Source organism: Cenococcum geophilum (genome assembly GCF_001692895.1).
Source record: "Cenococcum geophilum 1.58 unplaced genomic scaffold K441scaffold_6, whole genome shotgun sequence".
In the NCBI taxonomy this organism is placed as follows: Eukaryota; Fungi; Ascomycota; class Dothideomycetes; order Gloniales; family Gloniaceae; genus Cenococcum; species Cenococcum geophilum.
The window spans coordinates 1,313,433-1,385,521 of record NW_027137564.1 but is presented as its reverse complement, the minus strand read 5'-3'; the positions used below and the strand labels follow the sequence as shown (position 1 = coordinate 1,385,521).

The 72,089-nt window shown below is 33.4% G+C and overlaps 3 protein-coding genes across 3 annotated transcripts; 2 read left to right on the top strand and 1 right to left on the bottom strand.

Moving 5' to 3' along the window:
- Positions 1-26,474: 26,474 nt before the first annotated feature.
- On the top strand, positions 26,475-26,699 carry K441DRAFT_542511 (uncharacterized protein; the record flags this gene model as incomplete). Its single annotated transcript, XM_067642698.1, has 1 exon — positions 26,475-26,699. A coding segment is annotated over one exon (225 nt), but the record flags the coding sequence as incomplete, so codon positions are not given.
- A 4,044-nt stretch (positions 26,700-30,743) lies between these two features.
- Positions 30,744-31,028, bottom strand: K441DRAFT_542840 (uncharacterized protein; the record flags this gene model as incomplete). The annotated part of the gene is made up of 1 exon (XM_067642710.1): positions 30,744-31,028. A coding segment is annotated over one exon (285 nt), but the record flags the coding sequence as incomplete, so codon positions are not given.
- Positions 31,029-65,898: 34,870 nt separating this feature from the next.
- On the top strand, positions 65,899-68,375 carry K441DRAFT_653829 (uncharacterized protein). Its single transcript, XM_067647596.1, has one exon. It carries the CDS (start codon positions 66,162-66,164, stop codon positions 68,142-68,144), a length of 1,983 nt encoding a protein of 660 aa, XP_067508092.1. The 5' UTR covers positions 65,899-66,161; the 3' UTR covers positions 68,145-68,375.
- The last annotated feature ends 3,714 nt before the right edge of the window (positions 68,376-72,089 follow it).

The following is a 72,089-nucleotide window of genomic DNA, read 5'->3' as shown; positions in this document are numbered from 1 at the left end:
TGTCGGTAATCNATTNGATTANAGCTTGCTGAAAGGCCTTCTTATTAAAGCCGCCAATAAGATCGTTTGCGAGGCCTTGAGAGATTCTATGCTTCCCGTTGAGTACTTTAAGAATTGTCGCCTTCCGCTTCTTTGTGAATTCAATTACGCCTTGCTTATTGTAACTGTGGCCTTCCCTCTCTTCTGCAAGGTGTTGGGAGGCAGAAGAAGTAGCAGAGGTAATATTAAATCGGCCACCAGGTATAACATGCTGATGGCAATATTTACATTCCCAAAATAGTCGCTTGCTGGTGCGATGTTGAAGTCGATATCCGTACTGGTAAATAAAGCTTGCATTCCTCTCTAAGATTCTAAATGGCTTCTGATATTAGTCGAGTCGGCCCCAGTCAATCCCATCGTAGTTTCTCTCAAAGTCAGTATCATCTGAAGGCGGTGGAGACGCGTCTGGAGTGACAGCTTCGGAAAGTGTAATTGTAGGCGTTGGAGTGGCTATCGCGTTTAGGTTGGCTTCGGTAAGATCCTGAGGCATCACTAATAGAAGGGCTAGTAGATAGCTGTAATTGTGGTGGTGTTTTAGGGGGGTTTGGTAGAGAGATCTCCTTGAATATAGATCGCGACTTGAGCGCGAGAACGCTCGGCGCGGAAAAACAATTATACGCGTCAAAATCACCACCAAAAGTGTATCATAAGATTCAACTCTCAACCAAAATCTAGTATATATATTTCCTATCAAGCGGGCAAGCTAGCTTGCAAGCTGAGCCTCATTTTGGCTTGCTTGCTTGCCTAAAATAGATCTTCTAGCTTGCTGGCTTGCTTGATTAGTCAGCAAGCAAGCAAGCCAATCTAGCAAGCCAGCTTGCTTATTCCCATGTCTGCTTCCAGTAAACCGTACTAAGACTTAAATAAGTATACAGAGTTGGAGATAAGTCCGTAATCCCCGACTTCCGACCTTTTAGCAGGTCGTACTAGGAGTCTAAACGGGTGGTCGCTGTTGTGTATATCGCTTGGGGGGAGGTATTAAGTGATTGCTGATCTGTGCGCGCTCACTGATCAGTATTTGTACTAACTTAATAGCACGAGTAAGTCGTATCCACGGGCACGAAATACATGTAGTATTGTATGCTTGTTTAGATGGTGACTGTTAATTGTATAAAGCAGACTACGTAGTTTATATACTAATGCACCTCCCCCCTAATTAGTTAGTGCTTTGTAAGTGCACCAGACGCGTAAGCGAGTGGTTAGTGCACTAAACGCGTAAACGCGTACCTGGTGTACCGAACGCGTAAGCACGCGTTTAGTACAACAGGTGCTGTAATTATACACTAAGTTTTCTAGGCGCCCTTACTCTAGAAGAGTGAAATTAAACAATAGGTTATTACGGTAATACCTACCAACGGTTTTATTTACCTAATTTAATTAAGCGCGATTTCTAGTTAATCTACTTTAGGACTTTATTACAGGACGACTTTATCTAATATACCGCATAGATAGGGATAGGGATCTTAAGAGATAAGCGGGCCCCTATAGGTCTAACTAATAAGCAAAAGCTTAAATTCTAGCTAGAACTTAATTAACACCCTAATATTTTGCAGCTTCGCGAGAAATAAGAGCAATATAAGTAAAAGATTAGGAGCTAGGGATATCACCCTATTAATACCGCGAAGGGAATAAAACTATATAACTGTTATAACGAAGCTAGACATAAACTTTATAATATTATAAACGTCCTACGCAAACAAAAAGAGGACTAGGTTATTCTTAATTTTTATAATGCTATTAACAATTACAATATTAAAAAATAGCTTAGTGGTAGTGTTAGGACGGAAATTCCCACTCGTTTAGCTGTATAGTATAAATTTCGCGAATATGCTGCTATTACCAAACTACTATCTTAGCCGCTAAATAAGCTTAAAGAAGGACACGCTATAAAACTCTATATAAAGTTTATCCGCAATCTTATTAAGTATTATAATTAATAAGAGAGTTAGCAGAATAGGATCCTAAGCAAGGCTATTAGATTTTAACTTAGGTCTAAAGTAGACTAAAGTATAATAGGCGTAAAAAGAGGTGCAAGTGACGCTGATATTAGTACCTATTAATAGGCAAAGCGGTAGAAAGAATAGATTAGCTTAGACTCGCCTTTTTAAGAAAACTTAGATAAGATATGGAGCGCGGTCCCGATTAAGGAAGAGGGTGTTAAGATAATATAGCTATTATATCCTATAACGTTTACTAATCTTATTTACCTTATCTACATTAGCAATAATTAACTCTTAACGCTAAGGCAGACCCGCCTATTTATAAAGAAGGATACACTATAAAAGTATCTTAATAATCACGTTATAGAAGGAGTATTTAGGTAGGGGTTCCACTGTAAGCATCCTTATTGCTTAGAGTAAATTAAAGGACTTAAGTATTTTAAAAATTACGTAGCCCTTATGTATGGCATATAGCATCCAATTAAGAGGTACCGCTAGGTAAGTCGCCTTACCTATATAAGAATCCTGTGCTGACCCTCTAGTACCTATAGAAAGGTATATAATTAGTAAATTTAGAACTATATATTCCTTATATATAGGACCTTTTCTTAATTATTACGCGCTTATCTTATTATTCTTTACTACTTTTTATTTTATTTTAGTTTATTATTATCCAATCCTATTCTAGTATTTAGTAGAATAGATACAATAACTAGGATTTTGTAATTCGTTTAGGGGGGTAAGGGTAAGGGTAAGGGTAAGGTAAGGGGAGGCTAATAGGAGATAGATAATATAGTTACTATATAATATCTAACGGACCGACTATAGATAAGATATATATTTAAATTTCTTAGATTAACCCAAACAAAGAAAGGAAGAGAAGTATTATATAATAACTTCCTACCTAAGCCGATCTCCTAAGCTATATATCTTTACTTATATATAATACTCGCACCTTTTACAACAAAGTATATAAGGGTAATTAGGGTTGGATAGATAACTGCTATCCTTAATATAATATATAAACTCGGCTCTATAACTAATATTATAACAGGTCCTAGTTATACAGAGGGTATTAAGACAGTTATTAATGTTTTCGCTTTTGCGCTTAGCCGCGGCATACCTCGCCTTAGCGGATTAAAGCAGTAATTCTATTTATTATAGCTAAGATTAGATAGCTTAAAGTTTTAGTATAAAAATTTCCTCTATGTCCTTAGATGCGGTAATCGCTGTCCATATAATGCCGATGGCGAAATTGCCTATAACGTCTAGCTCTATAAAGTCCTTAAGTTTAATAAGCTCTTTAATATACTCGGCCGCTATTAAGGTAATTATATTATATAATACTAAGTCACTTATTAGGCTAAAGACATTCTTAATAATATTAGAAAACCCGTTTGCGGATTAGCTAGTTCCTAGAATATATTAGATTTTTATATTTATAAGCTCTTTTAGCTATAGTATATCGTAGTAATTAGCAATTACATTAATATAGATGTGACGAAGTGTGATATAGGCCGTTGTCGGCCGTATCGTTGTGTCTTTATTATCGCTACCGCTATTATTTAGTTTATATAGCGATAAGGCATCGGCGTTATCAATATTAGATTCTTGCTCCTCCTTACCATTCTTATAATCCCTCTTATATATAAATTAGATTATCCTCTTAACGGTGCCAGAATCGAACTCGTTAATATTTATAATATTAGTTGCCGCCTCCTACCCGTTAGTTGGTTAGTTAGGGTTAATTCTACTAAATGTTTAGTTAGCTTTTACCTAAAAGCCTTTATTATAAGCAGCTGTAAGTATAGGAGATTAGGTGCATATAATTGCTTTATAGACTTTAAACTCTAGCCCCTAGCATATAAGTTTTAAGTCGCTATATTTCTCGCTATTTATAAGCTGCGCTAAGCTAAATAAAATACTCTTAGATAGTATATTTCTCTAGTTTTAACTACGTCTTAAGTAATGTTTAAGGGAGTAATTTAGTATTAAACAGGACGATTAAGAATAAGAACTTTGCTTTATTAAACGTGGCTCTAGAGCCTCTATATATACATTAAGAAGTCGTTATTAGCTTTATCTAATCTGTAACAGATTTGGCTGGTTAGTTAGAGCTTTAAACATTAGTCGCTTAACTAAGGACTAGTGTAACTTCTAAAGTTCTAGGAAGGGTAAGTAGTGGGGTATACGGCCGCAGCGCCTAGAAGTAGTTAGTGGTTATATAATAGAGGCTTAGTTAAAGGACATGTTCCCGTAGCTTAGGTTAAGGCTCTGCACTCCTCTAAGCTATATTAAGTAAAGTTAAATAGTATTATATTCCTGCGTACCGGCCCACTAATTACACTATTCCACTTTTTTCTTAACTATATGTTAATATAACCCGTATAATTACCTAGCTTGTAAAATCAGCCATGCTTATACAGTTTTATAAAAATTAAGCATTGGGTTTTAAAAGACCACTTCTATATAGCCTTTCTATCTTTGTTATAAAAGAAGTACATTTATACTAGGTATTTTGGCAAGGCCGGGAGAAGAGAGCGTAGAGAGGGGGGTTTAATTTTAGTGGGGGTTATAAGTATAGGCGAATATAAAGGTATAAGGCGTGAAGGGCTTTAGGCTTAGTTATAGAATAATAGTAAATCGCTAAACTATTATATAAGCCGTATAAGATCTTATATTCTTCGAATAAAATTGAGCAATTTAAGTATAAACTTAACTATTCCCTATATGGAAGTACTAAAGCTATCGTAAGTATTGGGATAGTAAAGTACGCCAATTTAACTAAAAAGGGAGGCGTAGTAGCCTAGTTAGCATTATTAAGTTCCTTTACCTCTTTATCTAATTGTTCTAAAGCTTTTTTTTTATCTTCTATAAATTATACATCGCCGGAAAAGCAAGTAGACCTCATTAATATTCTATTATAATTAATTTCCGCTATAACTAATCTGCCACTATGGTAATGTGGCATAACTAAAGTTATTTAAATAATTGTATTATATATTGGACCTATAGCCCGGCGAATATTGGGTTAAGTATATAGAATGCCGATAATCTTATAAATCTTTAAGATATTAGGGACCTGCTACTTATAATATAGGTAATTACTTACTTTTGCTTTACGTAAATCGCCTTCTTCCTATCCCATAAAGGTAATATCTTATTTTTTATCCTCCTTGGAAATCTCTTCTTCTAACTTTGGAACCTAATAGGCTAACTTTTAGCTTCTATTAGATGTATCTATTACGATAATAGGTATTTAAGAGTAGCAATTAGATTACTAAAGATATAGAAGGGGCGGGTTACATGCTGCTTACCTTAGTAGGTAAGTTATCGCTAGTTTTTAAAGATTGTTAGAGGCCTTTAGAGGTCTATAAAGGTCTTAGAGGCCTATTTATATATTAATTAGTAAAACCCTAGCAGAGGTAGTATATGCGTGTTAGTAAGGTTAAATTGCGTAGTAGTTCTTACTAGAGCAATAAGGAAGTACGTAGATTTAAGTTAGGCTGTAAACGGCATAGAATGCATAAAGGTAGGCCTAAATGCGACTTACTAGACGGTATGAATATAAGAAGACGCCTATTCTAGCCTTGATATAGATAATAAAAGATTAGTAAAGGGTAAGACTAAGTGTGCTTATAGAATATAGGAGGCTAACCTATTATAAGTAGAGAAGCCTAGCTTGGCTAGCTATAAGTGTAATTACGTAGTATAGGGGGAGGTATAAATTGGTACGCTATAATTATGCGTAGAAATGCGAAAACGTTATATAATAGCCTTTGCTATACTATTTACGGAAGAAATAGTTGCTAGTAGAGAGATATATTCTTCTTTAAATTAATCCCTAAAGCCTCAATCCTGGCAACTATGTCCTTCCTATATACGTCCTTATACGCATCCCTATCTTTATCCCGGTCCTCTTTTATACTATACCTTATATTATAATTTCTATTATCCTATATCTTACGCTCTATCTATTATAGGATTTCTTTTCTACTATTTATCTTCTTAACTGCACCTAAAAATGTAAGAACTTTATAATAATTNCCTTAGTAAATAAATTCCCTAAAGAAGGTTTTCTAACCGTAGTATTAGTAACGGGCTAAAGTATAGCGGATAGTTAGTAGTACTAATAAGGCGGGGGTATAGTAAACTTCAATTCTGAAAATATAGGGAGTAAGAAGAAAGTGAAATGGGAGAAATCGATGCTATTTAAAATAAGAATTGATAATCTAGCAGCCGAATAGTAGGTTTTCCCAGACATATAATATATACTACGGATGTTCTACACGGTTAAACCTTATTTTAAAGCCTAGAGTACGTAAACCCTTCTTTGCGTTGCTCTTTTCTAAGTCGCTAGGAGACCCCTCTAGCAACTTTAACTATTTAACCTTTAATTTTGCCGCGTTTATATCTTCTACAATTTGCTCCCTACCTTATATTAGCCCTACTACTTCTAATGGAGTATATAACTACTTTTTAATTCTACTAATATGAAAATATATTAGGACTTAAGCGTACTTAGGTTTAGTAGGTAGATTATAGCGGAAACTAATCTATTTTAAAACCTGTAAAGCTTAAGATCTATTAGAAATTACTTAAATTTATAACCTACTTTAACAAATTTAAACTGTTCTTTTCCCTAAGCGTTAAGAAAAACTCCGGCCATTTTATTATAGCCAGTTTTGGACGTTTTAAAGAGTATATAATACTCTTTTATTCTAGGCATATTTAATAAGGATAGGTATTTTCTTAGTAGTAGTGTAATATAAGAGGTCTAGGTTAGTTAGTAAACGTTTTAGCAAGTAGTGGATTAAGGTACACTTTATCCTTACTCCTAAGGGCTTAAATAGTCTAACTTAGAAAAAAAAAAGCGTTAAATATAGTACTTATTAGTTCTAAAAGTATAGCTATATAATTGTAGATAGAAGTAGGGGCAGCGATTAATAAAGATCGTTAAGAGGTTATAGTACGTGCTATATGCCATTAGTAGGCCTTATTGCAGCTAGGTAAGAAGTCTAGGCCGCTAGATATATTAAAGGGTAGAAAGGGCACTGTAAATGCATCCACGCGGGATAAGATGCCGAGCGTTTAATGCATATAGCGGCCCGCATAGCGGCCATTATATATATTAATCTTGTTTTAGTGGTGTGTTTAAGGCACTAAAAATATTACTACTAAATCCTTGCTAATAAAAATAGTAAAGCCTAAGCATTACTAGTGACGCTTACTTAAGCGTTAGGGTGTTAAATGTTTAAGGCTTATTTAAAATGCTAAGCATTTTAATATCTATACGCGTTAGCGAATTAGTATACCTAGCGCGCGAAATACAAATAGGCCGACAAGCCTACCCCTCTAAACTGCTCCACTACTTAGACAATTTTACTTATAGCGAGCTTATAAAATTAAACACAGTAACGTAAAAAATAAGTAAGCATGAAACTCTAATAAAGGATTACCAGAATAGGATATATATAGTATTTATAATTAATAAGTCGTACGCAGACCTCGCACGATCTAGCCTAGAGGAGATAATATAGAAGATTTAGAAGATTACGCCAACTAAAACTATACCTGCTATTGCCTTAACGGACACTATAAAAAGTAATAAAGTGCGTAAGCTTGCGAAAATAGTATATTTAACGTAGTTTACTTTAGTATAGTAACTCTAGCGGCTAACATAAACAAGGAATTTAAGTTAAAGATACTAGAAATACTACTAAAGCTAGGAGTCGGAGCAGTTAATATAAACTCTTTATATATAGGCCTAACAGTCTATTTTATAGGACGACGCATTTTAATGCAATATTTAAACGATTTAGTAGTATATATATTAGCTTTTAGCCCTTATCGGGACTCCTAGGTCCCGCTTAATTATACTATCCCACATTTAGAGAGCAGGTGGGGCTATTACTAGGCTAGTTTATAATGGGTAGAATGGAACGGGAGTGGAGGTGGCATTAGTATAATAATTACGGTGCCGATTATTAGCCAAGCTTAAACTACTAGTTCTACTTAATAAGGGATGTTATTAAACCATTATTATACCGCATTAAAAACCTAAAACTAGGGTGTATAACAATATAAGAGTTTTAGAAGAAATTTACTAATACCTATAAGCAGAACTCATAGCAACCGCACTGTTAAGGGACTTATTATATACCTATTACGCGGAGCTATAGCTTATCTATTCGCTGTCGCTAATCGCTAGTAGTATATTACTACCAATTTGGTCTCTATACACCCATTACGCCTTATTATAGCCTATTTATTTGCTATTACCAATTCCTAGTAGCGTATTACTATCGATTTGGTCTCTATATATCTATTACGCCTTATTATAGCTTATCTATTCGCTATTTCTAATTGCTAGTAGCGTATTACCGTTAATTTAGTCTCCGTATACCCATTACACCTTATTATAGCTTATTTATTCGCTATTACTACTAACGTCTATAGAACTAGAGCCGCTAGGGTTTCCATTTAAACACGCTATGCTATTTATATTTAGGTATCTTTACGTAAGGTTACCGCGGGTATTAAAAGGGGTGGGGAAATCTTATAATAAGCGTTCTTAACTAAGGCGTAGTGTAAGGGATTCGCCCGCCGGCTTAGAGACTTAAGGATATTATTCAATAAATCGTAGAGAAGATATTTTATGGCCTATAATAAATTAGAGATACTGCTATTTGGAAGTATAACTACTCTTATATATCTACATACTATTTATTAAGGCCGTTATTAGTAGCTAAGGAGGGTGCAATGTTATTAAATCTACGTATTGGTAATTATACGCTAATATAGGATCTCTAGGTTTAGCAACTTCTATATAGGGGCGTTTATAAGGGGAAGAAATTCACTTTTTCGGGCTTAGCTAGGGCGGGTTAGTAGTACTAAGATATATTAGTCTAAAAGAAAGCATCTAACTAGAATAAAGCTCTTAATACTATCCTATCTAAACTAAATATCTTTATATAATTTTAAATATTATAAAATAAGACCGGTGCCGTAAAGCTATAAGAAAATCATTAATATTAGGTAAATTTAATCTCCGGTAGGCGTTATAGGTAAAGGCTAAAAGAACTAATAGCCCTACCCCTTTAAGCCTTTATATAATATAAAGCTTAATTCTATATCTAATAGCTAAAGCCGCTTTAGTAACGTCGTAATATCTTATACTTCTTGCAAATAATATAATATAGCTAACTCCCTTTATAGAAGCGGCTTAACTTTTAACTAAATTTTTAATCCTTAACGCACCTATAGACTTTAATTACTATTTCTTAAAAGAATCCGCAAGTATCTATTAGCTAAAAAGTTTTTAAAAAATAGCGTTATTTAATAAATCGCTGTTAGTAGTAATAAGATCCTTAATAAGGGGATATTTATTTAACCACTTTAGTTCGCTAATAATAGCCTTTAAATCTTTCCCTATAGATATATTAACAAATGTCTTAATCTTAGAGAGGTTTACCAATAATGCGTTAAGTAGGTTTGCATATTTAGGTAAAAAGGGAGGTAGAGAAGCAACCTTATTCCCTAAAGAAGGCTAGACACTCCCTAGAGAAGGCTAGATAATATTATCCTTATTCCCTAAAAAAGGCTAGACATCCTCACTCTCTAAAGAAGGCTTAATAATATCCTTATTCCCTAAAGAAGGCTAGACACTCCCTAGAGAAGACTAAATAGCATTATCCTTATTCCCTAGAAAAGGCTAGACATCCTTACTCCCTAAAGAAGGCTAGATGATATCCTAATTCCTTAGAGAAGGCTAGGTATCCTTACTCCCTAAAGGAGCGTAGAGCGAATTATAGTGGCCGCGTTTATTCTCTAAAAAAGGTAGTAAATATTAAAAGGTATTAATAGGAAGCTTCTAGAGCCTTTAAATAGTATATATAATATTAGGGAGATAAAGTTAAAGCTGCTTATTAGAAGTATTACGGATAAGATTTAAAGCTACTATAATGCTAAAGTCTATAATAGTGGGTTATAAGTTATATAATTTGTGTTAAGATAAAAGAGTAGTTAAGTGTAGTTCCCCTCTGCTCTTAATTCCCTAGTAGGTTACTAGCGCCCCCAAAACTTAGAAGAGCCTTACGCTAATTATATCGCTTTAATTAAGTATCGCGCACTTAATTAAAGCAATATAATTAGCGTAAGGCCCTTATCAGAGCTGCGCTAATATAGTGGCGATTATTAACCTCGCTTTTGCTTATAATACGTAGTTAAAAATCGGACCTCTCTTTTAGCTAAGATAGGAGGCAATATAAGTCGTAAACTTAATTAGGTGTATAATGTGAAATATTTAGTAATATAGCTTGTTCCGTCGCAGAAGGCCGTAAGCCTTAATACTATTAGAGGATTCCTTTTCTAACTAACATATAGGATATACAATTTGTGATAATTTCTTCCTTAAAGAGCTAAAGAGTAAAACGCCTTAATAAATCTAAGGATGCTATCTAAAGGAAAGGATATGGAAATACCTAATATATAGAGCTAATTTCCGCCCCATTACACTAGGGATATATAATTACCTTTATCGCCCGCTCTGCCGGTTGCCTTAACGCGTCTTTTATATCTTTTATTTATTACTACCCTGCTTTACTATTTTCACCGCTCCTTTTAAACCATTCCCTAACCATTTACGGCCGCTCTTTACTCTTTAATATAGATGCTTATTTAACTATTAGCTTGCTTATTAAAGCTATAACCCGCTAAACTACACCAACTACTAGTTTCTTAAAGCGTTATATTTAGCTGCCTTTTATATCAATTATTAATACTTTAACAGCCGCTTACGGTTAGGATTAAGATTCTAAATATGGTATATTAATTACCAAGCTTTATTAATAAGCGAATACCCAATAATCTGTTAAGGTGGATCTAGAAAAGGCGTCTTCTATTACTAGGATTAGTTGGCCTACAAAGAGCTTATAAAGCGAGGAAACGACACCTTTTAAGTTAAACAATTCTAAGCGTCCTAGTACCAGTCTATCGTCTAATTAAATTACTACGGGCCTAAGTAACCAGCAAAGGGCATTTAGGGGTCCGGTAGATCTTATATATATATAATACCAACAAGTCCCCCAAACACTTAATAATATAATATTAAATAAAATTCTCAGCACTTGCCTAGATAAGACTCTAATAGATAAGACTCTAACTTATAAGAGGACTGCGGATATACTCTCTTATAGAATAATTTATTCGTTCCCTAAGTCTTTATAGGATTTCCTTAGTGTTCTTTATAGAAGAACTAGAGAGTGAAAAGTATAGGATATTATATATATATCTGCTTTCTCTAAGTTAATATATAATCGCTCTAACGTATTATAAGTCTAAGTATATTTAATATCTCCTATACAGTATCTATTCTAATTAAATTACAGATTATAATCTAGGCGATTCTCTAAGACTTATAGAACCATATTAAAGAGAAAGATATATATAGTGCTCTCTTATAGAAGCTACGTCCACTCATTAATATTGCGGACCTTTAATAGTAGTTTTTTATATCTAGCTTAAAGTTAAGATTTCGGCATATAATTAAAATTAATCCTCTAGTCTTTAAATAAATCCGCTTACACTATAATGTGAATTTACATATATACGTCTAAAATTCTTAAAATTGTAGCGCTTGTATATTAAGGGGGAGTCGTATTAGTGGCGTTATTGCATTTATTAGCCGCCTAGTACTCTATTAAATAGATATATTCCGCCAAATGTCCTTCTAATTGCTGCTAACGCTCTTGCTATACCTCTTGCAGTTTTAATATAAGATGCACTTTGATTAATTACTCTAGTAATGCGATCCATTACTATCATTTTCAATAATAATAAAATCTATTAATCTAGATAACGAAGTTTACTTTACGGATATTCCTAATAAGTTAAAAGTAACCAGTCCAGCGTCTAGTAAGGGTTTTACCAATAATAGTTAATTCAGAGCTACTAGCGCCGATTACCTGCTTAACATTAATTAACTTAGCTCTCTAAAAACCACCCAAACTATTAGTTTACACCATTAGCCTTTCCCTAGTAAGACTCTACTAACACTTTATAAAGTATAACTCAACTAGCCCTTATATAAATAACGAGCCCTTAGCATCCGCACGCAAGTCTTAGTTAGTTAAGGAATAATTTAAGTTAATAAACACGACCTTTAAGGATGGTAATAGTTAGGGTAGTATTTTGTTTAAGCTTAATAGACCAATATTAGGTTATAAGTAGAAATATTACAGCCTTTTTCTTAATGCTAGAGTAAGTAGTAAATGGACAAATAAAGAGAAAGCCATTATATACTTTTTAAGGCAGGATAGGTTTCTGTTTATAAATATTGCTAAATAGGTGCCGTATTCGCTAGCTTAAATTTTAGAGATATACCTAATCCTATACGTCTTATACCTTATCCTACTAAGGCTATATATTACTTACATTTACTAGGTTAAGTAATACGTAAGATCTCTTACAACCCTATAACCTAGATATAGAGTTTTAGCGTATATTACCAGTTAGTTTCTTTTCTTAGATGCAACTTCTAATAGCTTTGCTAATATTTTTAAAGATTGTTATTATAAATAAAGCCTTACGGGAGCTCTAGTCTTAAAATTAGACACCCTATAAAGATTAAATCCTTATAAAGCTAGGTCACTAAGTATTACTTATAGTTTTATTATAAAATAATGTTATAAAAGCCCTATTAGGGAGAACACCGGGTGCATGTTAGCGCTATTATAGCTATATCCTTCACGCTAAAGAGCCGGCATAGACAGTTAAGGAAGTAAATCTCCTTATAGAATTGCGTAATAAGAAATTTCTATTATAGGAAGTTATTAAGGGATATTTTCCAAATAGGCACCATTAATTAATTAAGGAATTCTATGAAAATAGCGAGCTAGGTAGTCGGGCGTAGCGTCCTCTAAACGTGCAGCTAGGATTTTAACGGATTTAGCGGCTATAGCTTCGGTCCTATAAGCTAGGAGGTTATAGAAGCTGGGGGCTTATAGGAGCTAGGGGATCCTATAAGCTAGGTAATTATATAAGTAGAGTAGTCTAACCTAGCGCCCTTTAATTAATGCCTAGTATATAAATAGGGTATTAATAGGTTTAATAACTTTAGCTTTAATTATATAAGCTAGATGCTTATAGGAGCTAGGCAATCCTATAAGCTAGGTAATTATACAAGTATAGTACTCGTAGGAGCTAGGCAATCCTATAAGCTAGGTAATTATATAAGCTAGGCAATTGTATAAACTAGGTAATTATATAAGCTAAATGCTTATAGGAGCTAGCCAATTCTATAAGCTAGGTAACTATATAAGTATAGTGCTTATAGAAGCTAGGCAATCCTATAAGCTAGGTAATTGTATAAGCTAGGCAATTATGCAAACTGGGTAATTATACGAGCTAGGTAATCGTATAAGCTAGGCGATTGTACAAACTAGGTAATTATACGAGCTAGGTAATTGTGCAAACTAGGCAATTGTGTAAACTAGGTAATTATACAAGCTAGGCGATTATATAAGTAGAGTAATTATATAAGTAGAGTAATCTAACCTAGCGCCCTCTATTAACGCCTAGCATGTAAATAGGAAGTAAATGTTAGGAAAATACTAGAACTATAAAAAAAAGAAATATATAAGTCCCAGATCTAGAAATATTAAAGAAGTTCCTATATAAAGACCCCTTATATATACTTAGAGAAGTTCCTATATAAACAGCCCTATAAGCGTAGCTATAAGTCTAAGCCCTCTCGCGTAACCTAACTACCTCTCCCTACCACACCGGAATAGATAAATAACCGCTATATACTATAAGCAGAGAAATGATTTAAATAAAAAGAAAATACTATAAAAAAACATGTTTATATCCTTAAGATATAAATCTATAAGTACCGTAGTCTTAAATACGACTAATAGTTACTAAGGTGGCATGTGTCCTAGGTCTATAAGAAATTCAAAAAATCCTAGGTTATTAGTATAGATTTTCCTTCCATTATTGCTTTTAAGGTAGTAAATAAATTCATCCAAGTAAAAGCATAAATTATCGCGAATACTTTATAGCTCGCTATAAGTTAAGCAGGTAGAGACTCTAGTAGGAATAATAAAATATTGTTTTATTTCGCGATAGGCTAAATAAAAAGTGGCTAAAGTTTTAACCCTTTTACCAGCTTTTATTAGAAATCTTCTTTATATTTATATCCTATACTTATAGATTTAAGACTATAAAGCCAAGGCCACCGTATCTAACCGTCGCCTATATGGCCTTGTTGCTTAATATCTCTTTATTACTATCTGCCCCTATTTCTTAATCTTTAGTGCTAAAACCATTTTCTCCGTCATATAATATCTCTGCGTCCTATTCTTAATCCTTATTACTAAAGTCACTTTCCTAACTAGCTAACGCCTCTACGTTGCCGTTATCTCTAAAGTCAGTTTCTCTATCTATAAACGCCTACTTACTAGCTAATAATTTAGGGACGCTGCGCTTATAGGTACTTAGGGTTGTAGATACCACTTAAGGAGAAATTGTGGTTAATGTTATTGGGATATAGAATATATCTATAGACCTTTAAGTACCGGCTGCTTAGTACCTTAAGTAAAAGATCTTCCCTAACGTAAGGTAGATTAATAGGAGTTAATTACCGCCTATATAAGGCGGAGCGCTTATAAAGGGCTTAGCTAGAATGGTAATTAAACTACCCTAAAGGCACTAATAGCTCCTTTACTATAAATGGGGGGTTAATATATAAGATTAACTGGCTAGGATAAGTCTACTACTTAGGTAGTATCTTGCCCCGGGAAGGATAGGCGTTAAAAGTAGATTATATAATACTATTCCTACTAAAAGAGGCGTTATTAGGGGTTATTATTAACTTCCAATTCTAGTTTATAACTTTATGCGAACGTTTCTAAACCCTACTAAGGCATATAGCATCCGTTAGGGATCGTTAGCTATTTAAGTTTAGCAGCAGCTTAGCTAATAGCTACCCCTAATAATGCCTTACTTGTAGATTACTCTAGGCATCTATAATCTTGGGCGCAGACAATACATAAGCTAAGAGTAATTATAGCCACTAAATATTGTACCACAGACACCACATGAAGTGGAAAAGGGCGGCTAGTATACTCCGCCTTTCCCTTCTACCTTCTATCCTAACTCCGCCCTAGAAGAGAAATAGAATATAAATATTATACTCTTAGTTTTTATATGCTATTAATTTAACTTACCTTTAAATTTAACCTCTTAACTATACATCCCTTACTATCCCTATAAGAATACTAGACATTATATATATTACCTTAACTAAGCTTAAATACGTTGCTAACATAACCTATAGGTCCTTAATTGGTACTTATAAAAATATTACGATATGCTATCGCCCCAAAGATAACATACCTGTTTATTAACTTGCTGGAAACCTTAAATTATTCTAAAATCGTATTGATAATAAAGATATAGCATCTATTAGCAGGGAGAAGAAACAATTATAGCTTTTCAACCCTATATAGAAATAGATACCTTATACGCCTACTTAAATACCTAATAAGGTTAACTTTTATAAAATTAATAATAATATAGAGGGTAATATATAAGAGGATACGGAAATATACGCCAATTACCTTAAGAGCCTAGAAGGCCGTAGCGAAACTAAGACAGTTTTACCTAAGCTAATAAAGGACTATAGCGAGGCCAAGATAGACTCGCCTTAACTAGTAGATATAGTTATAATTTCTAAACACGTTTTGCTAGTAACTTAAGGTATATTTATAAGACCCCTATATTTATTTAGCAATACTAATAAGTAAGTAGGGAATAGCTTAGCTAATCTTACGACGTTTCTTGGAGTTATATCTCCCCTATTTAAAGTATTAACAATTTCCAATACCATAATTTCGCGTAGATAACTAAAGTATCTCGTCTTGTAGTTGCCTTCTTATTTTATAATAAAGGACTTAAGATATCTCTAAAGCCCTAGTTATAAATCATTCGTATCTACGTTTGGCCCTATTGTAGTAATATACTAGTATTCTACCTGGGTTTTAGCCGTAGACATACTACTAAACAGACTTACATTATACTATGCTAAGAATCCCTATCTCTTTTGCCGTTATGCTAAGATATATAAACCACTTAAAGATATTATAATAGAGATAGCTAAGAGGAGCAAACTGTATAAGTAAGGAGATTAACTAGGAAAGGCATTAGAGGATTTATTAGAAGAGATATTAAAGAGAAGGGTATGTAAGAGAAATGTAGATTCCACCGTAGGTAGAGATCCTAAAAGGTCTAAGGTATAAGAAATTTCTTATAAGGAAGATTTTTACAATATTCTTATCTTTCGGCATTAAGAATTAAGGCGTTAATTAAGATTTCCTTAGCTTGGTGTTTTATTTCTATCTAGTTGCTTCTATATTAAGAATATCTCGTTATCATTTACGTATATAGACAAGTTTTTGCATATTAGATTAAAGTTAAGAGTTCTCCACCTTTATATACTTGGCAGCGATAAGTTAGCCGTCCTATAACTCGTTTAGTCCTCTATAAAGAAAGGTCGCTACTATTTATACACCCCCCTAAATAATATACGTATACCCTCTAATTAATATACATATACCCCCTACCTTATTTAGTTTAGATACTTTCTTACTAAGTTAAAACATTACGTGCGTTTAACTTATTTACGCCTATATCGCGAAAATTAAAGTACGCGCCCACCTAAATGCACTATAGTACTTAACCCACCTCCGTTAAAGCTGTGCGACTCTTAAAAGCTTACGCTTAATAATATCTATAAGTTTACCAAAGGGTAGGGCTATATAGTGTTAGTTTTCTAGTCAAAAATCGATAAGTAGATGCCACTAACTATGCGAAAACTCCCCTTGGGCGCGGGCGTGGGCCGGGCGCGGCGGAGGCAGCTTATAGAGGTAGCAGTACCTAAATTAGTTCACGCCACGCCTTATAAAGTACTGCGCAATCTAATTAATTGCTTCTTTAGCACGTTCCAAATCTAATTTAAACTCTATTACTTATACTATAACTAAAATTAAGACTTAATTGTGGTGTTGCGGTTATAAAAGTTATATACTATATACTTTAATTTTCGCGATATAGGCGCAAATAAGTTAAACGTATATAATGTTTTAACTTAGTAAGGAAGCTATAAGGAAATATTTATCCCGCACTAACGAGATAAAGAAGTTGTTTTAATACGGTCCGCTTAGTAACTCCTTCTAATAAAGCTTATTAACCCCTAGCTTACTCTATTAGGGGTAATAGAGAGACTAGGTAGCTTAGTTAATTAACTTAGCTATAGGCTTAGCCAACTTAAAGGGAAAGTTAGCAGCCTTAAAAATAGCGACCGCTACATTATAAGTTATTTAGGGAGGGTTAACGATTGGATTAATAGCCTAAGAAGTGACTGGGAAAAAATAAGAGATACTATTAGGCGGTTTTAAAACGAAATCTATATTCTTAAGAGAGGCGGTAATAAAACTTTAGATTACGGAGATGAATGGGTTATAAAGGCTAAAAATAAGATTACGGCATTTAAGAGGAAAAGGGCACGCTTAGCCTAAAGTCTACAGAATTAAGGAGGAAATTTATTGGCTTAAATAGTACGCTCTTTAGCTATTATATTATTTGCTTATTAAAGGAAAATTATATATTAAATTTAAGCTAGAACTAGCCCTGCCCTTTATAATAAGTATTTACCGCATTTATATACTTAATTAGAAATAAGTTAGCAGATCTAACTAAGCTTGGCGTATAAAGTAAGTAGAACCACCTAGCGATACCTTTACTAATCTCTCTACCGGCCACAGTCCTTATCGCCTCTTCTCTACAACCTCTTTTTCACTATATTCGCCGCCTACTTAGCCTTATATAACTATACTACCAAGGCCAATTATAGAATAATACTTAAAAGTGTATTTATATATTGCTAAACAAATACTAAGCGCTATAGGATACATTAAAGAAGGATATACGCCTTAGAGCCTAGGTTGTAAACAAGCTTTAATATAATTACAATTTAGTTATACCCAAGAATTTCCGCTCTTCGGCCTTAGCGTTATAAAAACATAAGGAGCGGTATTTATACTTCTACTACCCTCTAAGATTTAGCATATTTTATTTATATATCCTCTTATAAAGAAAATAGCTTTAAAGCCCTTTTAAGACACTAATATTACCAGTATCCTTTAGGAACCCAGCAACTAAAATATAGTGCCGCCCTTATTTAAAGTGGTAAAGTAATATAAACTGTAAGGTAAATGGATATTATATTAACTTACTTTATCTACTAGTTTTATATACCGTTAATATAATAAGTAGAAGATAGTAAAGCTTATAGCTACACGCTATAATTAATAGGATAACCTTTACTACAATGCTTATTACGGTTAGCTTCTCTTAAAGAAGTAATAAGGTTTATAATACCCTAGAGCTAATAAAATATATTAAAACCTAACCAACTTAGGAGGGAATTACTATCAATTTAGTCTAATTCTAGGGGGTGTGTTATAGGGGATTTTTATATTTAGTGTAAATAAATTAAGATAAACGCTCGTTACCTATACAAAATAGATACTAATAAGGGTTATATTTTAAAGGGAATAAATAAGGCGTTACTAAGGGGATAGTAATAATAATACGTTTCCCTTACAATATATACCAGCAGAGGGGAAGTCCGCGTATACTAGATCTAGTTCTAAAAACTAGAACCTACTTTCGGGAAATAGGCCGATTAACTACTATAAAAAGAGGTTAACTATATCCATATTTAACATGTTAGATTTAGCTTATTTTAGGACTAATAATCATTTATTAGCGTTCTTAGGCGCCCTTTTAGCCTTGCTATATAAAATCTCCACTATATTAAAGCCTTACGCGTCATAGAATAAACTAAAACTAATAAGTATAACTAGTTATAGACTTAAAAACGCTGCCTACCTATTATAGCTTAGTATTTAACTAAGCCCTACAAAGCCTTAGTCTAAGCTATATTAGGTTGGCTTAACTTTTCTACACCCAATTTTTAATCCTCGCGTTCGCTTATACCTTGCTTTCTTCCTTATACTTTTCTCCCTAGTTATTTTTTTATTACAAGACGCGCTAAACGTATTTTTAATCTCCCTACACTTATCTGCTATTATACCGTTCTTATATACTAGTATCTTTAATCTACCCTTTCCGCCTACTTACCCGCCTACTATATCGGCCCTCCTAATATAGCTCTTAGCGCGTTTACTCGCAATAGCAAATCTCTCCTAATTAGAGATAATTAAAACAAAACCTATTAGAGGAGGACTAAATAACTTTTACAATTTATTTAACTTAGCTTATTAGGATCTAGATATCTCTAGCTCTTTAAACTTATTATACTAGATAGGTAACAAAGGTAATTACTAATATACCTATTATAAGTTTCTATCTAACGCTTATAGAACTAAAGGATATTTTGCTTAATCTAATACTAGCTTTATAAAGCCTTCCTACTTCTTATTTATTACTATCTAATAGCGGCAACAAAAGCCTTCTTATTAATCTATTAAGACTTAATTTAGCGGTCAGTTCTAACAACTTTAATATTAAGCGGTTCCTACCTCTTCTAAACGCGATCCTTCGGATTAAGCCTAACGAGGTTATTTAGGAAAAAGTCTATACCATTATAACTAAGTCTATACCTCCTCCCTAACCGCTACCGTTTTATATTTAAACCCTAAATATACGCAATATAAGCAGCTTCGCTAATTCGTCCAAATATAGGAAATACATAGATTATATTCTAAAGGAGGAGCTGGGCCCCCTTTATATTGGGATTCCCGGCTTATATAAAGCATTCTTTAGGAAAATAAAAGGTCTTAAAGAGGTAAGTGCCGCCATTTTTAAGAAATGCAAAAAAGGGGATAATCTACTATACACTAAGGGCGGCTAGCGTAACTAGCCTAAAAGCGTAAAATAAGATAATATTCTAGAGTGGTTTAATAACCTAATTAAATTATTTTTAGGCTTTATAGAGGAGTACGGGTCCGCCCTAAAGATATAATAAATGCTTATTACATACACTAAGCAGCCCTTATAAGGGTTTATAGCAAAGTAAAAGCTAGATATTAGTTTTGTGGATAATCTAATAGCTAGCGAAAGCTCTTAATGCTATTAGCCGTATATACTTATACTAGGAGAGCTAAAGAGTAATCTAAACACCGATATAGCCTTATAGGCATGGTTTAATTTGGGAAAATATATAAGAGAAGTCTTTGCCGCTTAGGACACTTGTTACTTTATCCTAAGCTTTACCCTCTATAGATCTATTATATAGCTATAGGAGCATAACCAGGTAGGAGGCATTGTATTATCACTATTTAATATTAATAAAGACGGACTACAATTTACCTTAGCAATATTAGGATTTCTCTAGATAAATAAGGAGCAGCTTAGGTTTGACCCTACCATTCTAATATTAGACGGCAAGCGATATATTAAGGTTATATATAATAATTAAACTAAGCATCTTATTCTTAATAAACCTATAAAGCGGGCACGCTATATTACCAGTTAAGCAACTACTTACTAAAAAGTATACCGTAAAGGGGACACCTCTAAGATACCCCTCGTTATTAAGGACTTATAGCAGTACCTATAGCGCAAAAAAGAAGGTAAACTGCTGCGTAAGGTAACGGAGAAAGAAGTAGTTAATATAGCCAGGTACTATTACCACGAGATAGTTTATATAAGCGGTAAAGAAGATAATATTTACAATAATATCTATAAGGGGCTAGATATTATAAGAGCGATAAACTACAAGCTAGAAGACTTAATAATGCCTTTAAAACCGGCTAAAGTAAAAATCAGTATAAGGAAAGGCAGATGTTTTAGTAGAAAGAGGTTATTTAGCTATATTAACGCCCCATTACCGCCTAGCAAGCGTATATATTTAGGCTCTCCGCCTAAAGGCGGAAGGCGCCTTACAACCCTAAATTAAGTACATTAACGCGTTATTATTAGGGACTACGGAAAGCCTCTTTACAAGGCAAGCTCTTAGGCTGCAATGCTTACTACACTAAAGGGTAGTATTAAAGGATATAAGTCTTTATATACGCGGGCCGGAATTATCTAATATAATATTTTAATAGGCAACCTTATAATAAACGAGGAAGATAACAATCCTTCTTAGCTAGCATTCTTAATTAACTTTAATCTTGCGATTAAGGAGTAGTAAAAAGGGCCTTTAGGAGTATGGGGTAAGACTAGTACAAAAGCGTTTATGGTAATTAGAGTGCTCCTAGGCGAGATATACTCAGCTTAGCATAATTTTAAGTCGTTCTTTTAGGTGCTATTTTAGATATATATTTACTATAATAGACCTAATAAAAAAGGTAATGTTGTTAATAGGTTTAATAAGTGGAATTCTATAGATATAGAAGAGCTAGCTAAGATAAAGAAAGGAGAAGTAGATAATAAAGGGGGTTTTCTTAAGGGTATAGGTAATAACTTTTCACCGTATTATTAGCCACTAATCCCTTAGGTTAATAGATTGCGGAAAGTAGTATTTCTAGGCGGTGGGAGGCAAAAGGAAAATAATAAAAAACTTCCTTTTTAAATAAAGGAGGTGCTTTAGGAAGTAAGGAAGGATTTAAAGGTGCTAGCAGAGTAGATAGAATAATATTTTATTACTCTTCTACTATATAAGTAAAGTTTTACGAAGATTTAGGCGGCTAAGGCTAGGTAGCAGCCTTAGTTAAAACGCATGTAAAATAGTATAGGGCGAGTCGCCTAGGCTAAATAAACCTAGGAAAGAATAATATTTTATTTTCCTATATTCTTCTACCGCACGGGTTAAAGTTTTGCGGGGATTTAGGCGGCTAAGGCTAGGTAGCAGCCTTAGTCAAAACGCATATAAAATAGCGTAGGGTAAGTCGCTTAGGCTAAATAAACCTAGGAAAGCGGATAACCTAATCTTCTACTAGGCCCCTATACCCTACTATCCCGTATAAGCTTTAAATTTTTACAAAATATATAACCTACTCTCTAGCCTATTAGAAGCCGCCTTATACTGTCTAAATAGAGGCTATAAAAGAATTAATCCCTTACTTTAGCTAATCCCCTACTTAAACAAGTCCCTTATTTAAATAAATCCCCTATAGGAGCTAATGCCTATATATTTCGCCGCCTTATAGGATCTAATCCCCTACTTTTAATAATCCCCTATAGGATCTAATCCCCTACTCTAATAAATCCCCTACGGGATTTACTCCCCTATAGGATCTACTCCCCTATACTAATAAATCCCCTACGCTAATAAATCCCCTACGCTAACAAATCCCCTACGGGTGCTAATGCCTATGTGTTTTACCGCCCTATAGGAACCAATTCCCTACGGCTTATATTCCCGTATAGCTTTTGCTCCCCTATAGAAGCTAATAGCTATATTTTCCTCTCCTATACGGGAACCAATGCCCTATGGCTTTCATTCTTCTATTCCTAGATCTATAAATACTATTAGCTATATCTTCCACTCCCCTATAAAACAAATCCCCTATAAATTCCGTTCCTATATATAGTAACTATATCTTCTACTGCCTTGTAAGAACTATACCCTATAGCTCCTACTCCCGTACGGCTTTTACTCCCCTATAAAAACTAATAGCGATTTCTTCTACTCCCCTATAGAAACTAATCTCCTATAGCTTGCGGTTCTTTATAGGGATTAATACCCGCTTTCTTCGTTACCTTATAGCTTTTAATCCCTTATAGGAACTAACGCTTATATTTTCCACTCCCCTATAGGAACCAATACCCTATAGCTTCCGTTCTCCTATTCTTAGATCTATAAGCAATTCGCCTGCGCCACAGCCTACTGTATAGGCCTTATTATTATAAGAGTAAGTAAGTAATTTTAAGAAAGTAATAAGTAATAATGCTACTAGCTATAAGATCTATAAGACGTATTTAATACTGTATATATATAAGCGAATCTATATATATAAGTTCAAATTCTCAACTAATCTAGCGCCTTTAAAGTCACTCTTAAAATTTTGGTTTAATATAAGAGCTATTCTTAAATGCTTATATATAAGTTTCTCCCCCTTACTTCTAGCCAAGCCGTAACTAATCCGTATAGTATTCTTAATCTAATATAGTATATTAGTACTAGCCTTAAAACTCTTACTTAAACATTGCCTTACCTATTTTCCGTTTAATTAATAGTCCAAAAGCCGCTCCATATCTTTTTTAGAGATATTAGCAGCAGTATTAGCTTGCTTTAGAAAGGTCTTCTATACCTACTCTTTTACCGGTCTCTTTAGCTTGTTATATCTAAGTGTAAGATATATTCTGCTCTATATAGCTGTATTAAATACGGTAACCCTGTTTGTTGTAAGAAATATAATGCCTTAGAAATACTCCATCTGTTGTAGGAAGACGGATACTAAGCTATTACGTCGGATATTATTTAAAGTTCTTTCTATAAGAAAGACATTGGCCTCGTCCAAAAGAAGGACAGCGCTCTAGTGGTAAACGTTCTTAACTATTAGAGCTAGGTTTTATTCTAAATAGGCTGGATCCGTATTAAGGTCTCCTATATAAGCCTTATTATAGTTAAACTAGTATATAAATACACTTATAAAGGGGAACAAACTATATAAAGGGGTCTTCTCTAAGATTTAGTAAGTGCTTTAGCTATTAATGTCTTTCCTACCCTAGGTAGGCTACTGAAACAATCAGCCTTTAAAACAGCCAATGCCTTGCTAGAAAACTTACTATAGTAAAAAAACTAGGCCTTTCCCCTTCCCTTTAATTATAATATTAAACTTTGATTTCCTAGACCTAGACTAGTAGCTCTTTATAAGTCCTTAAAGCACTATTTTCTTATCCTCCTCAATTGCGAGTGACTTAAATGCTAAGGCATTCCATTTAATATCCTTAATATTAGCGACGGCAAATTCACCTATTAGTGCTTGTATTAGTATATATAATTCGCTAGCTCTAGAAAAAGTATATAGAAAGCCTAACCCTATTTTTTATCTACCAAACTAAAGGCTAGGGCTGTTAGTAGACAGATTAGGTACTTATTATCTCCTATCTCCTTAGAAACTAAACCCTAATTCTTTATATCCCCTTACCAATTAGTCCCTTAATCGATTACGCTTATTCCGTACGCATCTATAGCGATTAGCTACTTACTATAGTTAGGATTCTAATAATAAAATACTATCGCGTCTACTATAATACGGCCGCTTATAGAAAATCTTAACGGGCTATCTTTAGTCCAGAAAAACGCGATCCCTTTATATTCACGGTGGTTAATGCCTTTTAAAGATACGAACTTCCGGCCATTGCTAATAAGATCCTACTTTATCTCGGCTTGTCTCTTATAACGCTCTAGCGGAAATACCTTAAGAGACGTAATTTTTATAGTTAAACGGAATTCTGGAATAGAGAGGGTGGTTTTTACCTCGCTAAACGCCTTCCTATTATAGCCGAAATAGTGACAGTTAAGTTTAAAGCTCTTTTCGCTAAAAAGTAAGGTTTTAAAGTTGCCTAAATTATATATAAGGCATCTTGGTTAATCCAAGCCTTTGTAAATTATAAGGACGTATATATTTAGTTTAAATAAGGCCTAAAGGAGATTAAAATTAATTTCGCTATAGTCTAGAAGCGGTAGAAGACTATTAGTTATAGGCGCGAAATGGTCTTTAAGGAATCTTAGTAACCCCTAAAGGTACTTAGCGCTAATTAAGTCAAGAGAAAGACTTTCTTAGTATGTTTTTAACTAGGGTAGGAAATTAAATATAAGGTTTATAGGAATTTAGAAGTTAAATTAGAATAAGCTATATCTATAAAAAGGCCTACTTACTATAGGCTTGTCTTCCTAAAGGGAGATGGCTTATATACCGTTTAGCACCACCTATAAGGCGTCTCTTACTTCTTTTAAATTTATACCTAGGTACGTGCTATAGTCTTTCTTGTCCTTTTCTAGCTTAAAGTTAGTATCTAAGTTAATATGTTTAAAGGCACCTAAGAAACAGACTAAATTTCTTCTAAAGGATATAGATATACTGATTATATATATTACGCTTACTTAATATATCTGGCGAAGTCTCTATAGTCTTATACTAGCAGCTTTATTTGTCCCAGCTATAGTAAACGCTATATTAGCGTATTTCTAAGCATATTTTAGGGATTTCGCGAGCATACATCTTATTTAATACCTTAACTTCAACCTTAGAACCTCTTACTTTGGGTATCTCTTTAACCCCTAAACTTATAGGAGGTAAAGAAAGTAGAGGAGGTTAGGCCGCTTAGACTATCTTTAACACTACTATAAGCATTTTAACTATAAGATGCTGCGCTAACTACCTATAATATAGATGCGTTTTACTTAAACTATTAGGGGGTATATTTATACCGTCGCAAGGCAGCGAAGGCGCTAGCGTAATTAGCTTAGATGCGACTGGTATTATTACTCTATAAAGCTTTGGTAATATAATACTAATCTAAAGTGCAAAGTTGGAGTAAGGAACTAAGTATAGATAATATCGTTTCTTTAAAGGATCCGCCCTCTTTTATACCTAGCGATGCGATATAACTTGCAGCTGTGCCGCGAATATTCGCTGCACGCCTCTTTTAGCTATAGTACCTTCCCTTACTAATATATATTTATATCACTCTGACATAGTAAAGAGCTAGCAGAAGTATAGGGACGTTCTGTCCTTAACTATTTACCTATTACCAATAGTTTATATATAGATAACAGGTTAGAGTACTAGTAAAAAGCGCTCTAATTAATATGCAGGAGATAGACGGTGTCTTAGATTGAATTAAAGATATAAGTATAAAATTAGTGCTAGTAATACTAGCCCGATTACAATAAGTAATCCGGCTATATATAAATAGGAATAATAGAGGTAGTACGCTATTAAAGGCGTATATATATATAAATATAATTGGTTAGGTCTAGGGTCCTTAATAGAGTAAAATATCTTTTTCACCCTTATTAAGTTTAATCTATTACATTCCTTATTAAGCCCAATCTATTATACTACCCTTACTAAGCCTAAATATGGCGCACTGCCCTTATTAAAAAGCCCCGTACTTAAACCAGATAGGGCCCAAATCTCTTTTAATACCTTAAGCGAATTTTTCACTTAAACCACTTAAATTTAAAGATTTTTACTCTTTTATTACCGCTAGGGTGTCAAGTTTAAGATAGCGGTCCTTTTATTATAGAAGCTTGGGCGGAACCTAGATAAGGTTAAAGAAGATATCTAGTACTATAATAGTCCCGCCTTCATTTTAGACGACGTTTTAAAAAGCTTATTAGAGCTATATATACAGCTAAAAGTCTAAAGAGCGCTTTAGATAATAGCGGAACTACTACAACAATATTTAAGTAATAAGTCGCTTCTAGGCAAGCAGGCTACTAGGGTAAAACACTTTATCAAGTTTATCTTTAAAAAGGCAACTTATAGAAATAAAAGGCAAACGTAGTTGCAGAAGCCAAATTGTAATACCTTAAAGTTCTACGGACCAGCTTACAAGGTTAGGGATATCCTTAAATTACTGCCAGCAGAGTTTAACTTCCTTATCGCGAACGCAGCGGACTTTATATATCGCGAGGACATTAATAAGGCCGTTTATGGCGAGTTTAATCCTAAGGATAACGACTTATTTAAAGAATTCCTAAAGTATTCGTCCGCCTTTGCCGATTTAAAATAATAGGGTAGCTAACTAAATTAGTATATATTAAGCTCTAACCTACGAAATATAAGCGAGATAAAGGTATGTAAACCTCTATTCCCTATTTAAGGAGAGAGTATAACTAATTATAGCAGCGTTGCTAAATCAATAAGCTAGACCTAACGGAGAAGCTTAGTTAACTAGAGCCTAAGGCCCAGGCTTAGGTGCGTAATAATTAATTAGTTATATAATCGGTGCTTAGTATTAACTATTGCTAGGGTTAGCCTAAGACTCTTAGTTATTGGAGAAGTATTCTAAAACTTCAATCCCTTAAAATGCTTATAGAACGCTCGGTATGCAAGTCTTAGGTGCTTATTAATTAGTTACTTATATATCTTAGAGCAAGATTTATTATAAAAGGAAAGTACGATCTTATCTAACAATCCTAAAACTAACGGTTAGACACTTTATTCCCCAAATTTAATATATTAATGCTTATCTAAGATAAACACCTCTTTTAAGAGTCCTCTAAGCGCCATTATACTAGTATACCATCAAGTTACCGATAAACTATTATTAAAGCGTCCCCGGTTAGAATTATAGCAAACTCTAGGTTTATAAAATAACCTTTAATAAAATATCGCATCTATAGTTAACATTAAATAGGAAATCTAATATTGCTAGGAAAGGGCTAGTACTTTTCTTTCTCATTTATAAGGCGCTATATAATTAAAAACCTCCCTAAGCCAATTCGCACCAGGATAAAGACAAGTAATTTATAGAGAAAGGAAAAGAAGAGCGGAGGACTAGCGGTTACAAATTGCCTATCTATATATATACTAAAGGACAATAAGGACGCTCTTTTATTAGTTAGGATTAGCTATAAGGATAAATAGAATATCTTTAATTTATTTAGTTTAGGGACCTAGATACTTTAAAGTTTTAGAAAGATACTATAGAAGAAGCTAGAGATTAACTCTTATCTATAAATAAATGGTATATATCGCTTCGGGGCCGTCGAAAACGGACTCTGTACCTATATGTGGTGACGGCTACGAACCTAGGTCTTTGAAGTTCAGACTTAGAGCCAACGCAGAGATGTTATACAGCGTGCGATAGGACCTAGTGGTTGTGGTTATAAGCGTTATAGGCGGTAGTAAAAAATTTTTAGATAGTGAGATCTTAAAAACCACTACTATGGCCCTCTATAATTTAGCTACGCTATTCTCCTATTAAGGCACTTATATAATCCAACGTGGATATACGGCATTTAATAGCATCCCCTAACCCCCAATAGAAAGCATTAATAACCTCTTATATTAATAAACGAGCGATCGCGAATAAATAAGTAGACAAATGAGTAAATATACGGCCCCTCCTAACCCCTAGGGCGATCGCCCGCGGAGCATACGGTCACTCGCCGTTTTTTCTACCAAATACTACCTAGCAGCCTGGATTGCGACCTACGGTTTTCCCTGTCTTCTTTTAACAGAGTAGTGACCCTTAGAAAGGGCCTAGCTGGGGCCTAGGCATAAAAGATACCCAAATATAATATAATATCCCGCTTACTTATTAGTATTACGGTGGTTAGAACGGATAAATCCCCCTTACGCCTTTAATAGGACCTAGGGGGGGGAAGGTATGGCGTATATAGCAATAGTTAGACAAGAAATAGCATACAGGGGATGGCCAAGATATAGGAAATAGCAGTACGGCAATTAATTAGTAAGGCCTAGCTGGGACGTAGTAAACCCTAGCTAGGGTAAGCTAGAGAAGGAAGTAGTGGTTCCTAAGGAGTTTGAACATCTAAGGAGGACAGGACGTAGCCGTAGACCCGTAGGGCCGCCGCTACGGACGGATATGGCAAATCGGGGTTTTTTATCCTACTAAGGTGGCTTATAGGGTTTTTCCTCCCCCCCAGCAGCAAGGGTTTTTTCCCGTTAATATTACTTTTCCCTTATATACGGAGTAGTCTGCGTGGGGCTAGATAGTATCCGTATCAGACGTTAATTAAAGAATTATTATTATTATATATCGCTTCGGATTACCACTTAGCGCTACCTCTTTTCTAACTTAATCTGTGCCCTTATTATATAATATTTATACCTAGTAAGAACCTCTCTTATTACTTATCTATCTTCTATACCTAATGCTTTAACTACCTTCCCTTTACCGTCTTTAATAAGGTATAATCTACCTTTAAATATTATAGTTATGTCCTCCATTATCTCAAATTTATAACCTCTAATCTCTTCCTATTTCCCACTAAGCGCCTTATCCCTAGCCTTAGCGGACATAATCTATATAGCTAGAAGTGCGACCGCGTAAGTTAGCGGAACTAATAGCTATAAAGGAGAGGTGTTCTATAGACGTAAAATATTAAGTAAATATTATCTTTTATAAAGCGTTTTTAATTATAGATAGCCGTCTAAGGAGGAATAGCGGCTAATTTAGGAATTTATTTTAGAATAAAAGGCCATAAAGTATATACGCATTAAAGCATAACTATTATAAAAGATGTAAGTAATTAGGCATATGCTGCGCGGAGTAGAATAGCTAAGCTAATATTTACCTTAATAGCAAGAATAGAATTGCTAGATAACTGCAAGAGGTAGAACATAAAAAATATAAAATGAGGTAGATTGTAGGCTTAAATAGAGAGCGGCTTTACGGAACTACGCTATAAACAACTAGCAAAGTAGGGTTAAAGGAAATTTATAAGGGGAAATAGAGGTATTACTATAGCTAATAGGTTTATAGCTGCTTAGGTATTAGTGCCTAACAGGAAGGCTTATATAAAAGAATTATTAAGCGGCTACCTCTTAGGCTAAGCTGCGGCCGGATTTACCCTACTCTACTATTAAAGCTTTCTAGCGTAGAATATTACGTATATAATTAGGCCACCAGCCAAATAGTAAAACAGATAAGGCGTCCGCTATAACACGCATTCTAGCTATATATTAGAGTTACTAGATATATATAGCCCTCTACTAACTAAAATATTTTATAGGATTAGATTCTTGTGGTTTGTTCTTATTAGTAAGGCAAATTAACTAAAAACTAAGTTTCTGTAGCCAGTTTATGCGCCTTTACGTTATATATATAAGTTAATTAATTATTAACGCCTGGCTTTGTGTTGTTCGGACTGCTGGTTAGTTTTAGCTATATTATATAATTTAAATTGGCTAGCTAAGTTGTAAACGTAGTTTCAGCCTTATATTTTCTATTATTTATAGCGTTATAAGTAGTAATAAGTGGCTCTTACTTACCACCCTTAAAAAAGTAATGCTTTTATGGACCTTTTTATACAGCCCTTATATGATAGGAAATGCGCCATAAATGGATTAAGCTTTTATCTAGGCAGACCTATTACCTAAAATAGTCTTACGGTAGCCATATTAAAATGCTATATAAAAGGATATATTTCCCTATCGCCTATTTTCTTACATACCTTATTTTTCCCCTACTAAAACAGGAGCCTCTCGCTAATTTTAGCTACTTGTCGTTAACCACATAATGTGTTACTACTTTGACCAATCATTTTACTATAGTAAATATAGCGCTCGGCCTCGTTATATTTAGTTAGAACGTAGCTAAAATAAATATATAAAAGCCCAAGCTAATGGGCACTACTATGCCAATACGTCACCGGCTAAAGGTCTAAATGGTAAAGTGCTAGTAATGGGGTCATTAAAGACTATAGGCGACTATCCTTAGTGTCCGCCTTAAAAGGTACAGGTAAATAAAAAAAACTTAGATATTTACTAAAAACATAAGAACTTAGCCAACTAGCCCCATTATCTATAATTTCCTACCTAAAACGCGATAGGAAGTAAGAATATAAAAGTAAGGGCTATAGGAAATGCGGTATTATAAAGGATTATAGATAGCTTAACCTATACGGCGCGTCTAGACTCTATAGCAACTAGAAAATTATTAATATTAAACATCCTACTAAATAAAAAACATACCTTCGGCCTTTATATCCTCTAGTAATTTATCTACACTTATATAGCCTTAAGCCTAGCACTTAGCAATAATGTCCCTAAACGCGGCTAGGAAAGCTAGGCTTGGAAATTCCCCCTAAGCATATATGTCACATATCGCTTCATCCGAAAGCTCTTTATATAGTTTAGATCCTATTATTACTTTATAGAAGGTAGAGCCAAAAGTAAACACCTTACTCCTTATTAAGACACCTTTATTATTAGGATACTTATAACTAGTCTTATAATAGATAAGAGGGGCTTTATTATTAATTAAAGATCTGGTAAAGTCGCTAAGCTTTACATTAAGCTCTTTATTAAGGAAGACGTTATTATAAAAAATATCCCTATATATTACATTTCTAGAATAAATAAAAGCAATTAAGGCCGTAATTTATTAAACCTAGCGAAGTCGTTATAAAAGCGGAACGGGTTTATCTTATTTTATAAAGTACTATCTTATAGAGCCGTTGCAGGTATATTATAGGATAAGAGCGTCCTCTAGGCTCCTATAATATTAAAGGACCCTATTATAATTATATCTAAGGTATTAGTAGACACGCTTTTCTCTCTTAATAAATTATAGCTTAGAAGGCCGGACGAACTTTATAATAGCATTAAGACGAGCAACTAGTCCCGTAATACTATAGCCTACTATATCTTAGCCATTTAAACTATACGGGTAATAAATAGTATACTCTATTAGAGGCATCTATAATAGCTATAGTATTTATACCTACAGTGTTAGAAAACAAGAGGGGTATATATATTATAGGATTGTATTTATTACTCTATTAATAAAGCCGCTAAGGGAGCGTAAGGAACCTAGTAGGTGGGCTAGATTATTTTTAGCTTAGCGGATTTTGCTAAAAGGGATTAGCGATATCAGACTAAGGAGCCTATAGATTATTAACGTAGGGATATATAAAGGAAACTAAAGGCATAAAGAAGGGTTAAAGAAGAGTCTTAAAATGATTTAGGAGCGTAGCTTGGATCTAAGCTTAGCGCGTTACCTTATATATTAACGCTAGGCCCAGTAGGGAAGCGGTTAGGACTATTAATAAAACCTACTAAGGACCTAACGTTAGTTAGTAATAGGTTACCATAGAAGACTATCGGAACTTTTTTCCGGTATAGAATACTAGACTTAATTTAGCGCCATTATAGGTATTTAAAGCTAGCGCAGCTATAGATAGACTTAAAAGGGAAACGCCTTATAGAATTACGTAATATATAGAAGCTACTATAAAAGGAAATAGAACTTTAAGCTAAAAAGAATAGCACTATTATTACCGCCGATTCTTCCGCCTAGTAGGCCGCTCCCTTTTCTTCTACGTAACAGGCTAGGCCTTTAATTTTAAATAGTAATGCCCCTATAGTAATCTAAGACTTCTTTTTAAAAAGCTCTCTTTAATCTGTTCCTATAAGAGATTTTATTTCTCCTTTAAATTAGTAAGTAGCGCGTCTTCCTCTTCTATAAATTGTGCTCTAGACTTTAGCTTTTAGGGCTTTAATTCTAGCTCTTAAGGTTGCTTAACTAAGTTAGCTAGTAAGTAGAATTATTAAGGAAGTATATCCACTGCGTATAACCCGTCTTCTTAGCGCTTACAAATAGCTTAAATTAATAATTCTTCTAAATTATTTAAGGTAGCTCCCGGTATTGCTTTATTAGGGTTCGAGCTAGAGACAAAGTTTAATAGTAGTTTTTAGGTACGTAGGCGATTATATATTATAGATCTAACCTACTTATAGTAATCGCTATTAAGCGCAGTGCTTTGGGCAGACGTATACAGGGATAAAATTAAAGGAGAATAGTAAGACCACTAAAGATAATGTTTCGGTAATTCTTGTTATCCTACACACCCATAGGCCTCGTTACCCTCGTCGCTATCGCTGCTATCGCCGTCCCTAGTGTTATTATCATCTATATCACTATCGTCGCTTCCATTATTATAGTTCTCGGCCTTACCTTCGTCTATATCGCTTTCACCATCCTTATTATTATCGCCATAATCGGATTCTTTAGCCAAGCTATTAATAAGATCATTAAATTTTTAATTATAACTATTGTTAACCTCGTCTTGCGGTGGTCTAATATTATAAGAAGACAAATATTGCTAAAGGGAAGGGCTAGCAGACTGCGTAGCGGAGGCCACTCACTTCTTAATACGTTTATTGCCATTGTTAAGGCTAAGGGTAGGAGGGCTAGGAGGTAAGATCTTCCGGGAAGCTAATAAGCTTTATTACTTCTTAGGTTATAGGTTCTTACTACTTTTGCTAATAGAAGTATTAGAGATATAATTAGTATTATCTAGTTACTTAAGCTAATTAAACCTCCACTTCTTTAACTTTTTAGCTCTTAAAGATTCTTAACTAGTAATTACTAATATCCTAAGCTTCTACCTAAACTACAGAGTAGTTCTAATACAACGCTCCTTAGCTAAATTATCCGTTTAATTGCCGTTTAGCGTTAAGGGTATAGTACAATTATATGCAAGTGTGCGTATTTCCTTTTATAGCGCTTCTAACGAAGGCAGCTCCTTATCTTCTTTATTATCCTTATCACTACCGTTATTCCCGTTATCTACTAATTATTAGGTAAGGCTATTATAAATTAAAGGGAGGCATATACCTAATTTATGGGGCATTTATCGGTTATTGGCTTTACTAGCTTCATCAACTTCGCCAACTTTGTCGTCAGCGTTACTAGCTTTATTACCCTTAGCTTCTAAGTCTAAATCGGCTATATTATCTTTAATAACTATTAGATTTACTACTAGTTGTTAAAACTATATATTTAGAACTACTAGGGAAAGACGGAGAGTAGTGGGATAATTATTAGGATAATTACCTTAACTACTTCCCCCAGAGACTTAACTGTCATTTCCATCCCCATAGAAATCTTCCTTATTATCCTTATTATCCTCGTTATTCTTATAATACTTATTATAGGCTTTCTTATAATTATATATAGGGTCTATAGGCGCTTTATTAGACGGAATCTCCAAATTAAGGCCCTAGGTGGAATAATATACCATTAAGTGCCCAAGCTTCTAATACTTCTTAACTTTTTAGGGGGAAAAGAGGTACTCCCCTATTTCTCCTTTTAGGTTTACTGCTCGCGCTTTTCTCAGGGGCTATAATTTTATAGTACTAAGATAAAGCTGTTAATCTTCTAGGGGGACTAGTATAGAAATTATTCTTATTAAGCAAAATTTTATAAGGGATATAAAATAAAGATTAAAATAGTGCTAATATTATTGTCATTAGAGTTACCATTACTTTATAACTTTTAAAAGCTTTAAGGGGGGATTAATGGTCTTTTTAAGTGCACGTCAGTCCTCCCTTTACTACTAGCACTCGTCTATTACCCCTTACCCCTCGCCCCTTATTTAGGTTTCTTATTAAATCAAAGCATTTAATATATACGCCTCCGGTATAAACTGGGGTCAATTGCTATTTATAGGGTAAAGTTTATAAGGGCTTGAATTCCGGCGCCTAATTAATACCCTTAACAAATTGCGGTTAAACCGTATCCGCCCGTCTAAGCTAGTATATTTAGCTCTAACACAGCCGCCGCATCTAGCCCCTTATTAGGAGGTTAGTGGCGTAAATTCTCCACCCTTAGTCCTTAGTAAAGGGTAACGCTAATATATCTATTTACTTCCCGACAATACCAATCTAGCTAATCTTCTACGCCGCTTATATTAGTAGGAGGTAAAGCCCTACTTATGCGTGCGCGTTATAAGCTATCTATAATAGAAGGAGGTAGTGTCCTTATTAGTGGTAGGCGGGGTTCTCTAATACTAACCGCCCAGTAATAGATACGCCTGCCGCTTATACGGTAATTATATACATATCTATAAATATATTAGGTAAAAGACTATATAGGGATACTTACCCTCCTAATATGGCTGGCTGGTGTTAGAGATTCCTTTACAATTATACCGCTATGATACTAATCTATTATGCGCCTAAAAGCTGCAACCTTCTAATTTTAATCTAGGTGGTTCCTATATAGCCCCATAACTTAGAAGCCTAGATTATTAATCCTTTACTACTCTGCCGCTAAGCAGTTAGGTAGAGCTAATAGCCCCTTAGCCCTAAACTAGTAGATTAAATGGCGTCTCTAAAACATCTGTAGCAATACTCCATGCAATATCCATTTAAATAATGCCTAACATAGCCCCATATAAGGTAGTCGCTTAGATTAGTAACGTTTAGCTACTTTTCCGCTAAGTAGCCTAGTAGGCATACTAGCCGTAATGTAAGTGGCTTTAGCTATTATTAAACGCTAAAGCGAGCCGTCTAACTAATAGTATATCCCAGGCGAGAAAACAGCGCGTAGGTTAGCTAAAACAAGTGCGACGTAAGCTCGCTTAAGCCCTTAAGGGGGGCAATACAGCACGCCTATCTCTCCCTACCTTAGAAGGAGATATGCGGCAGAGTTAAATAAGACGATAGTGCTAACACGGCTAGTAACTGCGGAATTCCCCCAACCCCCTTCCTATGGGACGGTTGCGGACTAGTGTTATCTAGAAGGCGAAAGGAGAAAAGGTATATATAAGAGAGAGAATAGAATTATAAGGATAAGGACGCGCTTAGCGGACAGAGGCGGCGCTAAAAGAGCTTAATAAAAATTAAAGCCATCGGCTCCAGAGGCGGGAATTAGGGGAGGAGGCTAAGACTATTTATGCATTACTATAAAATAGAAACTTACCCATCGGAAAGGCCGCAGTTAACTATATTAATTATTAGTCTAAAATATAGGGGAATAAAGGAATAAGCGGGCTGGACTTACATACATATAAGCGCTAAGGGGACGGCAGAAATACCTTAATGCGACTATACCAGGGACTAGCAGTAAGAAGAGGAGGAGGCGCAGCGTTAGAAAAAAGAAAAGGTGGAGGATAAGAGGAAAAGCAGCAAAAGAAATGGCCTTTTATAGTTGAGGTTAAGGGGCAGTCTTAGCTTAGCCGGGGTTAACAAGTAAGGGCGCCTTACCCGTAAAGGAAGCCTCTATTTCCTAATACAGTTTTCTATACAATAAAATAACTTCTATAATTTATAAGTAATATATATAAAAAAAATTATATAATATACTATATCTAATGCGCTATCTAAATATAATTTTTTTTTATAATATATAATATATAGCTATTTAGATACTACTTAATGCCTATAGTCTATTTTTAATGCGGCGAAGTGTAGTAAGGTACTTACTAAATACTAGTAAATTTTTTCCTAACGTATATACGCGCTAAAGTAATAACTTCTTATAATATAGCGACTCCATACACTCTAACCGTAATACTACTATTACATTTACAAGCCTTATCTAATATTATTACCTTAACCTTTATAATCGCGATAAGCTTATTTCTAGGGGGCGTTTATACTTAGTATACTAATATATAGCGAGGAACAAGGTAAACGTCTTAGTTACTCTATAGCTATAAGCAATAACTTATAAATCTGACTTGTATAAGACCTAAGGTATTTAGAAAGCTTCTTAATTAGTTATAACTATATAGCGACTTAAAGGACACGAAGCTTCTATTAGCGGCTAAAAAGCTATTAATATTCCTAATAATATTTAGCAATAATTCGTTATATAGATTACTAAGTAAGGTAACTTAATACTTATCTACAATAATCCACTAATAAGTATTTACCTGCTAGCTATAAACTTCTAGTATTAATTTGCTGCCTTATAGAGCTATATATAAAGTCCTTCCTAGCCTTCTAAAATTGTATAAGGAAGTTGTTTAGTATCTTAAAAACTATACTCCAGAAGAGATTACTAATAACCCTAAATAATATCCTTTTTTTGCCGGTTATATTAAAGCTCTTAACGGTACTTATCTACTAATTTCTATACCCGGCGGGTATATAAGGCAAGCTCTATAATATAGAAGGAAGGGAGAATTATTATAAAACGTTCTTATAGTTGTTAATTTCTAGATAAACTTCCTCTATATTCTAGCCAGTTAGGAGAGCTCTGCTTATAACTTTAAAGTCCTTAATTTAGCGAGAGCTAAAGGATTTAAAGCCTTACCTAGTAAATACTATATCGTAGATACCGGGTACTTTAATACGCCTATAACCCTAACTCCCTACCGCGGTATATAATATTATCTTTATAAGAAATTATAGGCAAATATACGGCTATAGAACGCGAAGGAGCTCTATAATCTTTAATACGCGGTATTAAGAAACATAATAGAGCGTACTTATAAGGGATATTATTGCGGTTACCTTAGGTTGCCCTTAGGACAACCCCTAGACACCCCTTAGATAGTTGCTGGTCACGTACTAGAGGTATATACCCGTAGTATATAATCTCTACAATCCTAGAGGCCTTACCTCTTTAAGGATTTATCTTTCTTACTAATCTATCCTATTCTATAATCGTGTCCTTATAGCCCCCTGTCTATAAGATCCCCTTATATTTAAATCCTTTCTACTCCTTATTAAAAGGGTAGTCGGCTTTAAGGACCAAATTGTTTATTTACATCTTTTATTTATAACTACTATTTTCCCTTAAAATTTTATAATGACCTAAATAGAAACTTTATGGAAACCTTATAGAAAGCTATTGCGTAAAGGTAGAAAGGTCCCTCTAATAGTAAGAGATTGCGATAATATAACCTTTTAGGTAAGATAGTTAAATAAGCCCTAATACCTAAATGCTCTAGGAGCTTAAAGACTCTTATATACCTATAGTTACTACTAAGGAAAATACAAACACCCTTTATAACAGTTATAATGCTACTAAAAAGTAACTAGAACCCCTTTAGCCCTACCTAAGCTAATTAAAAGATTAAGCGCTAGAGGTGACTTTAAGATCTTCCCCTAAGCTAGAAATGCTAGAGGAATACACTAACGCGTTTAATTAGGGAACTAACTAGAACCCTCCTGGAAGACCACCAGCCTATAATTAGTATAGTAGTAGTATATAGTGTAACGGAGCCTTATAGTAAGAACTACGGTAGACTTATTAATAGGTTGGGTATATAGGTAATATAGGAAGTTAATAACGTAATAATAACTAGTGGAGTGGTTGCCTAATAGATTAACTTTAATTGTATTCTAAGAATTACTACAAAGAAAGGAACTATCTAGGTAGGGACTAAGGTCCTTTAAATACACAAACTGCGCCTAAAAAAGTCCTTACTCTATCCGCTTTATCCACTTTATTTACTTTATTGCAGATTATATAGATTATATAGATTATACGGATTATATTATATAACCTTATCTACTATTCCTTATTATATAGTTCTATCGGTTCTATCCTAAACTATATTTTTATTAACTAACTAGCTTCTTCTAACTCTTCTCTAAGTAGTTATAATATTATACTTAAAGCGTTTATAATACTATCTCCCTCCTTTTTATCTTTGTTTTTAAAGATTCCTAGTATCTTTAAGTTATTTACTAGAGGTATAATATCCGTCTAATTAATTTAGTTAATATTATTACTTATTATACCTAAAGCATCTCTTTTTTCTTCTATAGCCCGTTAGTCTCGTACCGTTACTATAATATTATCTCTTAGTGAGATAATACTGTCTCTATATTCTTATTATGCGAAAAAAGGGTTAGTTTACGTTATATTAGTAAATCCTTTTTTTTAGTAATTGTCCTTTTACTTAGAGTGCACTAAAGTAAATATTTAATTATTCTATAATGTTCGCTTAGTTTCTAACACTAAATATACGCGTCCTATTATTCTAAATAGTTTTTAAGTTCCCTTATTAATTGCTGCTAAGGTTTTAGGTTTAATTTACTACTATAAAGCTTAATAATAAGCTTTTAGTAGCGCTAGCGGAACTTTATTATTCCTATAACACTAAAAAAGAGGCTACTAATACTTAATAACGTGCTTTTAATTCTCATTTTACTATATTTACTTAGCTAATCCGTCTTAAGAAAGTTTATAAAAAGGTCTATTTTAAGGAGTAGAAACTTATAAAATAAGGTTTATAGAAACTTAGTAATAAAAGAACGGATTTTTTTCTAATAGAGGAGGGAATAATTCTAAATACCTTAGTAACTGGTCCTCTTAAGTCCCCCTTAGGTGGCTTAATTTTTAGTAATTCTTCTTCGTTAATACTGCCTAACCTTTTCTCTTTTAATACTCCTGTACCTTTCCTATAGCGTTTTTTAAATTTTTTAGTAGCTCCTAGGTAGTCTCATTATAGCCTATCCACTTTACTTTGTACTATATTTTATCCTTAATATCCTTATAACTAATGATCTTTAAAACTTACCATTTATTCTTTTTTTATCCTTTATACGTATCTGCCTTATAAACTAGTGGCTTAATATTCCTATATACTAGCTTTAGTATTATAATATACTATATAGGGTAGATCTTTATTTTGGCTAGTAGGTTTAACTTAAATATAACTAGTAAAATCCTTTTTATAATTTTAAAAGGTCCTAGTCTAATATAGTCCAATTTCTTACTTAGTTGTTAACTCTTAAAATTTTTATATAGTAGCTATACTTTATCCCCCTCCTTAAGATCTAGTCCCTTAGATTTTTTAGCGTTATAGTACTTTTTTATTCTTTACTATACCACCTTTACTATTTCCGTAAGATTTATATAAAGATTTATTAATATCTCTATTCTTTACTTAGCTGTGCTACTTATTTTCTTTACTTATTATAGTAATAGCGATATTCTTAGCTCGTATCTATAATTCGCCTTAAATAATAATATTCCTATTCTTTTTTAAGGTATTATATTATATGCGAACTATATAACTAGTAATAATAATACCTAATTATTCTGTATATAATTAATATAGTGTCTTAGATACTATTCTAGTATCTAATTTAATCTTTCCATTTAACCGTCCGTCTACAGATAATATATAGTAGAAGTTACTACTTAAACTCCTTATTCCGCTAAGAATACCTTTTAAAATACTGCTATAAATTTTAAATCCCTATCTAATATAATTTTATTTAGTACTCTATATCTTATAAATACTTCTTTAATATAGATTCTAGCGATATCTTCCGCTAAGATTTCTTCTATATATGCTATAAAGTATCCCTACTTTATTAGCTTATCTACTATTACTAAAATTATATTATAATCTTACCTAGTAATAAGATCTCTTAATTTTAGCAACTTTATAATAAAGTCCTATAATATAACCTCCTATAGTCTTTCTGGTATTTTAATAGGTTATAGCCCTCTGTATAGCCTATATCTTATTAGTTTATTTCTTTAGCAATCTAGATATTCCTTTATAACTTATCTTATTAATCCCTAGATTCTATTAATAATATACTCCTCCTAGAGTCTTAATACTAAGCCTATAGCTCTATTATATCCCTAAGTTAGTCCCCTATAAAATAACTTAATAAACTCTCTTATAATATTTCTTAGCACGTACGCTACTTCTCTATTTTTATACTACTTTAAGTTTAGATCCTCTACTTATATATTTTAAATCTTTTATAACTAGTTACTCTTTAGTAATTTATAGGTCTAACTAATTTCTCTTATTACTATAATTTTTAGATAATTATATCTAATTAATCCGTCTATATCTTTTCGCAGTAAAGCCCCTAATGGCTTTTTATTATTCTATAGTTTAGCTTTTCTACTTAAAGCATCTACCTATATATTATCTATACCCTTAGTATACTAAATCTTAAAATAGTATTTTATAAGTATCTTTACCTATCTAACCTACCTCTAATTAAGTTCTTTTATTATTAGGAACCCTATTAGGTTCTTATAATCCATCTTAACTATAAATAGTTTCTCTATACCTTATAAGAATACTCTTTATTCTTAAAGTACTATAACTATATATAACAACTCCTTATTATAAATATTATAGTTTAGTTTTAGTAGTATTATCTTCTAATTATAGTATGCCACTAGGTACTATTTATTTTTATATTTCTATAGAAAGTATACTCCTAGTATAAAGTCTAATATATTTATTTTAATTACTATCTCTAGTTTTAGTTAGTAGATTTTAAGGATTAGGTCCTAAGTAAATAACTCCTTAACCTCCTTAAATAGTTTCCTTTACTCTTCTCCCTATACCTAAGGTTCTTCTTTCTTTATTAACCTTATAAATGGCTTAATATTCTTTAACTATTAAGCTATAAACCTTCTATAGTAATTATAAAACCTTAAAAATAACCTTAACTATATAATATTCTCTAGTTCTTACTAATTTATTATAGCCTTAAACTTCTTTAAATTTATACTAAGTTGGCCTAATTTAATAATAAATCTAATAAAATCTATCTTCCTAATAAAGAACTTGTATTTTTAATTACTACTAGTATCTATTCTTCTTATAGTCTCTTTAAGACCTATTTAATATATTCTCTATATTCTTTCTTACTTATTAAGTAGATAATAATATTATTAAAATATACTATAATAAATTTATCTAAGTACTCTCTTAATATATTATTAATACGCTTTTAAAATATTACTAGTGCATTTATAAGCCTAAATTACATTACTAATAGTTTATATAGTCCTTTATTTAACCTAAAGGCTGCCTTTTATTTATCTCCTTTCTTAATTTTAATCTAATAATACGCCTATCTTAGATCTATCTTTATAAAGATTTATATATTACTAATTCTATTTTAGATTTTACTAATTAAGGGTAAAGAATACCTATCCTTCCTAGTAATGCTATTTAACTATTTATAGTTAATATATAGCCTAAATTTCCTGTTTTTCTTTAGTATAAATAGTACTAGATATCCTACTAATAACTATAATAGTCTAATATATCCCTTTTATAAGTTCCCCTAGATAAACTTTTTTAGTGCTCTTTCTTCTTCTTTAGTAAGCTTATAGATTAGAAAAAATCTTAGATTTATTTCTAATTTTAATTCTATTTTATAGTTTTATACTATATACTCTAATAGCTTCTTATTTTCTAGTAACTATAGTTTTTTACCATACTTATAGTATCTCTTTAGTATATAACTTAATCCTTTATCTATTTCTTTATAGGTATCCCCTACTTAGTACTATACTATCTTAGCTTATTATTATATCTTATAGTATTAAGTATCTTTAATATTAACCTAACCTATAACCTAATTAATCTTTAGATTGTATTTCTATAACTAAGGCATTTTTAATACTGCCTTATTATTCCCTAATAGTAATATATTAAAAGACATCTTAATTTATCTCCCTTTAATAGTTATCTAAATAGGTCCTATTTTAAGAATAATAATACCTCCTCTATAGGCTATTAGATCTCCTAAAATTATAACTAGTAAATAAAGGTGCTCCTTTTATCTATATAGTAGCCCCATCCTTTTAACTGCTGTTAGTAAGATATAGTTCCTTATTACTCCACTATCTATTAACGCTTTAAACTATTAATCTTACTATTTAACTTATAAATTTAGGTTTTATTTTTAAATTCCTTTAAGGGTCTAAGACTTTACTACTAGCTCTCTTTAGTTTTATAGGCCTCTACTTTTCCTAACTATTAGCTACTAGATCCTTATATACTTAACTTACTTTTTAGCTAATACTTCGTTTGCTTTTTATCCTTGATATACTATAGATATATATTCTCTAGGTATTTCTACCACTATTATTTATTTAAGTATTCTTTTATAAGGAATCTTTTTAATTAAAGTATTAAGTCTCCTAACTCCTAAACTTCTACTAGATGCTAGCTGTATATATACTTAGTATTTCTATACTATTGCTTATCTAGTACCTAATATATCCTTATAAAGTATTTCTAATTCTTTTTTTTTTTAGATTTTTATATATCTCGTATATATTATTTATATATGTAATCTATGCCAATATATAATACACTAGGTGCTTTAGGTTAACTCTTAACTTATTTTTATTTTTAAGTTTAAACCTTTATTATATTAATTTAAACGTTATAACTTTATTTATAGGTACTAAAATACGTTTCTTACTTTTCTAGTCCTTTAATTATTCTTCTAAATCCTTTAACGTTATAATTAAGGCTCCCTTAATATAATTTATTGCTTTTTTTTATAATTAGGTGGTCCTAGATAACTTTCTTATCTAACTATATATAGAAATCTTCCTATTTGTTATTATGTCTTTACCTATACTACTTTTAGTATAGCTATTAGAGTATATATAGTCTATCTATAAAGAAGTATCTTCTTATTACTATATTATAACAGCCTTTTATATACCGTTTCTTAAACCTAGTTAAAATCCCTAGATCCTCTTTATTTTTTAATTTAGTAAGCTACTTAGCTCTTAGCGTACCTACTTTTAGCCTATTAGTAATTCTTTATACTAATACTCCATTTTATATATAACCTAGTATACTAGATCTTATATCTAGTTTTTTTTCTTACTATATAATAATTCTTGCTCTAAATTTATCTATTATTTCTTTAACTGCTCGCCTTGCGAGTAGATCCTTAAAGTCTTCTTACTTCTTAATTATAGTATTAACTTTTCGATCTTTAGTCTAAATATTATATTTTACTAGTAAGTCCTCTAGGTCTATATATCTATCTCTTAGTTTAGTTACTATTTATACTATAAATTCTCTAATCTATAGCGAAGCTTCTTACTTCCTACTTATAGGTGTCCTTATTTATACTCCAAATTCTTAGTCCCTTAAATTCTTTAATCTTAAGCTTACTTCTTTCTTAAGCTATACTCTAGCCTTAGTTTAACTAGGCTTTACTAGTGTTCTTATCTTATCTTAAGAGTCTTAAATCTTACTTATCTTACTTTAAGAATCTTATACCTTTAGGAAACTTCGTCCTAAGCTTATTTATATATTACTAAACTAAGCTATTACTCTGCTCTATTAGTTATTATCTATTATAGGTCCTTAAGCATACCTTATCTCGTCTTAAGAATCTTAAGCCTTTAGCCTTTTACCTTTATTAAGTAGTAAGCTAGCACTAGCAGTTATCTACTTACTTAATCCCTTTTAAATATTACTCCTTCTATTTTATAAAGCAATAGATGCCGTATCTAATGGTATTATAATACCCGTTACTAAACCTTACTCTATAGTGGTTTTAGTCTCTACTTCTATTACATTATTAAGGTTTAAATACCCCTAGTTAGTTCCTTTTTCTACCTTATTACTATTAGTTAATAAGTACTTTAACTCTATTACTATTATCGCTAATTTTTATTTATATATTGTTGTAATATCTTAATCTAGCTTATAGAGTTGATTTTATTTTTTGTCTAACTCTCTAATTTTTTTAAATACTCTTAACTCTAGCTCTTATAGCTAATAGCTTACGCTATACTTAGCGTCTTTATAAATTTAGCATACGTTATTATAATAAAATATAAAACTTCTAATTAAATATCCTTTTGTTCCTTATAGTATACTATTATCCCTCTATATATATATATTATATACTATTAGTCTAGTTCCCCTTACTATATAGTAACTCTAACTACTTCTATAGTCTTTAGCGAAATAACCCTATTTTCCGCAATTTATGCAAGCTCTATCTTTAAACTATTACTTTTGCTATAGAGTCTGCTTAAACATCTTCTACTATTAAAATCCTTAGTTTAGCCTATACTTCTTAGTCCTATAATTACTTAATCCTTAACTTCTAGGTTTCTATAGTTGTTTCCTTTATCTCTTATAGGTTTTTTTAGTACCGCTTAGGTTTATTAGCTTTACGCCATACTATAGTTTTTAATTTAGCTTTAGTTATTATATACTTTACGTCTTATATAACTGTAGAACTCTATCCTAGCCTCTCTTAGACTCTTCCCTTTAGAAGATCCTATTATTAATCTTAATTACTTAATCTATTAAATCCCTAAGGGTATCCGTATCTTTTATTAGAATAATTACGTCCTAGACTTTAGCCTTAAGTCCCTATTTATACTATGCTATAAGCGCCTTATTGTTCTATTTAACCTATATAGCCAATATCTAAAACTACATTGTATATTTAATTACTAAAGTTCGCTATATTAGGTCTTAAAGCTTTTTTTTACTATAGTTATTGCTTCTAGGTCCCTAAATATCTATATTAATTATTCCGCGAATCTATTCCAGCTTATAAATATATATTATACTTCCTAATTAGTAGTCGTTATACCATTATTCTATATTTCTATAAGGTAGGGTTTAAACCATTTAAGCGCCCTTCCTGTTAGGAATAATCCTATATACGCTACTTAATCTACAAGTATTGCCAACTTTACTCCTTCCTATATAACTTTAAAGTGTATTTACATAAGGAATTCTTTAAGCTTTAATCTTTCTTCTAAGAATTGTTTAATTAAAGGTAACTTAACCTTAGCTACTTCTATTCTATTAACCCTATTTTTAAGTGCCTTATTATTATTTATTAACTAATTAACTATTACCTATAACTATTTAACTGTAACTAGTTACAAGTTAGTATCTGCTATACTAGTATCATTACCTAACCCTAAGGTCGTTGCTACTATTAATAGCGTTATTATAGCTGCTTTTAGTAGTATATTATTTAACTTCTACTACTATAACCTTAGTAGTAATTGTATAACGGAGCCTTATAGCAAGAACTACAGTAAACTTATTAATAGGCTAGGTATATAGGTAATGCAAAAAGTTAACAACGTAATAATAACTAGTGGAGTGGTTGCCTAATAGATTAACTCTAATTATATTCTAAGAATTACTACGAAAAAAGAAACTATCTAGGTAGGGACTAAGGTCCTTTAAATACACAAACTGCGCCTAAGAAAGTCCTTACTCCGTCCGCTTTGTCTACTCTATTTACTCTATCGCAGATTATATAAATTATATAGATTATATAAATTACATTATATAACCTTGTCTACTATTTCTTGTTATATAGTTTTATTAGTTTTATCCTAGACTGTACTCTTATTAACTAACTAGCTTCTTCTAACTCTTCTCTAAGTAGTCGTAATATTGTACTTAAAGCGTTTATAATATATAGACTGCTCATAAGCTAAGTAGGCCTACCCCTTTAAGTAATTTAAGCTAACTACTAACTTAAGACCTAAGCCTTATTAGGAAGCCTATACTAGCTACTAGTACTAATACTACCTCTATAGTAAGAGCTTCCTTAGGCCTAAGTTTAGAAGGTTAAGAGCCCTATATTAATCTCCTTTAAGATGGATATTAGGAAGCTATTATAAGGCTCTCAAAAGCCATGCGGGAGGAAGCTACTAATAAATATATTAAAACCCTTTAAGGGCAAATCTAGATCTAGTAGGGTCTAATCTAAGCTAGGTAAATTCTTTTATAACCTAGTTAAGGTTAAGGGCTTCCCGGGAGCTATCTAGTACCTACCTAAAAAGGTATAGAAGACTTAGAGAGTTATCTACGCTATAAATAAAAAAAGGATATAGACTAACTAGCTAAGGCCTTTAGTAGTTTAAAACTCCGCCATAAACCTAACGCCTAGTAGTTAGACGATTAGGTTTATAAGGTAAATAACTTCTTTAAAATGCTAATAATACGAGATAATACCAAAGAGCGTACACACTAAATTATTAGCAAGATTAAAGACCGATCGCTAAACTAGATCGCACTTAATTAGCTTAGTAAAGAGTAAATTACTATATAGCCATAGCTGTAAACCTTTCTAAAGAAATGGACTTAAAATCCGTATATTGTATAATATAATAATATAGAGCTATTTTAGAATGGGATATAGTTGGACCGCTATAACTTCCGTTAGTTTATAAACTTTATAGAAACTTATACTTAGTAGATAAATTTAAAGCCCTTTAAAAATAAGAACGGTAGTATTTATAAGAAGGAGAAGATCGGGTTTATTTAGGCTAGAATTAAGCTAGTAATTCGTGACAAAATAAAGCGTGTAGGAGCCCTATCGCGGATTACTATATATGCGGATTTTAAACAAGTAGTTCTAAACGCTAAAGATACGGTAAGGAACTAGACCTCTTCTAGTAGAAAGCTAAGGGGTCACTAAAAGCGCGGGCACTTTAGTAGTAACGTAGGGCAGACCTAACCTTTAAAGAAGCCGTTTTTAAAGAGAACTTTAAAAGGGTTAAAGTTAGAAACCTTAAATAATAGAAAAGACTTCTAGGGTTAACCTAATACCTATCTAGCACCTTTATGGGAACACTTTAAGAAGTTAAAAGAAAACTTTAAAGGTAGATTTTATTAGAAAAACAAGTAGGGTAATAATTACACTAATAATCTAAAAAAAGAAAAGCCCTAGTCGCGGACCTTTTCTAGCTGTAACTAGGGCAAGATATAGAAGGAAAGACTCTTTATATTACTATTAAGCTAGAAATAACACTCTTTATAGGTAAGGTATGTTAGTTTTAAGTATTATATAACAGCGGCGCTGAAATTAATCTTATATAATATAATTTAATAAAAGAGTATAAACTTATCCTATTATAAAGGTAGCGGAAACCTATTATAGGTTTCCTAAATAAGTATTAGATTAAACTATATAATGCCTATAAGCTTATAGTGTTAGTAGCCGACATACACAACCGCATTAAGGTAGTTGGCCCGTAACCCTTTTAGGTGGCTAACTTTGTAGGTTATAACCTTATCCTTAAATACCCTTAGCTAGTAAAAGCAGATCCTAAAATACGCTTTAAGACTAGAGCCTTTAAATAGTGGAATAATAAAGATTTAGAAGGGCGTATATTACTAATAAGCCTAAAGGACATTCTAGAGAATATAGCCCTAGGCAAAATAGTATACGCTCTACACCTAAAGGAATATCGGATTTAACCTTTATTTAATAGCAAGATAGGTTTAAAGCCTAATATAGGTAATAACCCCTCTATAATAAAGACCCTATAGGGAACTATTGGATAGGTCGCGGAGATATTATAGGGAAGTAGCGATCTTGAGGATCTTATAAGATACTTTAACCGTTATAGGTTACTTTAACTTAAGTAATATACGGAGAGTATACTACGGCATCTTAAGCGCTGCGTTAAGGACTTCCCTACCCTTTATTAGCTACTATATAAAACTGTATAATATATAGTAGTAACTACGTATAAGCAACTACTATAGCGCACAACACTGCCCGTAAGTATCTTAAGGAAGCTCTAGGATCTACCTAATAATAATATAGAGGATAAACGCGACCCCAATTTATTAAATATTCTAGTAGGCCTAAGGGACTTACTAAGGGTATTTTTAGGTAGGAGAGCTAAAGTCCTACCGTAAAACTCGGAGTATAATTATATAATTAATTTAGAAGAAGGTAAATAACTACTAAACCTTCCTATTTACAACCTCTTGCGTAAAGAGCTTAAGATCCTATAGGAGTACCTTAATGGCTTATTAGAAAAGGGATAGATCCGGCTTAGTAAGTTACTATTAGGCGCGCCAATTCTCTTTATTTTAAAACTAGATAGAACTATAAGGCTATATATAAACTATTACGGTCTTAATAAGATTATAATTAAGAACTGTTACCTACTATTACTAGTTAGTGAAATGCTAGATTAACTATTTAGGGCGAAGATCTTTACAAAGTTAGATCTATAAGACGCCTATTATAGGCTCCGTATTAAAGAAGGGGATGAGTAAAAGACCGCTTTTAAGACCTAATATGGCCACTTTAAGTATCTGGTAATGCCTTTCGGGCTAGCTAATATGCCTATAACATTCCAATTATATATTTATAGAGCCTTAGGGGGACTAGTTAACCGTATATACGTCGTCTATTTAGATAATATTTTAATCTACTTAAAAAATAAGAATTAATACGAGTAACACGTCCGCGAAGTGCTAGAATATTTAGATAATTAGGGCCTCTACGCTAAGGTATTAAAGTATATCTTTAACACTAAGCAGGTTAAGTTCCTAGGTTATATTATAACGCCTATAAATATAGTTATAGACCTAATACGGGTGTAGACAATCTAGGAGTAGCTAGAGCTAAAGAGTTACTAAAATATTTAAGTGTTTCTAAGCTTTGCTAATTTCTATAGGCGCTTTATCTATAACTACTTAGACGTCGCCTAATACCTATTTAACTACATTATAGAAGCTTCCTAAGACCTAACCTAAGGAGTAAAAAGCTTAAAGGCGGTAAGAAAAAAAACTAAAAAGGGACTAACTAAATAGTATAAGCTATAGTTATAGCCCGGAAAGGTTTAGGAGGCCTTTTATAAACTTTACGTAAAGTTTATAAAAGCTCTATTACTGCGGCATTTTGACCCAGATTAGCTATTAATAATAATCACTAATATATTAAATTTTACCCTTATTAGTATCCTATTATAACCTAATAGGCATCTAGACGCTACCTAGCTCCATTAAAGACTAGTAGTATTTTATAGTAAAAAATTCTAGGGACCTAAAGTTAGGGATTATACCCACAATAAGGAACTACTAGCTATAGTTAACTGCTTTAAATAGTAACAACACTACCTTAAGCACGCGAGCTATACCACTTGTATACTCTTAGATTACTATAATCTACGCTACTTTATAACTATAAAGGAGCTTATACCTTAATAAGCTAGATAGGCAGAGGAGCTTATATAGTTTAATTTTAAGATTAAATATAAGCTAGGGGAAAATAACCCTACTAATAAACCGTTACAACGGCCAGACTATACCAAAGGCTTTAAAACGGGAGAAGGAAAACAGATAATAGATATCTTGCTCCTTATATTATAGAATAAGCTCTAGGTATAGGATGCTTAAGTACCCATAGCTCTATATACTAAGTCTTAGGCGGTATAAGCCCTATTAGTTTCTACTAACGTTCCGGCTAGTACCCGGTCTGTTACTAATAAGGGTCTAAATATACCTAAATAGGACGTCCTTAATACATTCTTAGAACCTAGTAATATACTATCCCTAATTATTAAGCTATCCCGTTAAACTAATAGCGAAGCTATAAAGTAATTGGAACTCGGAGCCCTATAATAACTAAAGGACTTTAACCTTATAGCGGCCTTCCTAACGTACGCGCATTAAAGAGTTATAAGATCTATGGTACTATCTAGTCTTATAGCTAAAATGCCTATAGATGGCCTTACTAAGATCCTACTCTATTAGAAGCACGAGGCATAGATAAAGCAATTAAATTTAGTAAATATTTAACGTTAGATTACTATTCTATCTAGTAACTAGCACTATTACAATATCCGTAATATGCTATTATAATTACCCTATCCTTTTACCACTTTTAAACTGTATCTAAATTTCCTATTTTAGTATGGTTTCTGCCTTTATTTTCTGCAGCTTTAACTATACCGTTAAATCTAGAAGGAGGGGGGGGGTGTAACTAACTGCCGGTCCTATGCCGAAAATACTACTATCTTACCAGCATATTACTCTGTTTTAGCTATATTTTAGTTTCCCCTTCTTATTTTATTACCTATACTTTCCTCTTATATATAGATTCTTTAGAGCTATATTTACTATCAAGTTGCCTATTTAATTCCTATATAATTTAAAGCTTATAATATAAATAAAATATAAATAAAATACGAATAGAATATAAAGAACTGGACCCGCAGGGACTAGAATTCCTTAAAAATCCTACTAGAAATTACCTAACACTCTATTATTATATTAGGAAATATAGTAGCTAATAAAGTAGCTATAGGACATTTAAATACCTTAAATAGTAAAATAATTACAGTCTTAAACCCATAGGCGGAACTTATAGTAGCTAATACTAAGATTAAATAGCTATAAAAGCTGCTTAAAACTAGAGATACCCCTATATTTAGTAATAAGTTATTATTAGACACCTAAAGACTTACTATAGTCCTTAAGGCTCTATTTTAGCGCCTTAGTAGATCCCCTAAGGCCTATATAGTACTATTGCGGTTAGTAAGGCCACGGACCCCCTATAACTTATAAATTAAATAAACCCTATATTTAATAACTAGAAGCTCTAATTATAGGATAAGCTTAAAGTCAATACTAACTACTTCCCTTCGCCCTAGGCTAAAATAGCCTATATATTTAGCCGTACTAGTAGAGACACCTAAACGTACTTTCGCCCGCAATATACTAAGGACTTAGTAGACCTCTTTATCTCTAAAAAAAACAAAAAAAAACTAACTCTTTATCTTCTATTTATAAGGACCTCTTTAAAATATAAAATATTTATCTTAACTATAAAGGCCTAAATATAAAAATAACGGAGACCTTTTTAGCCTTTTAGACCCGCTTTTTAGACCTAGCTAGATAGGCCTAAATCCCTTAAGAAGACCTATTACTAAACCTCTTTAATAAGCTTATTCTAGATCTATAGTAGGTTATATTACTAGTTTTTACCATTATATAGATATTAAAGGAACTTATAAACTAATATTTAGCTATTAACTAAGGCTTTCATTAAATTGAGGTATATACTAATTAGTTAAAAAGTAGAAATCTCTTAACCTAGACCGTAAGCGCTATAAGAACGGCCTATAGTGCCCTAATATAATCTATAACTCCTATAATACCGGCTGTATAGCCTATAGTAAATTTAGCAGCTAGCTGTATAGCTATCTCTACTACGGGCCTAATATATACTCGGCCTATATATAGAAACCCCTATATATATGCCCTTAGTAATTAAGAAACTTACTTTTTATACGGTTAAAAGGCTATATTATAAAGGGCTACCTAATAGCAGTAAAGATAAATAAGATCTTACTAATTTAGGAGAATAGTATATAGTTAGGAAAAGAGGAACCTTAAAAGAGAACTTCTCTCTAGAGTTAAAAGGGATTAATATATTATCCCTTAACCCGTTGATTTGGGTCCTACGGTTATCGATAAGGGCCAGCTAATCAAATCAATAGAATTAAGACCCGTGCTTAGGAATACGAAGTTAGAGATACTACTTAATTCTTATACAAAATTGATATATAAGTTTATTCTTTGGAGTTAAGTCGCTCGATATAAGGCCTCCAGCAGTCGTCGTTCCTGCAGAACGGTATTTTGCAGATACTGCAGCTAAAAAGCGTCCTTGGAAGACGCCTACGCCTATCCCATTTCTTACTATCGCGAGGCGTCCTCGTAGTATTTAGTGAAAGCTCTGATAGAGCTTTTCGACGTCCTATATGCTCTACCTAAGTATACCTACTAGCCGTTGCGCAAGCCGAGCAGTGAATAGGTTTGTAAGATATCTTAATCAGCTCGTGCAGCTGCGTAGGAACCCATATAATATCGTCTATAGAACGTTAAGGAAGGTGTTCGTGTTTATATATAGAAGCCTTTCGCTTCCAAATCGAGCGTTTAAATAAGGCGTTGCGTAGATTAATTCGAAACTGCTTGTGGCCGTTGTAAGGGCCTTCGCGATAATCGGTAGGACGGTAGAAAGATAGTAGGAAGCAGTTTCCAATTACTATATCGAGTAGGAAGTGTAATAAAGGCTTTTAAGTCTGCCTATAGATCCTCTGCGTTATAAAATACTGTTGTAATTAATCCGCAATATCTACACAGCATATATATTAATTATAGTAGAAAATAAAGGTAGGAATAGGCAACTACTTCTATACCTTATTACCAAAGACCTTCTAAGTCTGTTTGGCGCCGCTAGAGGTAAGAGTAGGTTATTTTTATAGGTCCTTAATCTTCTATTAACCTGACGATATATAACGTTATTAGCTTTTAAGTGTTATTATAGAGGCGTTTAGCTTACTGTCGTTAACAGTACTTATAAAAAGCACTACATTAGCGTCTTTTTAAGCAAACTCTATCACCTAGCCGTCTTTAGAAAGCTCGCCATATAATTCTCCCTATGGAATTTAAGCTGTATGGGTTAATTTAAGCTCTGCAAGCCTCTGGCTAATTTACTTAGTAGGTACCTTTTTTTTCTTTTTTTCTTTTATAGTTATAACTATCTTAATATTGCCTTTAAGGTCCCCCTGCTCCTTACGTTGTGTTTTAGTTATATAAACGGTTCCTGCGCCTCTAATATTAAGGCCTTATAGTCGTCTAAGAAGCTTAACACTTATAAATAGATTATTAAGCTAAACAACGTGCTTTTCGGGTAGGTAAAGGCGTTTATCTATTTTAGTACCTTTTAGAGGAGTAAATTAAGGACTACTGCCTACGTCTTTAAAAAGCCTTTATTGTTGATAAAAGACTTATCTAAATTAGTAGGGCCTTTCTTATTACCTTTAGCGTGCCATATAAAGTCTAATATATAGCCCTTATTCGCTAAAACCCATATTTTAAAGCCTTCTAGTATAGGTTTAGATAGAATATTAATAATTTCGGGTGCGCGGCCTATAAATCGTTAAATTATCTCATTAACGGCGAGGTATATTCTAGGCGTGTAGAGCTTCCTATAGGTAAGCTAAATATATTTAGTAAGCTCCTTAACTCTATCGAATGTAGATTTAGGTACTTTATTGGTTTTTAGCCATAGTGGTAAGGCTTAAAAGTAACGGTTAAGCTGCTAAAATCGGACGACTAAAATGTACTTTTTAACAATATGCTCCGTACTATGCGTATTTAAATCCTTCCAGTAGTCTTTAAGACACGATTCTATGGTAATGCCTATATAAATAAGCACTCTAAAGTACGCGTAGAGTTCCTCCTTATATGTTAGCTGTTATAGACGTAGGTGTTTATTTTCCTTATCTAATGGATAGAGCTTCGCGTGCTTATTTGTCCACTCTATAAGACTATCCATAATATTATCTGTAAAGAATAAGCTAAATAGCTTATAAGGATCATGCTGATCGACGTCTAAGGGGAGGTTTGGCGAGCCATGGTCGTCCCAATTGTTAATATAGAGAGGTTTAAAATGGGGGAGCGGCCAGGGCTTTAGGGGGGGTGTTTTCGCCATCTTATTTGGTGGAACGTTATACTAAGTCTTCTAAACAAGGTCTGCATCAATCCTAACGCGATTGCGAGGCATAGTGGTGGTGTAATTAATGGTTGAATTCTATATAGAGCACGCGTAGTCTTGAGCAGAGTTGCGGAGGATAGGCCGGATAGGCCTCTCGGATAATAGACCTATCAGCTAATAGTATCCGGAGACTATCCGGATAGTCTCCGGATAGTCTTGGCAAAATCACCTTAATATACTTATACTTGCAATACAACCCCCAATATTAAATAAATAATTTTTCTATTAATATAGATTTATAGAGCTTGCAAAGCGCTTTAAAATGGTACCACTTTTATCTAAATATCCTAAGGATAAGTAATATTATATAGATATAAAGCTTATAAGAGCTCTANGGGATAAGGCTTACGGGGAGCCGCGTACGGAGCTCTGCACGAAGCTCTNCACAAAGCTTTTATATAGAGCCTCCGTAGTAGAGCCGTCGTACGCAGAACCGTCGTACGCAGAGCCGTTATNCAGAGCCTCCNTATANAGAGCTTCGTGCAGAGCTTNNTGNAGAGCCTCCGCAGAGCTTCGTGNAGAGCTTNNTGNAGAGCTTTGTGTAGAGCTTTNTATAGAGCCTTAGTAAATACCTTTAGCTTTCCTACTAATTAGATATCTTCTTTCTGCCTTTTTATTTATACTTCTCTTTATATAAAATACTATAAAATAAAATAAAAATAGGAAAAAAGAGAGGAAACCCAGCAGTTTAAATTTAGTAACTTTTTTCTACTCCTTATTATCCTCCAGTTCTATAATCCGATCCTCACCCTCCAGTGCCCCCACTGCCGCCACTATAGGCTAAGAATTTATATTATATAACGAACATCAAGCTCTATAATCCCGCCACTTGCAATTTCCATAGCACCTACTACAGAACCCTAGGAGACTTCGACATTCAATAAAGGGGTAAGAGCCCACTAGACGACGTAGAGTCGCCATATAAGCCTTGCAAGACTAGTATTAATTAGCTCTCTACCTTATACGAGTAATATAGGTTACTTATAGTTATATTTAGAGACCCACAGCTCTAAATTAGAATTGCATTTACATATAAGGGCCTCCCTATCCGCACCTACCTCTCCAATACACCCCCCACCCAAGCCTCTATATTAATCGCCGGTAAAGCTTCCACCCTCTCCTACTTATCCTAAGAGTAGTTAGTTATATAGGTATAACAATATTGCCGGAGAATCTATTATATGGTAGAGCGGGAAGTATACCAGATAATTATATTTCCCAATTCTCAATAAAGGACGACATTAGTGGGATTTAAACTTATAATCTATTAAGTTTAAAGTTAGCATATATTTACCTACGCTACCTACACACCTTTAGTGGTTACCTTTTGCCTAAAATTATTTTATTTATATGCCCCCTTTCCCCCCTTTAGTGTTGTACAACATACCCCTTATATACTTTCCCTTATACAACTATAAGGGAATACTTAGAATCTTATAAGCTGCCCAGTCCTTTATGCACTCTAATACCTTAAGTATTTATAGAGTAGTTCTTATACGATCCCATAAAATACGGCGTTAAGAACCTAAAAATACTCTCTCTAGCTTATCGCTTATTCCAGGTATTAAAAGAACTTTAATTGCAAGCTGTAAGAGTCGTAAAAATCTTATATACTAAAGAGGCTAATTCCACTATTAAATAGCTGTTATACGGCTATTAAGCGGAATTGGATTCTCGTTAATGTAGTTATCAAACTCATCTAGACTCTATAGACGAGTATATTTTAAACAATACTAAAGACAAGCCTTATGGAAGGTAGAGAGATTTTCTTCAGACTCTAAAGGCGACTTTTAAGCTTTCTTAGTTGCGTACAATATAGTTAAACCTAAAAGTATTGCTTTCTCGCGGAATCTCTCCTAGAGCTTTCGTACGCTAAAGAGCTTCTTTTCTCCTTTAACGGTAATACAATCATTCTAATCTTTTAAGAAAGCCATACGACACTCTAGGTTAAGAACTCGTGCCGCTAAATAGTAGGGAGAATTATCTAGCTTCTTAATGTACTTTACAAGCTTTTCCTCGGCACATTAAAGTTAAGGAGTTATAAACTTATCCTTAGCCTTAGTAGCTATTACCTATAGAAAATAATTAGCTAAAGAAACGTTAAGAGTATCGTATAATTTACTAATACGGTCTATATTATATCCTTAAGGATATTAACTAATTCTAGAACCCTCTCTAGTGTTATATAATCTCCTTAAAGAAATAAAGTTGCTTTATAGAAAGACTAAAGGAAATCACGAATTGTATAAAGATGTATCCATTTGCTTATTAAGAGGATATTATCTTTTAAGTTATCCTTATAGTGCTCTATATAGAGTTAAAGCCTAGCCTTTACCTTATCCTCTAGAGCTATACATAGCATAAGAAACCAGCTATTCTATCTCGTACGATTATCTAGAGGAACTATTTTACTAGTACGTTTAATAAACCATATCGTATAGTTAGCTAAGCTGCGGATATAAACGATATAGTTATAAAGCTTTCCTATTAGCTCCATAATATTTTAAATATTTTTACCTCTTTCACACTTTTCGTCTAATGCTAGCTCTAATTCTTTATCCTTTTTTTTCTTTCTTTTAACTAGCGGTAGTGCTTATCGTATAACTTCTTCTTCTTCTTTCTCTTCTTCTTCGTCCTGTTCCTTATCCTTTTTATTATATAAGTTTATAAGCTTCTTATCCTTTTTTAAACTAAATAGAAAGGCCTAAATAATAAAATTAATAACGTGCCCCTAACAGCGAATTCTTTAATATATTGCGATCCAGTTGATTTTATACTTAAAGCTAAGCCATTAGCTAATTGTATAACAGAGAACATTATTTAATCTAGTATTATTACCAATAAGAGCTCTAATCTTTATTTTAATGCCGTACTTAATAAGAACCGGACAAAGCGCCTCCTATTAATCTATACTACTCTAACTAGATACTATATAAAGGGCAATTAAGGGGTTCCGGTATTTATCCTAGATATTAACAAAGCTAGCACAGATTCTAAGAAGAAGGGAATAACTTAGAGAGGTCCAGATATCCACGGTAAAGTAAATATTTGTTTTTATAGATTAAAGTACTTTTTATACAATATCTTAACTCTTAGTAAAGTGTTTAAGAATCTAGGCTATAATCGTTAAGTGGTATATAGGGATAATTAAGGGTGCTTCTTAATTTAATACTTTTACGAAAGTATAAAACTCTAGCCATTTTATACATAAGAAGGGAAGCTGTTATACGATAATCAGATCTAGAAGTGCTTGCTTTATAGTATTTTAATATACTATACGCTTTAGAACCTCACCCTTAAGACCTTAAACTTCTCCTCTTGCTAAAAGCTTTTAATATAGTTCTAAAAGAGATCTCTCCCCCTAATCTTTTACTGTTGTACGCTCTTAATTCTCTGCTAGATTCTATTCAATATTATATTTTTTAAGATAGCCTTATAATCCAACGGTTAAGGAATGGTGTCCTTTTAGGTCTTAAGGAGGACAGTATTTACAAAAGTAGCGTTTCTTTATATAAGCCTTTTCTTCCTTTATTACCGTACGAGTATGTTTATAAATTAAGGAGACTTGTCTTAAGATCTATGTTATATAAGTAGTTAGAATTAAACTAGTATTAGCTTTGGTCTCAACGCCGCTTAAAAGGGTAGAAAGTGTATTAACTTTAAAGGAATTATTATCGTCGAGGTTTTTAGGGTGAATTTTACTAGTTCTAGCCATATTTATAGCGTCGTACGATAGGGGGTAAAGGTTTAGTTTCGTGGTTAAAAATTTTGCGGATATCCAGATATTATCCGGATATTATCCGATATCTAGGCTATCCTCGGATAGGATTATTATCCGCCCGACTGGATAGGATAATTTATCCTCCGCAAGCCTGGTCTTGAGTCTGGTGTTCGCGCACAGACCACCTACTCGTAGGACCCTGACGGGTTAAGGGATATATTAATTTAGGTTAGCTAATTAGTAGAAAAAGCTATACTATCTCTTATACTTTATTCTATAATAAATATTAGGTTTTAACCTCTACTTTAGCTAACTTAAAAGTAAATATCTTTATCTTAATTAATATAAAGTATATTATAAAACTAGTTAACTTTTTAACTACGCTTTTAGAAGAATTACCTAAGCTAATTTTTATTTAAGGGTATAATGGGTAGGTAGAGTAACTTATTATAACTACATTATAGATTTACCTCTATATTAATGGATAAAGGTAGTATAATATCCCCTTTCTTATTACGGACCTTAAAAGCTATAATATAATCTTAATAAAAAAAGTAGTTAGTCTACTTAGGCTTATAGCTTAATATATAAAGTAGATATCCTATCTAGCCTAAAACTATACCCCTAGCGCCTTCCTTTATAAAAGAAATTAGCATTATAATAGAAAACCTTATACGGCTATAGATAAATACCGTTTATTAGGCTAATGCTATATATAGGGACTAGGCTTTTAAAAAGATATATAGCTTAACCTATAGCGGATCTATATACTATATCGTCCCTAGGCTACCTAGGTTACGTTACCCGTAATAAAAATTAAGAAAGTTAGTAAAAAGCTAACTAAGCTCCCTATAGGAAACTTAGGCCCTATATAGTTGTAAGGAATAAGAAGGAATACTAGACGCTATACTAAACTAATAGATTAGAAGGATAACTTATAGAATATAGAATATAAGCTAAGAAAGATTATAAACCCTAGATCGTAAGGTATAGTCTAACTAATAATTATTATTAAAAAAACCCTACAAACCTCCTACTAGCTAATATTTACTAGAACCTACCCTAGCTTAATACTATTACCTTTGTAACTAGGTTATATAAAATCAATTAAATAATTAAAAATAAGGAAACTCTAGTCTATAATTAGCTTAATAGAAAGAAGTATAAGCTTATAAATAAAGAGCTAGTAGAATAAAAACTACCCTATTAATGCTAGAAATTTAAGGACGTATTCTCTAATATAGTATCTAATATACTCCTACCTTACTAACTATATAACTATAAGATTAAAATTAAGCTAAATAAAGAAAACTTCCTTAGCTATAGTACCTTTTATTAACAATCTACTACTAAATTATAGGCTATTAAGTAGTACCTTATTAATAACCTAGATAAGGGATTTATTAAACCTAATTAAGCCCCTTTTACTTTACTAACTCTCTCTAATTAAAAATCTAAATAGAGGGCTTAATTCCTATATTAACTACTATAAGCTAAATAAGCTAACCGCCCTACGACAGCTCTATATGGCCTGCGTTACTACTATAGCAGACTACGGAGTATAATGCTGGTAGAAATGTAAATCTAAAGACTGTCTACTAGCTAGGTACCAGTCTCTACAAAATAAGGCCCTAAAACTAGTTTTAGGAGCGTTTAGAGGATCTCCTACCCAAGCTATGGAAATTGAGGCTTTTATTCCTCCTCTTAGAATCAGGTTTAAAAGGCTTTGTAATAGCTACGCAGTAAAAATCCTAAAATTTAAGGAAAACCACGCAATTAAGAAGGCCTATATAGAAGAGATTAACAAAGATAGGGACGAATTAGCAGCTAATTCTAGCTCTAGTTCTAGCTCTAAAAACTCTACTATAAAATTACTTCTACAGCCAAAAACATAGCTACTATCTCTAGCTTCTAGAGTCCAGCAATTAATTTAAAAGTGGAAAATAGAGAGAATCTCTCTAAAGTAGTAAAAATCGTAATCTCCCCCTATTTCTACATCCTTTTCTATCTCTAAAGGTAGTAAGGAAGAAGCTGCACAAGAACATTTAAGACTATTAGAAAATTTATAAGAATCCCTAGAGTGGGACCTAGTAGATATATACTATATAGATAGCTTAAAAGACAGTAAATTAAGTATAGCAGCTGTATATAAAATAGGAGAGAGAAATAGGATTAAATATACAATAAACTAGAATCTAGGACCCTATATATATAAGGGATAATATTGCGGACACCTTAAGTTGCCCTTAGGACAACCCCCAGACGTCCCTTAAATAGTCGCCGGTCACGTGCCGGAGACACGTACCTGTAGTATATAGTTTCTATAATCCTAGAGGCCTTACCTCCTTAAGGATTCGTCTCTCTTACTAATTAATTTTGTTCTAATCGTGTCCTTATAGCCCCCTGTCTACAAAGTCCCCTTATAATATAGAAATTATAGACGTAGAGCTCTATACAGTCTATAGGGCTTTAAAACACCTAAAGTAATAATAATAACTAGAAGAGAAATAGGTCTATATCTTTATAGATAGCTAGGCTGCTATTAAAAGATTATAGCTTAATTCTCTTATAGGGGGACAAGAACTAGTCTTTAAAATTACGTAAAGCTGCGCCTACCTAGCTAGTAAGAACGTCTTTATTAACTTCTATTAGGTTCCTAGCCACTTAGGAATCTATAGAAATAAAATAGTAGATAAGCTAGCTAAAAATGGTTTTTTTAGAAGAAAAATACAGTCTTCTTATACCTCCTTAGCCTATATAGGGAGAATTGCAAAAGAAAAGGTACTAGAACAGTAGAAAAATAATTGGCAACTAAATAAATATAAAGGAAAACACTATACTAAGATCTGTAAAGGAAGCTATTCCTTTCTCTTAAAGCCCCTAAGGAGAAATATCCAAAAAAAGCTATAATCGGCTTTCCCCCAGCTAAAGCTAGGAAAAGGCTACTTTAAATCCTTCTCTAAGACAATAGGAAAGGACGAAGAAGGTAGATGCTTTAAGGAATGTAGAGCTATTTAAACCCCTAAGTATCTACTACTAGACTGCAACTTATATAGAGGAGAGAGAAAGGAGATGTAAAGGTATTTAGGATTTTCTCTCTCCTTAAAGAAACTATTTTATACAAAGAAAGGAAGAAAGGCGCTTTTTCTATTTCTAGATAGGATAGAAATAGCTACTAGAAAGTGGCTAGTAACAGTAAGATCTATAAAAAGAGGTAACTTCTACTAGGCTTTTAGCAGATAGATATTAAAGAGCAAAAGGATAGAAATAAGCTATAAATGGGATATAGATAGGCGTTAGGGATTCTTGATTTCTTATAGTCTTTTCTATTATTTTTAAACCACCTAGTATTTTATTAGAAAGCGGTAAACCCCCAGTCTAGAAGTTTATAAACTATTAGGATATAGCTACTAGTATATATTAAGCTGCCTAAAAGGATTTATATATATAAAACTACAGCGCTATAGCCTAGAGACTGCATGCGTAGTATTGTACGTAGTATAATATAACGGATATAAAAAAAATAAAAAAATAAAAAATAAGCTAATCTATAAGGACAACTATCTACTACCTTTATTTAATAAAATACTAGCCTAAATAAGTAGAGCTAAGGTTTTTATAAAGCTTAATATTTATTAGGCCTTTTACCAAATTAGGATAAGCCCTGGATTTATAACCCTTATTATATTTTAGACCTATTATAGACTATATAAATATAAAGTACTTTATTTTAAACTAATTAATGGACTAGCTATATACTAGCGATATATAAATAATATACTCTGTAACTACCTTAATAACCTCTATATAGCCTACCTAAATAATATTATAATTTACTTTAAGAATAAGTTAGAATATAAGGAGTATATCTATAAGGTCCTATAATATCTCTATAAGGCTAGCTTTTAGGCTAATATTAGGAAATTAGTATTAAGTGTATAAAGTACCTAGGGTTTATTATTAGAATAAATAAAATTAAAGTAGATTTTTAAAAAAAAATATGGCCGTAATTAGTAACTAGTAGGTACCCCTAAGGACTATAGAGGGAGTATAGCTATTTTTAGGGTTCTATAACTTCTACTAACTCTTTATTAAGAACTGTAGTAGGATTACTTAGCCCCTTAACCGCTTTACCTAAAAGGACTAGCTCTTTTGCTTTAATACTATATAGGTAGGCCTTTAGTAAGCTTAAGAAACGACTAGTTTTTACTCCCTTACTTACCTACTTTAACCTAAAACGGCCCTTAAGACTAAAAACCAATATCTAGATAGTATTACGGCTAGCGTTTATTCCTAAAAGTATATAGATAGAGAATAGTACCCTATTAATTACTATTTAAAGATTATAATAGATACTAAGCTAAACTACCTAATTTACGATAAAGAAATGCTAGCTATTATCTCTAGCTTTAAGCACTAGCGAGTATAGCTAGAAGGGACCCTAAAGCCTATTTAGGTAGTTTCTAATTATAAAGCCTTAGAATATTTTATAATAATAAAGGCCCTTATAGCTTAATAGGCACGCTAGGCGGATATTCTATCTTAGTTTAACTTCTTAATTATATATAATGTTAGCGGCTTGGTTAATTGAGGTATAAGTATAGCAAGAGGGATATATATAAGTCTATATAATTAGATTGTCTATAAACGAGGATATAAAGCTAGAGAAAGGAAAGGAGAAGAAGGGTAGCGCCGCTTAAAGTTATATACGGTCCTTAAGTTATATAAGCTTATATAACTCTACGTCTACTATAACGTCTACTATAATCTACCGTTTTCTACTAGCGCTATAATATTACTACCCCCCTTTAGTAAAGCCTGCCCTTAGGCTTTATATATCCGTATTATATATATAGGGTGTTCTTGTCTTTATGCTCAATAGGTAGCTTATTGTCTTTATTATACTAGCATTCTATCTACTTATTTAGGTACTTTAGCAGTCTAGGTTAATTAGGATAACGGCTATAAAACTCTTAAAGCTTATAGGGGCTACCTATAAAGTTCTATATAGGGTACTAAGTAGGGTCTAAGTTATATCCTTTCTAACTAATATAATATTTTAATATTCCCCTTACAAGTTTACAGGTCAGTCTTTCTTTAATTTTCTATTTATTATCGCTATTAACTTAAATTAGTAGGGGGGGTTCGTTCTTTTACCTGGGTAATAAGTTGTTTGCAGCTTTTTATAGCTTATTCTGCGAGAAAATAGGGTGAACTTTAATTAAGTCTAGGAGCTTAACCTTATATAAGTTGCCTACTTTATTAAGAATCTTATATGTTAGGAAAAAATTTACCAGTATTTTTATAGCATTTGGCGGCATTTGGCGGCCAAATACGCAATCCGCGCACTGTAACGTGTAGCGTATGGTATTAACTTAGGTATAGCATACTGCCGCATCTAATAACGCGGTACAGCATACTGCCGCATCTAGTAACGCGGTGCAGTATACTGCCGCATTTAGTAACGCGGTGTAAGCATACTGCCGCATCCAATAACGTAGTGTAGCATACTGCCGTATCTAGCAACGTAGTGCAAGTATACTGCCGTATCTAATAACGTGATGTAGTATACTGCCGCATCTAATAACGCGGTATAAGTATACTGCCGTATCTAATAACGCGGTATAGCTAATTACGAATTTATAGTAACCTAGGTAAGTAGTGCCTTTATTCTATTAAGCTCTCTCTATACTTAATATATAATTAATATATAATACCCTCCTTATATATTCTATATATTTTACTTACTTTAAGTAATAAATAAGCGTTGCTCTTCCCGCGCACTTAATAGTATTTACTTAGTCTACGCGGTTAATAGTATTTACCTATTCCGCGTAATTAGTATACTTTACTTGGTCTGCGCAGTTAGTACCCTTTACTTATTCTATACAGTTAGTACCCTTTACTTATTTTACGCAGTTAGTGTTTTCTACTTATTCTATACGCCTAGTATATACTATATAAAGAATATATTTTAACCTAATAGTAGTATAATATAACCTTAATACGCCTAATAACGCCCTTTAGTTAACCTACTATTTTAAGTTTAATATTTATGTAAGTCCCGCCGTAATAGTAGCACCGTATTATTAAACCCCTAATTATCTTTATTCTCGCTATTATTTTCCCTATCTATTCCTCTGCCTTCTTTATTCTTATCCTCTTTATTAGCAAATTTTAGTATTACTAGTTTATCTCCACTCCGTAGGCGGGCCTTTATATCCTCTAATATAGCACTATTTGTAATATCTATAACCTTAGACTTGCTGGCGAAAGTATACTATAAGATATAGTAATTAATTCCTGGTTCCTATTTATTATTACCTTAAATTTATTTAAGGCGCGCTTAGATAGCGTTAATATTATAGTTATATAATATTAAAATCGTCTTATTAGTATACTGCGAGAAGGAGACCTTATATATAGTTTTGGGGTTTATTCTTAGCAATAAATATATTAGGCTACTATTATCCTATTATATTATCTTTATTAGCCCATATATAATAATTAAAATAGCGCGATATTATAATATAGAAAATAGTGGTAAAGTACTATAGTATATAGTGAGTATTGCGATATAACGTTATAATATAATTAATATAATATTATATATTTACACTTATAGTATATGGTTATTAAATAAACCTATTATTATACTTAGGATCTAGTTCCTCTAGATTTTTTATAGTATCCTTAAATAGATCGCTAATTGCCTACTAAGTCTATAGCATCTTATCTCTGGTTATATTCCATATTTTATTAACTTATTATAGAAGTAGCCTATATAACCTTTTATTACGCTTAGGTTGGTAGCTTTTTTAGGTATTTTATAGTCGCTTCTAACTATCTATAATATGCTTTAGTAAGTATAGTAAGAGGCTTTCTATAGATTTACCTATAATTATAGCGTTAGCTTTAAACTTACAAATAACTTATATTCTACTTCTATAGTCCTTAAGAGTATATTAAATCGCTATATATATAAGCTATATTATATTAGCTATAATAGGTAAAAAAAGGTTAGTACTATTCTTATTAAGGGCGAGTAACCTTAGCCTAGTATTAAAGAATACGCGCTTAATATAACGTATAATAATTAGCGCCTTAAATCTTATCTCTCTATCCTAGCCTTAGTTAGTTAGGTATAGTAAAAGGTAAAGTACTAACTAGGCCACTAAGCGTAAAGCGGTTATTCTTAAGTAGTTTTGCTACTTTCTTTACTACGGCCTTAGTATCTAGTTTAAGGTAGTAATAGCTTCTAGTAACGGTATTGCGTACTATATTTATTATATAATACCGAAATACGCTAAGCTAGTTATATAGCTAGAAAATTAGTTAGTATAGTACTACTAAATCTAAGGACTGTAAACCTTATATGCCGCCGGCCCTAGTAGCATACTTAATACTCCATTTATTAGGTTTTTATAATAATCTATAATAGCAATTACCTCTTTCTACGTCTGCTTTATTAGTGTATTTAAACCGCTTATATTTATTTTTAGCTAGGGAAAGAGATAGAGCTCTTTAGGTATAGAGCCTATTATTACTCTTAGAATCTTGTTGTTGGGGAAGACGCAGCCGGATTTGGAGGTTCCTCCCCCCCGTTTTAGGAGGCAGTTTCTCCTCGCTTAGACCCATATCTATTGCCACTTTTATAACATGCTAAGCATGCTAAGGACGGCCGGGTCTTCCTTACTTACCCACTAAACCTAGAATCGCGCGTGCAGCCCTACAACGCACCTCTCAAAGCTCCCCAAACGGCCCTCAGCGGCTAACGTTATTTAAGAAGCTATAGACGTCCGCTGCCTACCTTTATCCTCATCCTCTGCTAAAAGCACTACCCTTATATAACAAAACCTCCCTTCTACACTATACTCCTTCAACCCTTTTCCCATAGTAGCTATATATATATTTTCCCCTACTATTATATCGTTTACTTCTAATACTTAATTTCTAGGTTTCTACCTATAGGGTTTTTTTTGCCCTGTCCCGCTTTTAAGAACCTTGTAAATTTAACGCGCTTACCAATATGGAGGAGCTCCATATTTAAAAGTCGTCAGATTTACCAAATGACAGCCTTATATTCAGATTTGAGCTCCATATCGGTTAAATATAAAGTTGTAACCAAACGGCCTCTAAGGAATTCTAGATATCCCTTTATAGTTTCTTTATTATATAGTAGCTAGTAGAGGGTTTTAAGATAATAATAAATTGAAATATCCTTTTATGGCTTAGGCTGTCAGACCCTGTTCTAATAATATCTTAATACTGTCAGCTGATAGGCTGGTTGTTTAACAAGGCTGTCAAGCCTGTTACCCGCAAGTCTGGTCCGGGTCGGACTCCTAGGCCCACTTTTTAGCGTAGTAAGACCGACCTGCATCCACGCGCTTTTAGCAAAAGACATCTTCACAGCCCGTACTTCGCGCCCCGTCAACAAATCATGTCGCGACCGACTAGGATTATTGTATGCCTTGCGGGAAACTCCGTAAAGATAATCACAGGATGCTGCTGTGCAACCACTATCCGACTCCAGCTGAACAAAACCATGCATCACTGCGGAGCAACCCAGCCAACCGCCCCGCCATTAGAAGCGCTGAACAACTAGGGCTGAATGCACTTGCAGCAGCTGAAAAATTCAAACACATGCTTTTCGAGCATTTTCTTAGGTAAATCGACAGGTTGGCCTCTTTTATGGCCAGTGAGAACAACTCAATACTGTGATGGCTTAACTCTGCTAAATCACCGTTCGGCGCTGATAGATTTCTGCAGTGTTCTGAAGCTGAAATCAGTGGTCCATAAAAGAACTCTGTCCCCAGCACCAGTCTGGCCCATCAAATTTGCTGATCCTTGTACACCATCTTATACACCATCTTGTACACATCAGAAGGTATGCAAACAGAAGGCGAGCATGGAAGGCCGAAACAGCGCCGCACATGTGCGACGATGGACGAGCACCGGCGCCTCGTATATCTCTCTCCTGAATATCGCTGCAGGCGCCGGCAGATCGAGGTTGAGACGCGCGACTTCACGGCACGCTATGGAGAGGAAGGCCTTCGAACCGGCGTGGTGCGAATTCCGGTCGTCGTTCACGTCGTGTGGAACACGGCGGAGCAGAACGTTAGCGATGCGCAGATTCAGTCGCAGATTGATGTTCTGAACGCCGATTGTCGCCGGACAAATGTTGATGTAGCAAGCGTGCCGACGGTTTTCGCGGGTTTCGCTGCTGATACACGCATCGAATTCGCGCTTGCTGTTCGCGACCCCCAATGCGCTGCTACGAACGGAATCACTAGAACATTCACTAGTACCACGGGCTTCACCTTCCCGACGGTTAACAACGCCAAATCAGTAGCGACTGGCGGCGCGGACCCTTGGCCCTCGGACAGATATATGAACATGTGGGTGGCCAACTTCACGGACGGTCTCTTGGGCTTAGGAACGTTTCCCGGCGGCCCTACAGAGCTTGACGGCATTATTATACATACCGGTGCATTTGGTACCATCGGAACGGCTGCAGCACCCTTCAATCTTGGCCGTACCGCGACCCACGAGGTCGGGCATTGGCTCAATCTGATCCACATTTGGGGAGACGACACAACCTCACCGTTAGGCATCTGTAGCGGATCTGATGAATGCGGCGATACGCCGAACCAGGGGACACAGAACACTGGTGCTCCTACCTTCCCACATGTTTCGTGTGGCAACGGTCCAAATGGCGATATGTTTATGAACTACATGGATTATGTCGACGATAATGCAATGTTCATGTTCACGCAGGACCAGGCCACCCGGATGAATGCAACGCTGTCCATGGCACGGACGAGCATCCTAGCATCAGATGCTCTGATCCCCGCCACGGCGGCCCAGACTGCCGATCTCTGGATGCAGGACAACGCCGATGACACTGGAGCCGAGCCGGACCCCAGCCCCAACCCCATGTGGATCAGCGACGACATCTGGGTCCGCAACGGCCCGGACGGATTGACCAACCAGGACCATCAGAACCCCTTGGGTGAGCAACTAAATCACGTGTATGTGCGCATTCGCAACCGGGGTTGCCAGACAGCCGGCTCGCAATCGGGCACCGTTAAGCTCTACTGGGCGAAGGCATCGGGTTCGCTTTCCTGGCCCGCCCCGTGGGACAGCAGCGTAACCTCGCCCGCACTGATGGGCAGCCTCATCGGCAGCCAGGCCGTCACGGTGGTGGGCGGTGCGCGGCAGATTCTGTCCTTCGATTGGACCCCGCCCGATCCCTCGAACTACGTCGCCTTTGGCGCAGACAAAGCACATTTCTGCTTGCTCGCCCGCATCGAAACCTCCCCGACCCCGCCATATGGCATGAGGTCACCAGAGACGGGAAATCTCTATGCCAACGTGCAAAACAACAACAAAATCGTCTGGAAAAACATTACTATAGTCGATACGGATGGCGACGGGGGGCGCTACGCGGACGTAATGGTCGGAGAGTTTGGCCGTAAAGACCGCGCAATATATGTCGTCTTTGAGACTCCCAAACGTGGCCACGCCTCGCTGTTTGACTGGGGATACCTCCTTGTGGAATTCCGCGGTGCGCTCAGTAAATGGGGCAAGGATCATGTCAAGGGCAAGGGCTTCGACCAACTCGCCGACGGGCGGCTGGTCATTACGCGCTCCGGTGCACAGTTGCAGGGCCTGCCGCTCAAGCACGGAGAGTTTGGCACTCTGCACATGCGGTTTGTGCCCGATGGGCGGCGTGCTGTTGGCACGCTCATCTTTGAGCTCGATGTCACCGAACTCGACGCCAAACGAAACCGCCTAGGCGGCCAGCGCATTCTTCTAAGAACTGCGGCTGGACGGAAGCGGCCGAACTGGGACTGCCAGCTCGGCACTTTCGATGGCGTTGCCTGGACACCCAAGGCCCAAGGCCACTGCGGCTGTAGCTGTTAGTGTTGAGTCTGTTACGCCATCTGGCTATAGCGTTTGAAATATTGGATTTCCCGTTTCTGCTTTGTTAACGTTGACAAAAAGGCTAGGGATATAGTATATAACTTAATAAAAATTAAGTAGTTTTAGGTCAAGTAAAGGAAATCTATATGTTTAAATTAATAACTAATATATAGTAAACGAATTTTTAGCCAATTGTAATGAAGTTAGCTATAGATAATTTCAAAAAGCAAGCAATTCTAATTAGCAACCTTGAAAAATATTTACTTTAATCCTTAAGGTAAATATAAATATAGGGGTTATTATTACGGGACACCCCTATAATACCTTATATATATTTACTTATTTTTACTAACTTAGCAACTAGAGACCTACTCCGAGATAGCAATCTAATAGCAATTTACCGCATTCTGCTATATTTTACCAAGTTTACTAAATCCTACTAAGTTCTGCTAGGACTACTATCTATATTCTATTCTACCCTATATATATATTAACTAAGCAACCAAGTTATTAATATATACTATTTCTCCCTATTTCCTTACCTTCTTTCCTTATATAACGTCTTAACCTTATTATATAGTTTATATATATAGCTTAATAATATCTACCTCGCTATATATTATTACCACTTATACTTACTCCGTAACACTACGTTACGTTAACTACCTATACTACTATTAAAATATAAAACGTACCTAAAGCTCCTATAATAGTAGCTAATATACTTACTGTACTTAAAGAGTAGATAATAGGTTTATAGATATCCTTTATAAACGCCCTTATAAAATAAAAGCCCTAATACTAATAATTAATTAAAGCCCCCTAAGAAGAAGTCCGTATCCTTAAGATATTTATACTAGGGCCCTAAGACTAAACGCTATTTCTAAAGGCTATTATACGGAACGTAAGCCCTAAACTAGTAGCAGCTATTTACCCTAAACTAACTCTATACTATAATAATCTAAAAAACTACTAAACCCTTTAGTATTTACTAAGAAATAATAAGAGCTTTAGTTATTTTAAACTGGCTTAATATTACGGGACTTACACGTTCTTACGTCTTTACGCATTTTAACGTTTTTACCCTATACTTACGTTCGTCCTAAGACACCTACGCATGTTCCCCTATAACTCCTATTTATCCTATACCTAACCTGTTCTATTTCTACATTTAAATGTCTTTATATTAACTACGTATAGTTACGCGTATATAGCCTTCTTTAATTACTACCCCGTTTAGTACATTGTATTTTAGCTTATACCTACTTCCGTAACACTTAAGAATATACTAATTAATAATGCTAATTACTACCTAACTGAAGCCAACTAACTCTACTACGCCTTAAGCTAACTAAAAGGGGAAGTAGCTAACCTTATTAAATCTTTTTAGCTAAACTTAGTATAAAGCCTAATTGGACCTTTTAAAGCTATATATAGTAACCTAAACCACTTAGCTACCGCTTAAAGAAAGATAAACTATATAGCTTAAGAAAAGAAAACTTTCTTAATATACTTCCCTAAAATTAACTATTATATAAGGGAAATAGGCTAGAATAACTCTATAGTAATTAATAGCCTTATTAAATCTTTAAGCCCTAAACTAAAAACCTCCCTAATAGATATAGACCTACTAGAAGCCCTTAACGACTAAGTAATCATTATTAATAAATAGTATAATAATATACTATGTCTAATATTAAAGCCCTATAAGTTCCTATTAAGTTATCTTCTTAGCCTAAGCACCCTAACGCTATAGATATTAACTTTAAACCCCTAAAGTATGCTATACTAAGGTCCTTTAAATAAATCAACGTATTAAGTTAGGGCTTTACTTTAAATGTAGAAGTAAGGCTTGTATCTTAAGATACTAGGGTAGTAGAAAATCTAATCTTCCAAAATACGGATTAATAATCTATTATCGATACGATACCTTATATTATATTAAAGTATTATAATATTTTCTTAGTATTTCCCCTATAACTCCACTAATATAGGTTTATATTTTATATATTGGGGTTTATTTTATTACTTTGTTTTAAAGCTATAAAACAAGTCCTTATTTATATAATTTAGGGCTATTTTAGTAGGGTTATGTAGGAGGCGGGGGGGGGGTGTTTACTATCAATCGTAAAATATAGTAACTCGCTTAGAGCTAAACGTCGTGCATCTCCTACTTTATTAAAACAATATAACCTTTATAACTTTGCTAATATAGCCCTAATTTATATAAGTAGAAACTAATTTTAGAGCTTTATTTTATAGCTATATTAGTAGAGCTATAAGGGGTATTTTATATAAGTTATTAAAACTTAAATTAAAGCTCTATATTAACTAATTTAAACTACCCTACTTTAAAAACTAGTACTCTATAATACTCTCTATAGTCCTACTAATATAGCTTTAGTAAAGAGCTATAAAATAAGGCCCTACTTATAAAATATAAATTAAGGTTTTATATTAAAGTTTATTTATAATACTAAACTATATTTAAAAAACCTTTATTAAAATCTTAAAAATAATTAAAACCTAGTAAATAAAGTTATATTATCCTTTTTCTTTCTATATTTTAATAAGTAGCTTTATATTATTATTAGAGCACTACTAGCTATATACTCCTAAATTACTACATATATACCCCCCCCTTTAAAAAAAGGCTTAAATCCTTTCTCCTTAGGTTAAAATATTATATATATCTAACTTATTTATACCTAAATCGCGAAAATAATACCACGCGCCTATACCTAATAACTTACTATAAAGTGCTCTGCAAAGCGCTATAAGAACTAGATTTAGTACTACTGCCTTTATTTTAATATTTATAGATTACCTCTATAGGCACGCCTATATATATGCCTACGCGTAGGTAGTATAGCTAGTATTTTACTTAAATATTAAGAGCTCCGGCTAAGTAAAGTTAGGTTAATAACTGTAATAACGCTCTATAATTGCAAACTTTTAAATAAAAAGGTAAAGTAAATATAAGGTAGTAATTTAGGTATAGGTATATATTATTATTTTCGCGATTTAGGTATAAATAAGTTAAATATATATAATATTCTAAGCTAAGAAGGAAGGATTTAAGCCTATTTTAGGGGGGTATATAAGTAGTAATTAGGGGATATACGGCTAGTAGTGCCCTATTATTATTATTTCTTACTTAACGTCTAATATAGTTTTCTAGCTAAGTCTATATAAATATATACTAATAAGTTAGGTATAAAAAACCTTTAAGCGAGATATAAAAGGTAATATAGTATATACCCTATTAGGTAGTACGCCTATACTATATTAATAGAAGGAAAAATACTATTAGGTGTAATAAAGCCTTATAGTAGGAACTACGGTAGACTTGTTAATGGGCTAGGTATATAGGTAAGAATAATAGTTAATAACGTAAACATAACTAGTAGAGTGGTTGCCTAATAGATTAACTCTAATTATATTCTGAAATTTACTACAAAGAAAGGAACTATCTAGGTAGGGACTAAGGGTCCTTAAATACATAAACTGCGCCTAAAAAAGTCCTTACTCCGCCTATTCTATCTACTCTATTTACTCTATTATAAATCTTATAAATTATATAGATTATATAAATTATATCTTATAACCTTAGTTACTATTTCTTGTTATATAGTTCTACCGGGTCTATTTTAGACCGTACCTATATTAACTAACTAGCTTCTTTTAACTCTTCTCTAAATAGTTATAATATTATACTTAAAGCGTCCGTAATACTATCTCCCTTCTCTTTATCTTTGTCCTTAAAGATTCCTAATATCTTTAAGTTGTTTACTAGAGGTATAATATCCGTTTAATTAATTTAGTTAATATCTTTACTTATTATACCTAAAGCTTCTTCTTCTTCTTCTATAGTTCGCCAGTCTTATACTATTGCTATAATACTATCTCTTAGTAAGATAATACTATCTCTATATTCTCGTTATG

Excerpts from the sequence above, each read along its gene's own strand:
- K441DRAFT_653829 (XM_067647596.1), top strand. The coding sequence starts at position 66,162 with ATGGACGAGCACCGGCGCCTCGTATATCTCTCTCCTGAATATCGCTGC.